Below are 72,089 nucleotides of genomic sequence, written 5' to 3' on the forward strand. Positions count from 1 at the left end.
ATTTATTTCTTCCACTTTTTTATTGAATTTATTACCCAGAGTTTTACTTATTTTGCTATTATTTGTCCAACAACTTTCTCATATCTGTTCTTTAAAGTTTTTCCATTATATAGTTTATTGTTTTTATCTTTATTTTTCTTCTTATCCTGTGGTTCATTTAAATGGTAATTGTTACCTTTTGAGGTTGAGAGTATAATTTATACAATTTCTTTCTTGTTTGGAAATAAAATATTTGAGAACATCCATTTTTCTAAAATTCGGAATTATATATACAAAACATTAATTATTCTTTGTTTTAGTTTGTTCAGGCTGTGAAAATAAGAATACCATAGACTGGATGACTTAATCAAACACTGACTTCCCATGGTTCTGCAGGCTGGGAAGTTCATAGATTTGCTGAAGATTTGCTTCCGGTTCATGTGTTCATAGTCAGCTGTCTTCTCACTGTGTCCTCACATGGTTAAAAAGGAAGAAGCAGGTCTCTGCTTCTCTTTTATAAGAGCAGTAATCCCTTTTGATAGACTCCACTCTCATGACCTAATTATTTCTCAAATGCCTCAACTCCAAATACCCTCACTTTAGAATTAGAATTTCAATTTATGAATTGATGTTTCACCAATATTTAGTCCATCATGGTCATGGTGTAATTCCTTTCTTTTATCTTCAGTGAGGCTGAAAATTTTCATATACTGGCTATGTTTTTCAAGAAAAGTTATAATTTGCCGAAATTTTAAATTGCTGAGATATTTTTCCCTGTTTATTGAAATAAGAGTTTTTAAATTAATATGTGAGGAGACTTGATTTTTGACAATTAGGTATGTTGGTTTTTCTCCCTTAGTTTTATATCTTTTGATGTTGAATCTTTACCTACTTAAAATTTAGGTGCTGTACTGTCATTTACTCTTTTCTCATTTAGATTTTACTTTGCTAGATTTTTTTCAAAGAGTCCATCAATTATTCATTCATAATGCTGTAAATAGCCCTAATTTATTTATTTTCTTTACTGCCCAGTCTTCCTTTTGGTGAATATACTACTTGCTTATATGTTCTACTATTGATGATTGTTATTTATGTTCTTCCCAATTGTGGATTAGTAAAATAATTCTAAGAACAGTTTCACATGGGAGATAGATGTGGGGTAATGGGCATCATTGTTTTGTTCCTCATTTCTGATTATAAAAGGAATAATATTCCATGTGTCATAATTAAGAACAATGTTTACTAACATTTTTAAAAAATACCCTTTACCAGGGTATAGATGAATGCTTTTCTGTTCCTATAGTTTTCTAATCATGAATGGATAATGAATTTCATCAAATGCCTTTCCCTCATCTACTGAGATCTATCTATGCTTTTTTCTTTTATTCTGTGAATTGAGCATGTCAATATGTAAGCAAGTCTCCAGCTGCCACCATCTGAAATTCTCCTCCTGAAGACTGTCCTGAAAGCTGTGGAAAACTGTTCTCTCTCCTCATAAGGCAGGCTTGAAGTGCCTGGGTATCAACCTCCAACTTTCTTTTTTCCCTCCCAGGGCCAGCACCCTCAACCGATGACTGACAGGAGCTGGTATTTACATATTCCATATACTCCTTCGGCTGGGGATAACCCTGAGGTGTGTGTTTCATGCTGTCTGAAACCTCTGTGGGAGTAAACTCCAGTTGCATGCAGTGGTAACGAGTTTGGTAACACATTCTGCCTAAATTTTTTTAATCCTATTTCGTCCTCCTCTACTGGTGGTTCCTGAAACTACTAAATAAATTGATTTGACTCATATTCTTATCTAGTGTCTGCTTCTGGGGGAAATCCAATCTAAGATTGTTGAGCATTTTATTGTTGGTTTTTCCAACTTTGCATTCCTGAAATGCAAATAACCACGTTTATTTCAAGTGATATATTGTATATTGCTGGGTTTGTTTTGCCATTATTCTATGGATGATTTTTGCTCCTACATCCATGAGTTAGATTAACCTGTAATGGCCTTTTCTCTCACAGTCATGGTCAGACCCTCTAGCAAGATAATGCTTGCCTTATAAAATGTATTGGAGAGCATTCCTTTTCTTTCTATTGACTGTAATAGTTGGTGAAAGACTGGAATTATTACTTCCTTGAATGTTTAAAGATACGTTTGGAGCCATCCATGGCTTCACATATTTTACAAAGTTTTTCCATCCTGTTGAGGGTGTATATAAATACATAAAGGCCTCTAAGGTGCTGCTTCTTCCTGATCTCCAGATCTCATCAATAGGACATCGTAGGGGATGGTCAGGCTGACTAAATTATGGCTCAGATCTGGAAAATCAATGCAACTTGGAGGCAAAATTATAATGTAAAGGTACTTCCATCCCTTCCAGGTAAACAAATAGAAAACAAAAAACAAGTCAGATACCTTTTTCTAAAATTCTAACTGCAGTAAGGTAGGAAATTACCAAATTATAGGCTACAGGACAGGAGCCAGGAACTCTGCTAATTTGCTCCGGTAAGTAGCCCACATGAGGACCAGCAGCAACCACTGTGCTCAGCATGGAAGCAAGTCTGTGGTGGCCCAGAGTGAGGACTCCGCTGCCCCGGGTACTACCAAAGAAAGAGGGAGAGCCACGTTTCCTCCAGGGACAAGACACTGCTTTTTACTATTTTGGTAAAGAGGAGAAATTCCTGGTCCTTTCATAAAATTACAGCCTTTACAGGACAGAGAACCAATGCAGACTTTCTTCCATCTTTAAGGTATACCTTTCAACTGTATGTTTAGAAGCTGCAGAAATATTACACGTGGGTATAGTGGTCTCCTAGGGCTTAAGGGGGTCTAAGTACTTGCCGCCTAAATCTTTGACTAAGGCACCTTAGTGACCCCAAGATATAGTATTAGTTCTGAGCCACTGTCTGGTCACATGGCGAGGTGTGAGTATTTTTTTTCTCTTAATAGTCTCCAAAAGGCCTCTCTCTGTGGGAGGCTGAGAGTAATACTCCCAGTACACACAGGACATATTATCGTTGGGGCCAGTGCGCTCTTCAGTTATGGTGCTCTAGGCTTATAAACTCTGCTGGTGGGTTTAGATCAGGGGGTGTGACTTTATTGTGGTGGTCCATAACTCTGCTTTCAAGAACTGAAGAACCATTCTTATGAGGTTATACAAATCAAGCGTATCTTCAAGAAGGTTGTCCTTCTCTTTCTTCCCTAGTAGCCCCATAGGCCATGTACCATTCAAAGTTGGTCAGACTAGTGATTACTCAGAACTTCATCAAAGTCTGCTCACTCTCTGGGTACTGGGGATAGCACAGGTGAACTCACGGGCTGGCATGCTATTCTCCAGTGCGTTCCTCAAGCTTTGAAGAAGGAAATGTCTTCTGGAAGACCCCATGAGTTGTCACTAGGGGTTGGGGATAACTCAAAATAGGAAGGAGTTCAGAGGATGATAAGCCAGAAAAGAAAGAAAGAAACCCGAAACAACAGGCAAAGACCACAGACATGAAAATCAGCCCCATCGCCTCCCAATGCCAACAAGAGTCACAACCACTTATAGCAGGGGGCAAATAATGCATTTTTTCTTCTTTGAATCATTTCTGACTTCCTGGCTTTTAATAACATAATAAGAGTGTAAAACTAAAGTTATCATTTTCTGTGATATATTCTCAATTATGTTTGCTATTGGTATTCTATTTTGGAATAAATACATCTGTGATTTTTATTTCAAATTGTAGGTTGCAAAACCAATTTAATGTTTTGTGTCAAGCATGAACAAAAAAAGAGACAGAACAAAATAGAAAATATAATGCACTGCATATACAAAATAAGGGTATTATTTTATGAAACTTTTGTTTCTTTTCACATACAGTGAGATACAATAAAATACTGAACCATTCTTTAGATTTAACACAATCTGGTGGACAGTTTATATTATGCCTATTTATTTTCAACCTCACCTTTGATTCCTATCTTAGCTGGGGCATAAAGCCAACATAGATTTCAAGACGAGTAAATACATGCCATTCTCCTCTGAGCTTTAACTACCTCAAAATGGTCTGTTTATTTCTTTAACAATGAAAACATAGCTAAGTATGCAATGATTTTATCACAATATTTCTCCCTGACAAGACTGTCATTTGTCCTCTAGGGTTTGTATTGTGGGGTCTAAGATCTAGTTTTTTGAATATCTGATAACGTGTGTGGTGTACATATTGTAGCTTCTTTTCTTTCTTTACCTTTTTAATTACACTGCTTTCTCAGCACCTGTCTAGGAGTCAGTGTCTTCTTTCTGTCCACCTACCCTTTCAATTTATATACTCATGCTTTTATTTTGAATTGCATTTGTAGTTATTACAACGAGTTCAGTGCCACGTCCACTCAAAGTGGTCCCAATCTTTCACTCTTTGCTTTGGCCCCTCAAAGTGATCAACTGTAAAGCAGAAGTACTGATTGCCTTCAAGCTTCGGGTTATAGGACCTTAGGCTGGGAGCTGATGGCCCTACATAACTGATCTTCTGGTTTTGTAATGAGAGAACATGGAAGAATCTCTCTGGAAGGAAATTGAACACTTTAATAGTTCTGCCTATCTTTCTTTGCCAGATCAATTGTAAATCAGCATAGAATGTCTCTAGTAATTCGAGAGACATTGTAACTCTAGAAAGTTAGTCTCTACTGCGTCCTGTATCCCTGCAATGTCAATACAAATGGGCAGCCTGGCTGGAAGACTCAGTGCTATGCCCCAAGGAGTTTTGCTAACAAGTTAGTTAAGCACCAGAAGAGGTCAGGCTGGGGAGGGAGCCTGTGTCCTGATTTTGCAAGTCATTCATGTTGGAATTTCCACACACTTCTGCTCTGTCCTGTGCCCTCCCCTTGGCGTGGTCTTGTCTAAGGCACCCTTGCCTGATGATCTTGCCTCTTACCACTCTCCCCACACTTAATGCTCTTATCCTCTTTCTTGACCTTGAGCAAGCCTAGATGGACTTCGCCTCTGGGGTTTTCCACAAGTCCTTCCCTTTCCCTGGAAGGCTTGGCTCCCAGATCTCTTGCGTGGCTTCCTGTTGTTCAGATTTGCATAAATGTCACCTCCTCGGAGCAGCCTCCTCTGACCTCCCTGAGATACAGGGTCACACCCCTGTGTATCATCCTATTGGGTTTTCTTCTTAGAATGTATCAGTATCTTACATGTTCTTGCTTTTGAATGTTTATTGTCTATCTCTCCCTAGATCTAGGGAAGAGCCTTATCAATTTCATTGCTGAAACCCTGAAGTCTTAACACTTCCTGAAACGCTGAGTGCTCCCATAATTAATGAGCAGTTCTGAAAATAAAATTACTTGGGCCTAATGTTTGAAATTATGTGCACACATATATTTTTAGCTTCATAGTCTCAACTCCAAAATATAATCATCAGAATTTTATGTGTTACCTCAGACAGGTTGCATTGACCTCCTGCAATTATTTTTTCTTATACAAACTAAGTTATGTTTACTATTTTCATTTTACAAAATATAGGATAAATAACAATCATTTATTTGAATGGCATCTATGTATTCATTGCAAAATTACATTACTATTCCTGAAAATTCAGCCAACATCCTCCTGTATCATTAGTCCATGCTGTTAACAAATCGCAATAATTTTTTTTCTGAACTTAAAAATGCGTTTTTTTTGTCCCCCCTGCACTCACCCACACATATGTGTGCCTTAGCATATCTTCCTAAATTATATTCAAGAACTTTAAGGCAAACCAGTTCAAAATGATAATTAGGTTTTCTTAGATGCTCAAAATCATCTAAACATTCTTCTTTTAGGCCAGCAAATCATAATCAAATCACTCAAAATCAATGAATTGATTGGCCATATGAAAGACCATCTCCATAAAACAGATTTGCAAAAATATACATGGAATTTCAGTGGGTTCACAGACTCCACTAAGCTTATTTACTAACCCCGTCTAGCGGCTTTTGCTTTAAATAATTTTTATCTTATTTTATTATTTTATCCTCATCTGTTTTCATTTGCATTATTTTATTGCAAGCAATTTATAAGTCTTTAAGAAAGAACAAAAGCTTTCAACTTAAATTCAAGTAAGCAATTTTAATATTTTAGGATTCTCTCTTATGATAAACATAACATAATCTTGGAAACAAGGTTGAGAATGTCTGCTAACTTATTTTTAAATCTTTATTCATATTCATAGTTATGGTTATTTACAAAGTTATAGTTGCAGAGACAAAATATAAGGTTAAAATCTCTGAAAGATCTCCTTAATTTGTTTTAGTTTCTGTTCCAGTTTTTAAGGTTCCATATTAACTTTTTAAGTTTGAAGCAAATAGTGTGCCATGTTCTTTCTCAAAATGGCCAGTGAGTTGGACTCTTGGTGGCACAGTGACAGATAAATCTTCATTATTTTGGACACTGATACAATGAGCCAGTAGCTCATTCCAAACTAGCATATGTCTTTGATTATGAGCATGGCAAACATTGCTGATACAGGTACAAGTCTTTGTTGCTTTAGAAATGACCAATCTCATGACCTAAATTTTGAGTAAAAGTACATTACATGTAGATTTTTCCCAATTTGACTGAATTTGAAACAGTATACTTATGCTTTAATATATGCAATCTTTAAGGCCCAGATAAACTTAATAGATGGTATTTATCTTACCATTATTTTATGCATTTTTAAGTATTAAACTTTGAAAGAAAATACATTTCTAGATTAATAAAATAGCACAATCAAAACCTTTATTAATTTTTCTCATTAAACTGAAATGATAAACCAAATGAATGAGAAAAATGGCAGTAAAAGATTTAGCATGAAATATTATTTCTCAGGTAATGTCAAGAATATTATGAAAATATATACTTGCTTATAACTGAATCAAAGAAAATGAATGCATTTACCTTTGAAAAGCAGAGGTACTGATTGCCTTCAAGCTTCGGGTTATAGGACCTTAGGCTGGGAGCTGATGGCCTCACATAGCTGATCTTCTGGTTTTGTAATGAGAGAAAATGGAAGAATCTCTCTGGAAGGAAAACTTAGGTCATTTATCTCTCAAGCTATATCTATTCCATAATGTATATGGAACACTTTAATAGTTCTGCCTATCTGTCTTTGCCAGAGTAGAAAACAGGTTCAAAATAAAATAGTCTGAATTATCATAAAGCCAAAAATAAGAATGGAATATTTAAAATTATAATTCACTTAACCAGTGAAAACTGAACACATTAATCTTATTTAGTCAGGGACCTGCCGTCATCTTTTGCATATTGTATTTAGCCAACAACCAAATTTTAATTTTTAATTAGGATACATTAAAATATAATTAGCAGCAAATAACAGAATGACAAAGGTACAGAAATTCATAAAGGCCAAAGGAAGCAGCATTTTTAGCCATAGCAAGAAATGTTCTAACATGAATTTTGGGAATTATGGTGAGAGCTTCACCTTCCCCACATTCACCTCCAAGGCAAGTTTTCTAGAAGTAACATTTCTATTTGACAAGAGTATAATGATGGTGATACAGAAATAGCTGTCAAAACCAGAGAGTGTACATTCTTCCGAGTCAAGAGACTCTCAAACCTCAATAAACCTTTATCCCATGTATAAAGGAACATAGCAAATTCCAACTTAGCACAGACGTAACAAAATTAATTAATCGATCAGAGACTGATACAATTTTGAATATGCACTTTCCAGAATGAAGCAGAGGACAGCAGAGACCATCTGCAGCTGTCAAACCTGTGGAAGTGAAACAATGGATTACAAAATTCACGCAGTGTATGAATTATCAACGAAAAACAAACACTTGGCCAAAAAAAGTTGGTCAGTGGCCCAACATGTAGATATTCTTAAGTATATACTTATATATATAATGATAAAAATTAGCTTGCATGAGGGTCGCAGTACATCTACTTTGAAGTTATAGCACATATACTATAAGCAATTTACAGAATTTGTCAGGTTTGCATATACAGGAATTGCAAAATGAATTAAAATACATTGAAATATAGAACACTCAAAATGTAGTTCTATAAACCTCCTAGGATTGACGGAGATTGGCCATAACCAGCACTTGCCACCATTGAACAAGAACTGTAATCAAGAAAAAGAAGAAAAATCCAAGAAAAAAGGGGAAAATAAAAAAAAATTCTCTCGTGTTATTCCTTATTCAAAGTAATGTCCTCCTTGTTGACTTGCAGTGTTGATAGTTTTGTTCCTGCCCTAAAAAGGGGGTTTTGTTTGATGATAGCTTCTGTTCTGTAGCCTTTCGATCTCTGTTTGCTTCCTGAAGATACTGGATCCTTTAGTAGGAAAACAGTGATATCCATAGTAAATATTCCCTATCCTGATGACATTCAGGCCAACCCTCGAGCAGTCAGTGAGATGATTTTAGTCGCCGAAAGAAAAGGGAAAAAAATAGATCTTGCTATTAGAAAACGTTCTATCGCTTCACACTAATTCTCTTAAAATAAAAGATCAGTGTTTTGCCAAAGAAAATATGACCAACAAAGCATGTGATAGCCTCTTCATTTATGCTTCCGGAAGCAGGCGCTCCTTGTGTAGTGAATTAGAGTACAGTGGGTGCAGGGTGGTGCTTGGAGTTTAGGGTCAACTTTGCTGTCCGCTCCGTAGATTTTACAGGCGATTTGCTCTTTGCTTTAAGAAGAGAAAGTGATATTGGAAAAAAGTCAGCACTTTAGATTAAAGCAAAGCACCCTTCACAAAGCCACAAACAAGAAGCAGGACAGAAAGTCCATGGCTTGTAGCTATCCTCGCACCTGCGGAAGAAGTTATAAGATATTCGCTCATCTTGAAGATTTCCAACGCTCCTTATTAGGCTGTTTTAAACACATACATATATATATTTAATTAGCTCGCCAGCTTGGCTCTGGTGCTCATGAATGTCTTGGCATGCACTGCAAACAACAACACATACAAAGGATTTCAGTCCCAGGAAGTTGGTGGTGTTTGTTTTGTCTGTTTTCAAACAATGCCATCCCATGGCTGGGAACACTGAGAGGGGCAAATCCAGATACTCTTCCCTCAAGTAATTCCTTGAGGATCATTCCCTAAAGTCATCTGGTTCTTCCTATAATGGTACCTTAAAATACATCCCTTTTTTTTCCTACCGCATGAGCATAAATCCACAGGGCATATGACACAACCTGAGAACAGCAGGTTCCTCAACGAGGGGGGAACTTGTTCTAGGGTGGGTGCATTTGGGCATTTACTTTTAGAGTGAGTTTTGTTTTGTTTTTTTTTAATCCTCGAAATCTTGGAGAAAGTTAGTGCTATCAAGAATTGGAAACTCCTGAAAGAGCTCCAAGATTATCTCAGGGAAGAAATTGTAGTTTTGCATTTTTTTCTTCATATGTTTTATTCAATAAGCTTCTAGCTACAGATGACATATTGAATACCTTTATTAGTAAAGAACAAAAATGTGATGAGGATCAAAGCATTACCTTCTTTCATCTTTAACTGGACAAAGATTAAATGTGTGTGAAGGGGGTAAGCGTGGGGAAATGCAATCTTTTGAATACTTCATCTAAATCATGTTTGTGTCCACATTGGCAATGATAAAAATTGTGGCAGAACCCCTTTTTCTCTAAAAGTCACTGTATGTAGAATAAATATTTGGGGCTTCCAAAGTAGCCATTTAGTAAACTCACATTACTGCATTTCTGCTAGGTTACTTTAGTGTTGTCATTGATTTGCCTTACTGGTAGGAGGGCTATGTATTTACCAGTATACAGTATCTGCTCACAGAAACCTAGTGACTGGAGGAAGACCCAGAGGTTAGTAGTGGGGCTCTGCAGAATGGTCCTCTATTCAAGTTGGGTGACAAGTTTCAAAAAATGCAACTGTGATAGCTCAGTTCACATGCAGTTCTAAGTACAGAGATTTTACAAGGAAAATGTACACAATCTATGTAGAACCAATAACATCAGAGCTTTCCAAAATTAAACACGTATTCTCATTATCTTTTGAAGAGAAACTCTTTGACAAGGATTCATTTAATGAAAAAAAAAGAAAGAAAAATAAATTATTAAATGCTTCCCCAAATAGGTAATGGTCCTTGATTTCACACAAAGTATGTCTGGTATTGAATACAAGTTTTAAAATGATGAAAACAAATATAACTTGGTAAAATAATTCACTATTTAAAATGTATTTTGTGAAATAATGGTTTTCTTTTCAATATGGGCATTGCAGATTGGCTCAAATTTGTTGAAACTGCACCATAACTTATGTCGTCCCTTTTCTTAATTAATCAGCCCTTCATAGGACATGCCCGATCCCATTAGCCCAGTGAGATATTATGGAAACAGCTGCTTCATTTTGACCCACGATTTCCTATCATACTATATCCAGCATGTGCAAGTTAAAGCGTAACTTACATGAGTATTATAACTAAAAAGAAACCCAATGATGCAGTGTAAAGAATATTTTGAGCCTACTAAAATTTTGAACTTCCATCAGACATGTAATAAACTATTGAAGCATGGTACTTTTGTTTTCAGATTGTAATCATTCAGCCACTCTAGGTGCATGCATTTACTAGCATATTTTTAATTAAATGCAATTCATTTTCACTAGGAAAATTACAAAGATTTTTTCCTATATAGTGAATTCTAAAGCAAATGTGTATTGTCATCAAATCACTGACTGTGTTTCTCTCCTGTCTGTTTTTTATGTCTTGAATGAAAAGATATGTACTTCTTTATCTTTGTATGCCCAAAGACTTTTAGAAGTGACATCTGAGAATCTAAAATGCTATAATTTGTCCTGTGTAATTTTAACAAATAATCATCACAGTCATTTTCATTCAGATTTATGCTAATTACATAATGCCATTACTTCTTATCAAACATGTTATGGTTTATTGTATGGAAATATTAACTTTTATGTAACAAGTAAACTTCGGCCACTCTGTGCTCATTTTACAGATAGAAATGCTTTACTTTTGTGAAATACTCAGAGCCAGGGTTGCCATCAGGACCCCTGAGTTCTGATTTCCTCTGCTGCCACTCACTTTTGAGATCTTAAATGAGATACTATTTCCCCATGTTTCCTAAAGTGAGCATAATAACTGTGTAGAATTGTCTTATTCTCGTCATATTAGTATGCCAGGTATTGTGTTGTGATAGGATTGCCTGTTTTGTTTTATTTGATTTCTTTTGTTCTCTGCTGAGGCCAAGCAGGGTAATCTGTTATCCCCTTAATACAGTCACACGTTTAAGCAACTATTGCCCTCAGATAATTGCCTGTCCATTTGTCTGTTCCTAGTAGCTAGTTGTAATCTCTCTCTCCTCTGAACTTCAGCAGTATTTTCTTTTGCTAGGTTCTTTACCAGGCCTATGTTGTGTGTAATTAATCATATTTGTCTTACCTCACTGATTATGCTATTAGCTCATTAAAAGCAAGGAGTAAAATTTTTTGCAATTTTAAAAATTACTTTCAATGTGTAAAGCAAGGCCTTGAGAGTTTTCAAACTTTACCCCCAACATAAAATGCTCTGTGAAGAAGAAAGGAAGATGCTATTATCTAAATTATGTGAAGAAAATTTACAGGCAGTAGGCTTAGATGAAGGTAGGCCTAATAGGACCTAGAGGTTTCTCTTGGACACAGACTGCCATTTCATAATGTCCTTCGACATCTGTTTAATCATGATGCCTTTCATTTGCTTTGTTTCTATGCTTAAAGATTTTCATAGTGCTCTCGCAAGTGTAATTCCCCCATCTTTGTAAGGCGGAGGAGGTGTTTTCTTCATTTTGTAAACGGAAGAGTCTGAGAAGTCTTAGAAGTCTAAGCAGGGCAGAAACTTTGGCTTCCATTTCTCATCCTTTTCTCTTCCTCATGCAAGAGTGGTGTGGGCCTTGCCTCTCCTGAGATGCAGCAGGCAAGCATTTCTCAAGAGAGTGTGACAAACGAAATCCCCACCGTGGAGAAACATGGAAAAAACCTTCCAGGTATTAACTTCCCTATGGTTATGATTTCAGAGAATAACAGAAATTCCATATATTTCATTACCAAAAGGAAGTAAAATTAAAAACAATCAAAGCATAGTAGTTGAGACCTTGGCAGCCTCAGCAGTCCGGCGGAAACGGTGTGGGGCTGCTCCCCTCAAGTGGACTGCCTGTTGCCAGCCAGAGAGGGCCACTGCCTGGAGAGGTCAGGGTCTGCTTCTGCGTCACTGCCTGAGTGCCACCAGCTCCTGTTCTCATGCCTCTTGCCCTTCCATGCCCCTCTCATATGTCCGCCAGGTAGAAGTGCGTGGCTGCCTTTCAGCACCTTCCTTTTCAGTTTAGACCTCCGTCTGTGCTACCATTTTTTTCCTGCGTCTGCAGTCACCAGGCTGGGAGACAGTGGGCAGGCTGAACGGTGCTACATCTCTCCGCGTGCCCACACCTTACCCTCCAAAACGGCTGAAACTGTTGGGGACCTGCTAGGTGCCAGGCAACATGCAGTAGGCACTGTGCCTCCATCATATTGGTTAATCCTCACAACAACCCTGTGTGACAAATATGCAGATCAGGAATATGTAACCCAGCAATGTGAAATAACTCATCCTAGCAGGGAGCGATGCAAAGACACAGAAATGAAGAAGCAGCAGTGTGGTCCATCAGCACAGAGCAGAAATCTACCGCTCTCTGAAACCCCCTGGGGCAAGCAACCTTGCTCCAATACCTCACATTTGTTAAATTGAGATGCGCAGCTGTCATTTGAATGTATACTCATCTTTTCAGAGGAAATGCACCACATATAACATAGTTTGCATATAACATACTTCATACTTGATATAAAACTTAACTTTTCCCCAACTCTGAACTGATAAATACTGAATATGAAAACATTACCAGCCTCTTGGTTTTTCTATGCATTAATAAAGCGTAAAGCTTGTTTGTTCTTTGCAATAATTTCTTATGATATAACAATATTTTGAACTTTTTATAGCATAGACTTTTACAGCTTACAAAGGTTCCTCTGAATTTATTTAAATATTCATTTAATACCTGGCTCCACTATTATTCTAGCATTCCTTCTTCTTTTCAAAAACCTCTTTTCCAAGCTTTTTATTCCAATTTGGTAGTCTGGGCCCAGGAAAGGTTACATTGATGGATCAGAGTACTATCATTAGTTAGTGGCAGGTGGGGGATGAGAACCAGACTTCTGGGCTCTAAGAAAGATCCCGGAAGGGGATGTGGGTATTTAATTCAAAGTGCTGAGTGAAGAAAATGAAATAAACAACTTATTCCATGTACATTTGACCAGTTCTCCAAATATGCACTTTCTCTTGGCTTTGAATATTTTCTGATGGATTAATTTCCTATGTAAATACAAGTTTAGTTGGCTTAGATATGGGGTACCATCAGTATTTTCAGGGCATTGTTCTGCAGAGTTAGGCATGATTCCTGATCGGCTTTTCTTTTCTTTCTCTTCTTGTTTGGGTATCTAATGGAATCAAAAGGAGCAAGGAAAAAGAAAGAAAACATTTTCTACTCCCACCCGCCACCCCACTGTGACTGCGTGGTCTGACTCCAGAATCCTTGTTTTGTAAAAGTGAGTATGAGTGAGGGTCATAACAACAAACTTAAAAATAGAAATCCTCAAACAGTAAAAGTAGCAACAGTCAAATACTTTTCTGTCTGTGAAGAAGTCCAGCTTATGAGGAACTGAGTGCCCATTACAGCTCTTCGAGTACACAGGCCCCTTCAACATATTTCTCATTTATTACAGGTGCCAGCTTCAGAAATGAAAATCGCTGTGTGAGAAAAACTGAGCTAGCTTCTAATGCAATTTTTATTCAGGTTTGAACATACTAAATCACTGTTTAAGGGGAAAGGTCAAACAATAGAATAATTTTATCCCATAATTTTTTGAGAAGAATATCTTTTTATTAGAATGCTTATGCGTCCGGTGCCAATTTCTTCCAGAAATCTGTTTTTTAAAAGAAATGTGCTTCACTTTGACCTAATACATAAATTGCCTATTTAATGTGCTCCGGCATGCTGGTAGCAGCTATTTAAATTTCCTTTCTTGCTTTCCTTTAGTCAGCAAATTTACAGCTCTGTTCTAGTTATGAGGGCTCTTACTGTAGCTGAGGGAGAGTGCAGTTGCCCATGAATGCAGGTCTACAGGACAGGGTGCATGGGTGCCACTCCATTCACCAAAGACCGTTCTCTTCTGTTGCTTAGAATCCTCCTCTGCAGCTGGCAGGCGTTTCTACCTCCTGCAGCAACTGAAGAGTGGATGTGTGCAAGCAATGCTGCCTTCGTCCTGCTGCGGACACGGCATCTGAAAACAGTACATTTTCATGGTAGCACACCCATACAAGCAAGAACTGATTTTGTGCAGATGGGATGATGGTTATGATAGAAGCTGCCAATAATTTTGGACACTTATGATTTCTTTACCTCTGGCTATGATCCCAGGAGTTAACCATAATCATTTTACTGATAGGGAACTGAAGCCGAAGGAGATTATGTAACTTACTGGAGTTTATTCAACTAGTAGGTGGTACAGGTGAGACTCAAATCCGGATTTTGTTTGACTGTAGAGCTAAGATGGTACAAATATTTACATCATAATTTCATATGGCAATTCCTCACATCTGAAAACTTTATACTTTTCCAATTCTGCCTATTAAAAATATATAGAGATATGAATGGCTTTGGCAAAATGTAAAGGAGAACAATATAAATTGGTGGAAAAACAAACAGAAACCTTTCCAAGAATGAAATTCTAATACTGCATATATTTAATAACTGCTTTAATGCATAAATAAGAATGATTTATAATTAGCACTCCATTTACTGGTATATAGACAAATGTTGCTAAAATGCTTGAAACTATTTAGTCACAGAGTTTAAAAATGCTTCCTGCCTGTGTGCTTTCATTATTCGTTAGCATTCTCTTTATTAATCATGTATAGGTAGTTATTAATCCAGGATTTATTTGAAAAATCACAAATTTCATATTAGGAATTCCACATGTGGTTTTGTTGCCCTGATCATGAATGGTGCTAAATTTGACTAAGGGTTTCAGAAAGTATATTCAAGATGGGGAATGCAGTAGAGACAAATGGCATCCATGTGCACTGGCATCCTTTCAGCAATTGTGCACCCAGAGCCCTTCCCTGGCTCAGTGAGGACAGCTTGCCCTGAATTAGGAAGCCAACAGAAGTGCATCACAGCTAGTACTGTTGACTACTAACTGAAAAGGTCAGAGAAAAGAATAACTCGTGAGTTGAGGAAACAGGGGTCAATTTGGCTGAATATCTGAGAAATCGCTCATCAGTTGGTGAAATAAAGAATACCTCTCCTTATCCACGTCCTCTTTGAATGTTGCTATAGACCTCCACCACCAATACTGTCAGAGAAAAATCTCTCATCAAAGCAGGAAAAACATCTCATATTTTTAAAGAAATGGCAACTGAGGAACTCAGAGTGAAAAAAATAGAAGAAAAAGAAAGAAGGAAAGAAACATAGCTGCAAATATGTGATTTCGTTTCCCATATATCTTCTTAGGTAAATTGAAAAATAAAGATATAGCCATGATTTATAAATATAAATACTAAAGACCAGGAGCGGTAGCTCACCCTTGTAATCCCAGCACTTTGGGAGGCCGACGCAGGCAGATCATGAGGTCTAGAGATCAAGAACATCCTGGCCAACATGGTGAAATCCGTCTCTACTAAAAATACAAAAATTAGCTGGGCACATGCCTGTAGTCCCAGCTACTTGGGAGGCTGACACAGAGAATTGTTTGAACCCGGGAGGTGGAGGTTGCAGTGAGCTGAGATCACACCACTGCACTCCAGCCTGGGTGACAGAGTGAGACTCTGTCTCAAAAACAAAAAACAAACCAAAAAACTAAAAAACGAGTTTTTATGGTTCATTAATGTCTGACTTTGAGGAAGGAATTATTGGAGGACCTAATGTCAATAGGACCTAAAAAAGCATAAATTATATGGCTTCAGAAAACATACCTGTTTTAACACAAGGAAAATGTCTTAAGATTTTACCCATATTTTTTCGAAGTTTGAGCCAGTGGCTTTACCCTTTTCCTTAATCTAGCTATTTCAAGTTTTCTTAATTAGAATGCTTTATTAATTACCTTCATTAGTAGAAGTTATCTTCTTAGCTATCAGCATTAAGTAATTAGAAATATCTGAAGCAAGATTTTAAAAATTCATGTCTCATTTATCAAGATATACAAATAAAAGGACAGAAGTAAGCCATTGCCTGGGATTTGTTCATCAAACTTCCCAGACATAATTTGTCATTAAATATCATTTTAAATAAATGAATATTATCATCATGAATATGTAATGAAGGATAGTCCAAGGGATATTTTTTAATCTTTTCTGATCACTGCTACATAGGCAGTCTTGAGTTGTTTTCTTAAACATTCACCAAATTACATTAAACTTCAAATATATTCTTAGCAGTGGTATTATCCTCAGAAGTGTTTTGCACTATACATAAACCAAAACGTAATTTTCTATCCCTAAACATTTAACTCTAAGTACATGCTAAACATAATGCTAGGTGCTGCAATAACACCGAAAGTTCGAGACACAATTCCTATCTTCACAACCCTTATAATATTTTCAGATAGTTTGAAATAGAGTGAGGTTTTAAATTCTAAAGTATTTTCTTCTGTTTAGTGGTTGTGATTCTATTGCTCAATCCCTAAATGTTGGATTTTTCAAATTAACTATTTACAATGCTAGAAGTTAGAAAATTGCCTTCATAGCATATGAATTTGTTTAATCAGAAAAACTAAAGGTAAAAGATTATATGCATGGCTGAAGAACAGGCTCCTCAGGGTGTGTCTGTAACAGAAGCATCAAAATGAAGCAAGAAAAACACTGATCTCATAACAGAGCCCTTCACTGCACAGTGCTTGATACCTTTACATTTTAACATTTGAAGTATTTCACTGCATTATTTAACTTCATTAAAATGTTTCTCTGTGAAGATAATAATAAAATTGCTAGACTTAATTTCATCTTTAAAATTTTCTCTACAGCTTCATATTTGTCAGCTTCATGGACTAAAACCACAACTCCTAGATTTTACTATTTGCTTTAATTCAAGCACTGTTTAACCTATATCAGGTATGTTTTATACCTATAGGATTCTGAATTCATGCAAAAATGCTCTCTCAGAGTCTGTTTTGAAGCAGTTGCATGAAGTAAAACATAATACTCATTTATAAATCTTCCTGTGTCCAATTTCCCTTGATACTCCCAATGACAATGCATTGCTCCTCACTTTGATCTCCCTTGGAATTGGGGGCTGTGTGAATCATCTCATTGACAGGAAAAACGATTGCATGATATTTTATTTACTTGTATGTGTTTGATTTATTTAATCAATATGAATTCATCAAGATCACACCTATTTGCTTAGAAAAACAAGACTAACTTGATGGGCAGATTCTCCACCCAGACTCCAGGAAATAAGATATAATAAAATACAAAGTTCCTAATTTCAATGCATTTTCTGAGTAGACCATTTTCACAACAGTACTTTAGGTACATATATGTACATGTCTAGATATTTTTAAGATTTTTGTCATGAACTCTATAATTATACACCATTATTTTACTTTGCTTCACTTTGTTGAAATATTTTATGTGTTTGCTAATTTATTTTCTCTCTCATGAGACAACTGTTTACGATTTTTTAATTGGAAAAAATTTAAATTTTCTTTTTCTACTTATAACAAAGTAATATGTTATCATTGTACAATGTTATAAACAAGCAAAACAATAAAAAATTAAAAATAATAACATATTGACTGCTGTACATTTTCTTTTTTTCTTTTATTTTTCTGTGCACATGGCTCAGACTGATTTAAAGCTTTGTACGCTACATTTTTTCACTTTAAAGTTTTGTATCCTATATTTTTTCACGTGATGTTATGTACTGAGTCCTTTCTAATGTCTCTAAACATTCTTTGAGAATATGATTCTAGAAACTGCTTAATGTTCACTGTATGCTTTAACACATTCACTAGGTAACTTGCCTTTTGGTCATCTGTGTATTTTCAGGTGTATGAAAAACTCCGTGATAAGCATTGCACTTCATGACTCACAAGATATCCTTGGAATTTCCTCCTGGAAGTATAATTTCAGGGATATATGGGCTGCATAATCTAAAGCCTCGTGACGACTCTTCCCTGACAAATTTTCCTTCACAGGGGAAGTACTGATTCACCATGCCAATGGCAATGTAGCAGAATGTCTGATTCACTGTAACCTTTATGATGCTTGTTGATTTAGAAAACTTTTGCCAAGATTATATCTGTCAATTTTTTTTAATGACAAAGGGTTTTGACTGGGACTGCATCAAATCTATAAATACTTCTGAAAAACTGACATGCTTGCAATTCTGAGATGGGCCATCCAAAAACAAAGCATTGTAACTCATTTATTCAGACCTAAACTCTCTCAATGAAGTGTTTTAGTGGTCATCATATTCATACTACTGATTTGCAACCATACTTTTTCAAAAAATGATTATATATTTTATATCTTTTCCTTGTTGCTACTATTGAGGATTCAATATTATTCCTAAAATTATTTTCTACTTTGGTGTTGGAGTTATGTAGAAGGTTGACCTAAGTTTATACTTTTATCCTAATTTTATTCATATTATATGATCACTTTTAATATCTCTAAGTGACTAAGTGGGTTATAAAATCATAGCATCTGTAAATATTGACATTTATTATTTTCCTAAGTATGACACAAATATTTCCTTGTTTGATGCTTTACTTTTTAGTTACATATTATTTAGTTAAATAAAAATTTAAAGTTATAGCTAAATATTTTCACTTGCAAATTATTTTGTAACTTTTAACCTTCAAAGTCACAAGTATCTTATTTTATGTTAATCTTCCTATATTTGATTTTTATTTTCTGCTTAGCTTTTTAACTGGCATTCATTTGGATATATATTGCAAACTGTGATTATATGTCTCCTTTTGGCATTATTAATTAAATAAATCCTTCATTAATTGTTACATTTTAAAATTCATTAGATATTATTTTGTATAATTTCCGAGCTTTCCAAGTTTGTTTTTATTTGCTTTAATCTCTATTCATATTTCTGTTTCTTTATTGTCCTCTTAAATAATAGTTATTTTGTAGCATATTTTCCTATCTGGTAGGTAAAGAGATAGAGAACTAGGGCATTGCTGAGCTCACTCACGTGCTAGGTTTACTCTGCTAGATTTTTAAAATACAATATTTCATTTAATGCTAAAAATGATCCTTGGCAGATAAGTTTTACCATATCAGTTTTATACATAAGATTTTGAGGTTCAGAGAGATTTTGTGAGCAGCTCACCCAAAGTAACATGCTGCTAGATAGCAAATCTAGGAATCAAATCTATGTCTACCTGGTACCATAAACTATGAAATTTTTATTATTAATTTATATTCCTATTTCATTTTTGTCTCTTTTCAAGTCTTTAAATAATACTCTAACTTGTTTATGTTTTCAGATGTATTACTAATTACTTTGTGATTTTAAAAACTCAGAAAACTTTTTTTGAAAACTTGAATTTAATTAAGATGAACACCAGCTTGTATAATTATGGCTTTCGAATACTTGTTATTTATTCAGGTTGCAGTTTAAATTCTTAAAAATACTTTGGAATTTTATCATGTTTTATAATAAAGATCTAGTTACAACCTTGGGCAAGACAGCTGGTGGCTAATATGTTGTTTCTTTAGAGGAAAATTTATCATCAATTAATGGCATTGTGACAGAAGAAAAAAAAGAAAGCTCTGAAATTATAAACCACAAAACCTAAGCCAGAAATGGAGATCTAGTCTTCCTTCCTTAACCCATCACTTCCACACACTCAGGAAGGAAAATATTTGCCTAGAAGAACCAGGTGGTAAAAAACCATTAACTCTAATCATTTCATTGCTGATAATGGTACATAAGCATATGCAATAATAGTCATATTTTTACAGCAACTAGCCACCGTTTATTCAGGGATTATTAAGTGCCAATCTTCATATGTACATTGGCAAATTCCGTTTCATGTCTCCTTAACTACAGAGGAACTAGTAGTCACAAGCAAGCCTCCTTGTGGCCAGTTATGAATGGAAAAGCCCATCCAACCTACAGCTGGGCCTTGATATTCTAGGCCCAAATAGTTCTGAACTTCAATGAGTAAAATTAAATATGGTTTGCAGGAGAATTTAACCAGTATAGAATCTTAATCTACATAATTCTGGTTCAAATATAGCCCTAGCAGATTCTTCGGCCTGTATTATCCAAACCATTCCCTCATATCTATTTTTCGTCTTATTCATAGACACTTGATTTACATAGTTGCCATTTATATGATAGAATTACAATGATCAAATTAATTTAACCTGTGTAAGCAGCCAAGTTGGATCATTTAAACAAAAATCAGCAGTAAGGGCTGAATTATATGACTGACTCTACCTCAAAGCAGTGTATCATTTACTCACATATTAAATGAGACAAGCAATCTTCCTGCAAAGACCCTCAGCCCCTCATCTCCCTCTTCCCAATGGCTTTGACATCCTGTGTTAAGATGAATCCTGCTGAATGTGGCCACTCTGGGCTCCTGGCAGCTGTTGCAGCAGCTGCCTCTTAACAGTCAGGTTCATATCACGGTGAACACACAATAATTGTATTTCGGAGTTCAGAGAATCAGCATTCCTGCTGAACTACTACAGACTCCACACATGGAGACACAAGTACCACCTTCACTGCAGCCAGTTTCCTTACAAATACCAGCTGTTGATCACAGGAGTGAACAGATTCACAAAAGTCCACCCCAACACTGGAAACAATAAGAGCAACAGAGCAGAGCCTCTAAAAAAAGAATTTTGTAGCATGACACAGATAGATATACAGATATATATCTCATAGTAAATGATAAGAAATTTTTTTTACTCTGAAAAACTTCAAAAAGCTGATGATTCTTTTAACTTTTGGAACATAGCATGCTTATTTCTGGTTCTACAATCATGCTGGTTCAGTAGGCACTGGGTGGAGTCCTGGAATATAAATTTTTAATAAGGTCCCTGATGAGTCTGGCATAGGTAGGCTGCACGACTCACTTTCAGAAACACTGTTTGGGAGTCTTGATCAGTTCTGGAGTAGTGGCAAAATTATCTAATTACGAAAACATAATTATACAAAAAAAAAAAAAAAGAACATGAGCCCCACTTGTTCAGGGCACATACAGGAACTGCAAAAGCAAGTCACGATATTTGTAGCCAAGAAGTTATAGTTAGGGTGATCAACTGTCCCGGTTTGCTTAAAACTAAGAGGTTTTCCAGAATGTGTGACTTTCAGCACTAAAGGTTCAACAACACAAGGCACAGTGAGGGCTTCAAAGTAAGTATAAACAAATTGCTGAGAACTTGATGAGTAACCAATTCTGACAAAGAGAAAAGGGGAAAGCTTTAATAAAGGAGTTTTCATTTTTGTAGGAACTCAGCAAATAGGGAAAGGAAACAGCATTTGCAAAGCCATAGAGGTAACAAAATATCTGAAAACATTCCTGCAATACCAAATGGAAAGACTGAATGAGATTAGTAACTCAGAAGAAACAAGGCTGGAGTTAGACTACAAAAACTAATGTTGGCACTTTGAAAATAATAATCATTTCATACATGCTTTGTTGTGATATGTCCCTTGTATTAGAGTTAAAACAAGAAATTCTTATTGGAATAGATTGGATTAGATTAGGAAAATGAAAAGAGCCTGTGTTGACAATAAACCAGTATTGGTTAGAACAGAAAAGATGCAGTTTCTCAAGGATGTTTTAGGGAGACAATTACTAGGACAATTCAGTGTGTCAACTGACAGAAGAGATGAGAACATTTTCAAGGCTTCCTCAAGACCAATGACTGTGATGAATGCTATTAAAACAGTTTGGGGTCATAGGAGGAAGAACATTTCTTTCTAGTGAGAAAGCTAAGATAAATTCAGTTTTGAATATTTGAGTTTTAGATGTCTTATCTGAGTATCTACCAAGAAACAAACCTCACTACAACCTAGTGCCTTAAAATGACAGGAGATCATCATCTGTCTGTTCTGCGTGTTGTCTGTGCTTAGCTGGGCAGTGCTCACTTGGGCTCCCTCGTGCTGCAATGAGACAGCCACTGGAGCTGTGACTGGAGGAAGGCTGGAATGGCTGGATACCCAGGGTTGCTTCCAGGCTTGCACACCAAGGGCCATGGCTGAGCGTCACTCAGTAAGGTGGCTGCACTGCCTCCACAGTGGCTGGCCTCCAGGAGGGCTCAGCAGGTACTGCCTGCCCCTGTAAAGGATAGGTCTATAATTGGTAGAGCTCACTTCTTCATACTTTATTGGGCAGAGTGGTCACAGGCCAGCCAGTGCTCAGGGGAAGGAAAATAGGCTTCATTGGGTGAGATGGAGACAAGTGTGCAGACATTCTTACTCTGCCACAGTTCTTGCAGGACATATATGTAGATGCTTTGGGGACAAGAGTGAATATGAGTCTGGATCTACAGAAATGAGTCAGAAGTACAAAGGTGAATGGAACAATTTTCTAAGAAAATTTAGCAGTCAAAACCATGGAAGTGGATGAGAACATCAGGGAGTTGACAATGGGAAAAGAACTATATTTAAGAGAGGAATTTAGTGGGGGAGGCCAATAAAGGAGAAAGGGCAATGCTAGGAGCCAGTAAATAGGGGACCAGCCAGCAAAGAGAAGAGAAGTAAGAGTGTCAGGAAAGAGTGATCAAGGGAGAAAGGTCACCTAGAGACTGGGAAGGCTGAGATGTGAGAGGGCGGGGAATTGGAAGCAGGAGACACCAGTGACTTGCATGACAGCGTTGGGAGTACGAGTGACCTGGGCAATTGACCTGGAGGAGCCAGCACGCAGCTCTGCACACCAGGGGTTGATCCACGGCCAGGTTGGGGAGGAGGAGCAGGAAGCTGCTTCACAGTTCTGTGTGACCTTGGGAAGGTGGGGAAGGGGTCAGTGGGAAAAAATGAAGACAGAGAGAAGAAAGGAAGGACTGGTAGAGGTGGTCTGTGGAGGAGATGTTTGACTTCTGGAAGGATTGGAGACACTGGATGAGACAGGAAGAAACAAGTAGAGAATGGCTTAGTATATTGGGGTATTTGGGGGCACAGTGGAGTGGCATTGAGTCCTGTGTGCTCTGCAAAGAGGGACCTAAACCACCCCATCCTGGTCAGGATCCTGGGACTTCCACAGTCAGTTATGCTTGGTGCCACCCTCCTCTCCGAAAGGCCTTTCTTCACCATATTTGCTTGTGTGAGCTCTCCCTATCCTCCAAGCCCCTTCATCCAGGTTGCCCTCCCTGACTCCTCCAGCAAGAAGCAAGAATTCACCTTCTCAGAACATCTATAGAACATTTCTTCTGCTTCTAACTTTATGTATTGCTTTCCTGATAACATCATATTTATTGGCATCCTCTCTTGATAAGCTTCTTGCAAATAGAGCCAAAAAAAGTGGGCAGAGGGAAATAGGTTTGATATGATCTAAGTTGGTCATGGTACACAAAACCGGAGAGTGTTCAGAACAATTGAAGACGGCAAACTTTAAAGGGATTGCAACAGCCAAGTTTTGTTTATCTGTTTGCCTAACCATTTTGCTTCAATATTTTGTTTTAATTGTTGATCACAAAGTGGAGGTAGAATTCAAATAATTTTACAAGTAAAGGATTCACAAAGATAAAAAAGAAGCAATTTTAAGTGGGAGGGGAAAGTCACATGCTCAAAAACTGTTGGAAAATACCTTAAATAATAGTTAGCTTTATCTTGTGATAGGTAGATAGTCATAGACTATCTTTTCCATCTTCCTCTACTCATGTAAATCTCTGCTCTAGAAAAACTGGTTAAATTAATTGTATGAAAATTTGAAGATTTTATGTAAAATTATTTTCAGCTAATATGTTTTCCTTCATAAAACAGAAATTCGACAGAAAAATAGTATCAATTAAGAGGTAAGTGCTTCAGTTTAAATAATTTAGTCAATTAAGTCAAAGATTATGATGAAAATAAAGGGTCAAACAGGCCAGCTTTTTGTGACAGAGGTTGATATGACAGTGTCCCATATACCATAGATGAAGGATGCCTCTTTGTGTCAAACAATAAAAGATAAAAGGCTAGTACAATATAGCTATTGACTTCCAAAAGTAAGATTTTGATTTTTGTGCCTTCACCACATCTTGCCTTTCACAGAATAATGAAATAAAGATGCATGATAAATGGAATGTACAAATATTTTGTTTTCTTGCAAACTAAAATACAAACTCCTTGAGGAGAAGAAGTGTGTCTTCCATGTTTGTGTCCCTATGCTTGGTATGTGAGTTCCTGGGAGGGATGGAAGGTGAATAAATGAATGAATAAATGAAACATGGATATTGAAATAAGCTTTATTTGAATATAATCTGAAAATTTTAAGGCAAAAATCATAAATCAGGATGTGGGTATTACAGTGAATATAATATATAAATATCCACCTCAGATACTGAATTATATATAATAATTGTGCAAGTATAGGAACTTACACATAAGTCAGTGGCTGGGCTGCCCCAGCTTCTGAAATAGAAATTAGAAAATGTCGATAGAAGTATATAAAAATATTATCCAGTATTCACTGGTTGGAAATATTGAAATTAAATATTTTGAGATATTTCAGGTTACTCTTTGATACAAGCAGATACTTTTAGTGAACAGGACTTTTAATGAATATAAATTTCATGAGTCATTTGTTTCTCTCCTTCTATCTTTAACTCTGGAAAAAGCAATTTTGTATCTAACAGCAAGGCTGGTAATGGGATGAGAAAAGAGCAGTAATTTTCATTTGAAAATTGTTAGAAGAGATCTAGAGTTTATCATTTAGCACTAATCACAGCGCTAAGAGATATTAAAATAAAATAAATAGATAGTTTTAGATTGCATTATTAAACCCCAAAAGCTAAGAAAATATTCTAGAAATAGATAAAGCATTTCACTGTACCCTTGGAATTCTTCACTTGGAATAGATAAGCTGTCTGATTTTATTCTGCCGAACAGATTGATGACATCTAACTTGGAACAGTCTATGTAGGATAATATTAATAATTTCACTTCCATGATTGGAGTTCTTGCTAATTAGGTTGTAAACTGTCTGCTTAGTTTACTCTGTAATTTTGCCTGTAGTGTCTAACTTCTTTTCTGATAATGTGAAGAAATCTTCCTGAAATAATAGTCACAAAGTTGTAACCATCATTTGGTTACCATTATAATTTAGCTTATACCTGTGTGTTTTGTGTGTATAGATACACACACATATGTTCCAGCTATATTAGTTTGTCCTTTAATTTGGGAAACAGAAAAGATGATAAAGAAAAAAATTAGACAAATCCACACACATTGGGCTTCACAGAGGCTAAGCCATCTATTCATCAGACTGACATAAATTGCAATGACCAAGGCATGCCAGGAGAGTTGCTCATCTACATTATAAGGCAGGGCAAACTCAGAGAAGCCTAATCCAAGTGCCCTACAAATATGCAAATCACATCCATTAGGAAGTAAAGCATTAACAGAAAACCTATTTTGGCATACAGTATTTTAAAAACATTTAAAAGCATTGTTCACAAGCAAGGACTTAAAGATACAAACCTATATGTATTTCTACATGTATATATATTTGATATATATATTAAAGTCTACATTTGATTAGGATGATTTCTGAGATGTGTGTGTGTGTGTGTGTGTGTGTGTGTGTGTACGTATTCAGGATGATATGAGATGAGATCTCAGAAATCATCCTGGTGAAGTAATCAGACTTTTTAATTTAATGACTGAAGAGGTCTTAAATAATATTAGCAATGTAATTTTCCATTACTGATGGTAGCATCCATACTTCTTCAGTGATAAAATATAAAGGGAAAAACTTAAAGAAGGATGAAGTCGGTATGTTTGTGCTCCCTTCACCCCATGTCATGTGTTTGAGGAAAGCGTGATGGCCGCGGGGTTGTGTAGGATTCTGCTCATTCCACAAAGACTTTATCCCACATCAAGGTTAAAACTTCTATGCATTTCCATTGGCTGAATGACTGCATACATTAATGCCATTCAGAACAGCTTTAACTTGCACAGCTGCCTTCAGAATCCTGTGACTAAGCTTCTAAATTGGCCTGGAAGGCACATTCGCAGGAGTTGCCTTATCTCTGCACCACTTACTGTCTTCAATCCCCCCTCTGTCCTTCCATTATCATCATCACAGGCAGCTGAGGTTTCTCCTTCAAAATCAAATAGTCCTGCTTGGAGGACTTGGAGAATAGTCCTGCTTAGAGCTATGGGTCGCTGAAAATGCATGATATGGCATGTCTCTCTCATTTACATTTTGATTAAGTGAAAGCCTCTTAATTTGGGTCATTATCGACACATAAATCTGTAGAGAAAATGAACATGCATTTGTAATGTAACCAACATTACATGATTTATTGTTCTTATAATGTGTAAATACAGAAAGGAAAAAAACCAGAGTCCAGCTCTCAGATGCCCTGGAAATGCAGCACCACTAGGGGACTCACGGGGTGCACCCACATGCTTCGAGCTCTGAGTGAATCGGTGCAGGCTTAGCAGTCACCTCTCATAATCACTTGCACTGAACTAGGTCTCCGATTTTAAAAACCATCATTCACAAATCTGTCTACTCTATACAACTGACCTTTCTGTGGAGGGTTTGTGAATGGTAAAATAAAAGGCTCGAAATGGGTTTCCATACCTGATTGTGGACTTTGTTTGGGCATTTTGGCTACCGCTTGAGGGCTGGAGGTGGAGTGCGTTTGTTGGTTGGCAGAGCCATGGATGCTGCTGGGGACAGCTGCGGAGACGTTCTTGCGGGGCTTCATATCTTGCAGCCACATGGGAGAGGCTTCGAAGGCCTGCATTCTGCGGGCATGGCTGTTGGCATTGACTTTCAGATAGGCCTGGGCCTTGTGTTCCTGAAGCTCCCCGTAGTTGGCATCAGTCACCCTGCACTCGTATAAGCCTTCATCCTTTTTCCTCACTTTGGAAATCTGAAGCTTGTGGGAGATATCATTGCCTTGGACTTTCACTGTCTGAAAAATTGCAGGTAAAAAAAAAATAAAGTGCTGCATCAATGATTTTGTTCCCATTTTTTTCCCCTGAGCTTGCTAACATTGGAAAGCTAAAGGGTCTTAATGGCCCCATAGCCATAGTGAAGGAGCTTTTTATTTTCTTAACATCACATCCAAAAGCCTTGGTTATCCTATTCCACCAACCACTGCACTTGCAGACTCAGGGGATAATTAGTTCAATGCAGCCAGTGCCAGATTCTGTCAGCCATATGCCCCTCATTGTCCACATGCCAGTAGCAGCTCTGTCATTTTTCCATCATGGGATTGGCCTTTCCCTGCTTAACTCAGTTCAATGAAGCACAAACCAATAAGGCCAACTCTATAGGTGAAACAACCTCTTTCCTTCCCTGTGGGCTATAAACTAACCCCCACAACACTGAGACATCACAAAAATATTTTGTTGGTCATGGGTTTGAGTGAGAATGCACTTGTATCCCCACACTGGGATGACTACTAAAGCTGCTGTTAACGAACTTGGATATTAATATTTTTTCTTCTTAAATTTTGTATGCAGTCTTGCCTTTAGTCATGGGGTGGCATGACTTGGGGGTACAGCTTCCTATCACCTGAAGTCTTGTTGCTCAAAGTATGTATCCCATGCCATTATAGGGACTTTATGCTACAGGGACTTGGGATGCCATCGATAAAACATTGGTTTGATTTTCAAAATTGAAATTGGCTTTCTTATTTCTTCTAATAAGTTTTATTCCAGATTAATAGCAAGATCAGATATCTGATAGATATACTAGATATAATATATGATTTTCAATTATATATCATATTATATATGTAAGCATCTTTGTCAGAACAGTTAGGTTTAATACATAATCACGTGTTCTTCATAACTGAGACAATTATAGGTTTCATAAGACATTTGGGATTCAAGAATTTGGTTGATTTTGAAAGATACAGAAAAGAAATGAAGGAGGCCAAAAGTTATTTTTTCTGCTAATGGCCACTACACTACACTTTCAAACAGCCATAAATTATTAGAAAAACCTGAGAAGCACTCATCTGTTTTTACATATAGAGGTATATATACAAATAATTTCCAACAATTGAACCCTATGGGTTTAAGTGTATATAAAATTACATATAAATACACTAATACTATAAAAATGGAAATGAATACTTCCACACTTATTCTGGGTTAAATCTTCTAATAAAGTTTGAGGTAGCTAGAGTCTTTATATTATTATCCCATTTTATAGTTGAGTAAACTGAGGTTTGGGGTGTTTGGGTCAGTGATTTTCAACACTGAGTGTACATTAGAATCACCTGGGGTGCTGTTAAAAATACTGTCATGTGGAGTAATACAGAAATATTAAGTCTGCACCTCTAGAGGGTGGAGCTTATATCAGTAATTTATAACAAGTCTCATGGGCATTCAAAGTTAATAACTGTTGGTTGAGAACATATGTTCAAGGTCACACAGTGGGTAAACAGGGAACAAACTACTTTCTGCCTCAGTTTGTGTCTAAAACTCTCTCCCACTCATTAACTTTTATGCACTATTGGCATAGGTAATACCATCAACAGTTGTGTGTGTAATCATGTTTCTCATTGTATGCATCAGAGGTCAGGATGTATGAGACTGTTTTTGTTACTGGCCTTTAGATGATAGGGGGATGGGTGAAGGCTGAAGGAAGAATAGTCACCAAGCAATCTATCTAGTTATATATGTATGTGAAAAATAAAATAATTGAGAAAAAACTAGATTTCACCAATAAAGCTTTTCTAATATTGTAGGAAAACAGCAGTTTCTGTGATATAAGAATAATTGAAGTATTCTAAAAAGTCAGTAATTTTATGAGTTTTAAATCAGAGTTTATGGTTGATATTTCATCTTTCTCATTTTTTCTTCCATGTTGAGATTACACATTTAGATCTCAGAATTAGATTCTATGTACAATATATTTGTACATTTTTAGTTATGATGCAACTCCAATCTTCTACCACTTTATGCTATTGTAAGAGCCTTAAAATACATTTTCTTTTAAAATGTAGGTCATTGGGATTTTAGATTTCTAAAAACAAATAATAACGATATGTTTATGCTTAACAGATTTCTTCCTTTTGTATTACATAACTGTTTCGTTTCTATTTATCAAATGAAACAGTATTATTAATATTAACTGGTGCTATGTGGCTTCATTTGAGGTAGAGTAAAAAAATAAGACTTTCATTTTTTAAATTTTACGCACACTTATTAAAAGTAATAAGCAATAGAGTGGAACCGTAAGTTTACATTTTCAATAGGTCAAGCTCCTATAATAATGGTTTTACATTTATATTGGCTTTTGGCATTATATTTATATGATTCTGAATAACAGCACTGGAAATACATTCCATGCATTAAAGTGACATTCAAAATTTAGTTGTTTAATTTAATCACAATTTCAGTATCCTGTTGGATGCTTTATATTTTTCTCCCTAAAAATATTTTCCTCTGCTAGTGTTTTACTTTCTACTGAAATATAATTATTTCCATAATTTTGAATAGATGTTAGCATTGTATTTACTCTTACTGTTAGGTAAGTTACAAAAAGCAATGAAAGAAAGTGTCACACAACCTCTCTGGATAGCAAACGATTCTCTAGAATGTTTAGATATTTACGTGACTAAAATATGTAATTTTCTTTAGGGATTCTAAACGTGCTTCCATTTGTATGTATCTAGTGAGGCAAACAAGGGGCACCCGGCTGTCCTGCAGCGCTGGCAAGCCGCCTTCTCGGGGACAGGGAAGGGCTGTGCGTCCCGGGCCTGGGCCCGCGGCCCCCGGCGCGCCCCCGCACTCACGCTGATCTTGGTCCCGTCGCTGTCCGGGTCTCTGTCTGGCAAGAGCTCCACCTGCGGGCAAGGAGCGAACGCTCAGTCCCGCGCCAGGCCCGCCCGACCGCCAGCCCCCACGCGAGCACAGCCTTCGCGGCTCCGGGCAGGGCCGTCAGGATGACCTGGGGACAGGGGAGCGACCAGGGGCGTGGTCACCCCCGTCCAGGCCCCTACCGCACCGCGCCCACGCTGTCCCCGGTCTACCCTACACCGTCCCCGCGCCGTCCCCATGCTGTCCCCTGCGCCTCCCGGCGCTGTCCCCGGAACCGTCCTGGCGCTGTCCCCGCCGCTCGGAGGCTGCGCTCCGGAGGTTGGGCCGGGAGCCGCAGGGTCTTTTTCGCGGGTTGACCCGTGCGGACGCTGGCCCGGAGGTGGCGCAGGCGCCGGGGGTGGGGAGCCCGCGTGAGTGAGGGTGAAGTGCCCTGGGACGAATTTCCGCGCCTTTGCCCCGGCTGCCATCCCGCCCGCCGTCCCGCCTCGGGGTCCTGGCCGCAGATTCTCTTGCTGGCTCGCAGGGGCTCCGCCTCCCGCTCAACTAGGTCTCCCTTCTCGCCCGGACCCCCTTCCCTTCTCCCCTCCTCCCACTATTTTCCTTTTCCTCTTCTCCTCCTTTTTCCCCCTCCTTTCCCACCTCCCCACCCTCTCTCCTGCCTCTTCCCAAGTCACCTTCCGTCCCCTCCATGCTCCCCACTCCCGTAGTCCTTTCTCTCCTGCTTCCTGTCTTCTCTTCTTTCCCTTCTCCACTCTCCTCCTTCTCTCTTCTCTCTGCCCCTTCTCTACTCCCTCTCCCTTCTCTCCCTCTCTTCCTTTCCATCCCTCTCCTTTCCCTCTCCCTCCTTCTGTCCCTTCCCTCTCCCTCCCTCTCTCCCTTCTGTGCCCTGTCTCCCCCATCTCTCTCCTTCTCCGTCTCTTCCTCCCCCCTTCCGCCTCTCATTCTCTCTCCTCTCCCACACCTTCCCCCTCTCTTACCTTTCTCCCTCTCTCCCCCTTCTTTCTCCCTCTACTCCTTTCTTTCTCCTTTCTACTTCAAACCTCTCTGCCTTCCTTCCCCCTCCCCTTCTCTCTCTCCCTCTCCCCCCCGCCCGCCTCCTTTTCCCCTACCCTCTCTCCCTCTCTTCTCCTTTCTCTCTCCCTCCCCTCTCTTTCCCTTCCCTCTCTCCCTTTTCCCCCCTTCCCGTTCTCTTTCCCTTCCCTCTCCCTTTTCCCCCTTCCCTCTCTCTCTTTCCCCTTCACTCTCTCTTCCCGTCTCCCCTTCCCTGTTTCCCACCCCTTCCTCCTCCCCCCTTTCTTTCTTCCTCTCCTCCTCTCCTTCTCCCCTCCCCACTCCAATTCTCCCTTCCCTCCTTCCCCTTTCCCTTCTCTCTCTCCCTCTCCTCACTCCCTCTCTCCCTCTTTTCCCCTTCCCTCTCTCCTCTTCTACCTTCTTTCTCCCTCCCTTCTCTTTCCCTTCCCTCTCTTCCCTTTTTCCCCCTCCCTCTCTCCGTCTCTTTCTCCTTCTCTGTGCCTCTCCCGGTCTCCCCCTTTCTTCTCTCCCTCTCTCCCTCCTCCATTTTCCCCTTTCCTTCTCTCTCTCTCTTTTCCCGACACCCCACGTATCTGTCAGATTTGGAGGTGAGAGGAGCTGGCCGCTCTGGTTCTCTGGTTGTTCAGCCCGGGGACTGGAGTCCCAGATGGTGCCTTGTGCCCCGAGAAGGGAGAGGGGGTGGGGCGGGGGGTGGAGGCCGCCCACCGCCCACCGATTCCCCTCCCCCTCCTTCCGTCCTGGAAAGGGGCTCGCGGATGTCCCGGGAAGTGGCAGCGCGGTAGGGGCAAGGCGGGCATCTTCCTAAGAACCAGAACTTATAGGAGGAGGCGCTTCCCGGTTTAACAGGAAGAAAATGGGCAGCAGGAGTTCCTTCTGGGTTTTAACTTCGCGTCCCCAGGACAAATTCCCTCTCCCTCCCTGGAAGCCCTGGGGGTCACTCGCTTCCACAGAACCAGGCGGATCCCCAGGGGTGCCCAGGCAGCACCTCGGCCCTCAGTCTCGGGCCGGACACCCTGAGGACCCGGCAAAAGAAGGGGAGACGCGGGGTCGGCGGGCTCCGCTACCTGCGCGCCGGCCCCCTCGGCCCCGGGCTCCATTTCCTCCGGCCCCCTCAGGAACCACCACTGGATCTCCAGATACACCGAGGCGGAGCCGCTCTGGAAGGCGCAGGACATCTCCACATTCTGCCCCTCGGTCGCCGTCACGTTCCGCGGAAACTCGGTAAATTTTGCTGCAAAACAGAAAGGCATCCTTTTGGAATATCCACACCCCTCTTGCCAGAGTCTCTTTCCTTGAGAGCTCGCTGCATTTTTCCTGGACTTAAATAACGACAAAACCCCTCTCTTACATCCTCGGCTTCGTCTGGTTCCCCCAGCCCCCTTCCTTTGCCTCTTTCCTGTCTAACTTTTGGTATCATACCTAAATCACTATGTTGTTGATCAAATCCAGATAATGGAAAGGTTAACAAGCTTGCCAATAACTCTGTTAGCCAAGATCCCCGCAGGTAGATCCAAATACCTTTTGTCAGATTGCAGTATTCCGCAAAATTTACTGAGAGAGTTAGTGAGATACAATTTAGAGAATCTGTCAAGTTGATATATGAGGAGAGTCTCTTGCCTCTAAGTTTCTAAACAATCTACCACTAACTGGATGTTTCATGTATCAGAGTAGATCATGATTATCTGTCAAAATGCACATTCCTGATACAGCAAAACAGTTATTAGCAACACCAGTGAAACACGCCTGCAGCAGTGAAACAAGTTGCACACTTTATAAACTGTGTATGTTTCCTTCTCTCCAAATTAACCTTTATTTGTTCCCATCAAGTCACTGTATTTTGAACTGCCATACATCCTAGGATGTAATGATCACACATCTAGGCTGAGTTCAGATTAAGTATTATTTAGAAGTCACTATGGCGATGTTTCTCAGCCTTTTGGTTACCAACCTTGACACTGCTAGTTTGCATGATTCATGAAACCATGGTGAAACTCACAAAAATATAATGTTTCCTTCCCCCTAAAGGCATTTCTTGAACATGCAATGCTCTTATCTTGTTACCAACATGGTTGTTCTTATCTTATCTAAGGGGCACTTTGCAAAGAGCTGATGGTTCCCTAAAAGTAGTCTTGGAAAGATTTGTATGGCCAATGGAAATGCACAACCACAATGCACACTTACGGAGAGGAGGGCTGTGAGGACTGCAGAAATGATTTGGGGTGGATGCACTCCTCCCCCCCTCACCTCACCCCCGTTTTAAAGAGAGACATGGTCTCTTTTCAACATTTTATGAAATCCCAAAAATAATCTCTAGTGATATGAAACTGTATTTATACCTAAAACAGGGAAGCTATTAAGGAGACATTCTGATCGGAAAAGGACTTTTCTATTCTAGCTGGCAGAAGGAGTATGGCATTTCTGCTTGCAGAAGTGATGCAGTCTTTTGGCAGCAGAGATGTGATCTGTTCATGGTGCTGAAACGACCACTGCAGCCCACGAAGTCCTGAACAATCGGGTTCAGCAGACTGCTGCTGCTTGTCATGCAAGTTGTGGATTTTTATGGGTCCTCAGAGGAGTCTGTCCTTTGATAAACACACATACAAAAGGAGTCACACGGACCTAGAAAAGGGAAACTCTAAGCCCAGTCTGACTACACAAGGAAGAGGGACTGGTAATGGAGAGTCCCCATATCCAGCCTTGTGTTTGTTTGTGATGATTATGTATGCATGAGTGGCTACCCTGTGCATGCACACAGATAGAAAGCACACACACACACGCACACACACACACACACCACATCGACCCTGTGTTTGTGCTCACCGAGGAGCCCACCTCATTGTCACTACACAAGGAAGAGGGACTGGTAATGGAGAGTCCCCATATCCAGCCTTGTGTTTGTTTGTGATGATTATGTATGCATGAGTGGCTACCCTGTGCATGCACACAGATAGAAAGCACACACACACACGCACACACACACACACACCACATCGACCCTGTGTTTGTGCTCACCGAGGAGCCCACCTCATTGTCAGGCACCAGCTAGATTTTCTCTCCAGCCTAGCTTGTCTACAGTTTAATAAACTTTAAAGAAAATCGTCAAACAGAACACTATTTATACAGATAGAAAGCACACACACACACGCACACACACACACACACCACATCGACCCTGTGTTTGTGCTCACCGAGGAGCCCACCTCATTGTCAGGCACCAGCTAGATTTTCTCTCCAGCCTAGCTTGTCTACAGTTTAATAAACTTTAAAGAAAATCGTCAAACAGAACACTATTTATACAGCCTAAGCCCACTGTTACTTGCTAGGAAGCTTATTCTATCTGCCTGTCCATTCTTTTTGAGTGTAAGAAACACACACACACACACACGCGAGCAAATGTATATTTGCCATTGAGCACAGACTTACCGTGAGAAGAAAGCCCTTGTTGTACATATAAAACGGAAAAGAAAACAAATCCAACATACGCCAAAAAGATCCCCATCATTCCAAAAAGGGAGGGGGGGGTCACATCAGTGTAGTCAACAGCCGAAAAGCCCTGAAAGAAAGGCGTGCGAGTGGATGGCAGGCTCTGTCTCAGAGCCCTGGGCGCGACACTGCAAACATCCTGCTGCTCGCTCTGCGAGGGCTGGCTGTGGGGAGAAGGGGCTGCGATTCTGGAAGGTTAGAACCAGCTGGCTGGGATTCAGCGAGGCTTCCAGCGGAGCCCAGGCTGGAATCGCTGCGAAGTGTCTCGGCTGCCTGGCTGCCTGCTTCCAGCTACCTGGCAGCTCGTCCAACGTCAGCCCGCCGCTCCGGCTTGCGTGATCACTGCCCTCCCTAAACACGGAACCGGTTTGGGAAGTGGGGAGTGGGCAAGTGGGGCGGGCTGAGGACTTCGCCGGGCTCGCGGCGCCGCAACTTTTCCCTCTAATGGCTGCGATGATGCCTTTAACTCTGTGCGCGCTGGACAGCGCCCCGCCCGGGAGCTCGCGCCGGGCGGCCGCGGAGGGCTCAGGGCACCGCGGCTCCGCCGGGGTCTCCCTTCTGGAGAGCAGGGACGTCGGTTTTTTTCCACTTTGCTTCTCTCCCCCATCGGGTGTCTTTCTGGCTCGGCGGATCAGATCGCTCGGTGCCGAGGAGGACAATACAGTGGCGGGATTGCGGCGCTGGCGGGGGGCTCAGAGAGAGAGGTTCCGGGAGGGAGTTGGGGCATTGCTGAGGACCGGAGAGCAATGGGATGGGGGAGAGACGGCTGGGCCGAGGAAAACAGCCATTTAGGGAAATGCCACTTAACCAGTTATTAACTGCTCCAACCAGGAGCATCACATGCTACGATTTCACACGAATTTCTTGCTGAACAGCCTTCAGTACAAGCAGCTCATGCAGGAGCCATATCGCTCCAGCTGGCAGACGGAGAAGAGAAAAAGTACAAAAAGTCACGCATTAAGGGAATTTTCTCGAAACAAAAGCCCGCCATACTATGTTTACTTTTTAAAAAATTATATACCTCCTGCCTTCGTTTCCTTCATCTTCCATGTATTTTGGAGGGGGGAGGGGTTTTACATACCATTAAGGTCTTCATTACGTGATTTTGTTTTGTTTATTTGCTTTTCGTTTGCATAGCACAATAATTATGTAATGTTCCCTGGGACTAAGTGAATAAAGAGTCTTATTTTAGACACAAAAAATCACAGTAAGTTTCAGAATGTGGAAGAAATCTACTTATCTGCCTTGGTGAAGATTTGAGATGTACATTCTATTTTTTATTAAGAACTGAAACAACAATGTATATTATGTGAACGACTCAACTATTACTGGATTTAAATCTTTTTAACAAAATTAATAGCATTTACCATCTAAGAAGAGTACACATTTTTTATTCCCATTATTATTTCTATGCAACTATACCACAAATTTTCAGTATTAGTTGGAAATATGAATTAGTTTTAACAATGCTATCAGGAAGCCAGTGTAGGGTATGTATTTTCATTTTACAGATAAAGAATTTGTAGTTGCCTAATACCTTTACTAGTCAGGAAAAAATTAACATAGTGGTTGCATTTTAAATCACTTATCTTCTATTGCTGAATGCAGCAATAACTTAAAGCTCAGAAAACTAAAGACACAATAACTTCATCACAATATTGTTTATTTTCTGAAAACATATTTATTTTTCACTGTAAGTAGGGTCAGAATATGGGATTTGGAGACAATCATGGGAGATATTTTATATCTGTTCATGTTTAGGCCAACCAGACGCTGTATCCTCCTTGTATTTAGCAAGGGATTTTGAAGTTTATCATTCTAAGAAAAGGAATCTCTTTGTGTTCAAACATTCATGGACAATGAGTTCAGAACACAGAAACATAATCCAAGTTAATACACCTGAACCATACTAAGCACTACTTGGAAAGTAAACAACAAAACCTTGTATATGCTTTAAGTGTTATGCCTAACAGGATGTTTTCAATGTGCTAGCATGATTTTGGCTTTATTTCAACCTTTAGCATAAACATGAGTAAATATGTCATGGAAATGACCTGACCTCAAGGTTATCTGCTGTTAAAACAGTTCTCAATATAAAGGGCATTTATTTTAAGTAAGAGGAGTTCTAAATTAATTTAGCAAAGCATTTCAACTATTTTTAAGAAGTACTTGATCAAGAAGTATTTTTACTGAACAATAAAAGTTCAATAAAAATAAGCTTAAGAGTGTGAAAAATAAAGTGTGAGAAAGCTTTTTTAGTAAAATAAGCCATTGAATTACTTTAAAAGAAAGTTATAAGCATTTAAGCTATGAAGGAAACAAAGAAGAAAGGAGGGAAGAAAGAAAGGAAGGAGAAAGATGAAATTGGAAAAACCTTTTGTTCTCCTTATGAAAAGTGCCTGATAGATATTTTAGTTTTGCCAATGTAGACCAACACTTTTTTCTTAAATATCTGTTATATCATCTCAAGGACTGTAAATAGTGCTAAAAAGCATGTATGCATTATCTTCTATAGGTCATTTGCCTTGTTAACGATAAACTGTCTCTATATTAACAGTTTGAAATGAGAAAATTTAATTAAGAAGCAAATATATTCAATATACCACATGATCACAGTTCTGAGACTAGGTCCAATTCTTTGTATAAGTCCTTGTAAAACACTGTACTCTCCCACAAGATTGGAAGTAAATTATCAGGAAAGAAAATTTGCCTGCATCCAGATAAAAGAGAAATATTTCCTGCCCATTTCTCCTTTGCCAAAATGATTGCTGATGCCTTATCCTATAATAATAATTGCAAATCTCTTCTTAAAAAATACCTATTGATAGTGCTCCAACAATCAAAGTCTGCCATCTCACTTTTTGATTGCTTTCTTGCCCTGTTAATTAGCTTTTGATCATTATTTTGCTTCTTAAAAATTCAGACATTTTCCCCCAAAACCTAAAATAGGAATGTTTATTTGAATATGCTCTTTCCTCGAGCATAATACAGTCTGTTGGAGATCATTCCATTGTGTTCCTTTGGCATCATATTTAGATTATATTTATTCATTTTTTTACATATTCAAACTTGGTTAACTTACTCTTTCAAACACTGTTTCTTTGTGAGGTCTGTAGGCTTCTACATAAACTTTCAGAGCAATTGACCCACTAAGAGCTAAACTGGCGAGGGGGAGGGTCTTTATATATTTTGTGGCTATGCCCTTTTCGCCTAAGGATTCAGGGACATTTTTCCATCTTAAAGTTGAAGGAGATCACTGTATTTCACTCCCATAGGCTCATGATAGAAAGGCTTTCCATTTCACACTTTCAAAGTTTGTCCTAAGTTGAGGCTTAAGAGCCAAATGTAAACTTTAAAATTTTTTCATAAGTAACTGGAAGATACAAAATTAGATATTTCCTTTAGAAATAACTTTTAAAATGTCCATCTAAAGAACTGGAAGACAATCCTCACTGGGTTAGATGAGCTGCTCCTGTCCATGCCCTTCGATGTGTATCCTACTGTGTTCTTGAACGCTTTCTTTGCAGATGATCAAAACTGCGTAAGAAAGAATATTTCAGGGTATTGAGAAACATTTTCACTCACAATCTCATTCCTGGATTAAATTCTTTTCTCACTTCAGGAAATAAAAGGAAATAGTACAGAGTCTTTAAATGTTGAAGCAATATAAAAAATATCCACAAAGAAATTCTATTTCAGTTGAAGAAAATAAGAGTGCAGGAGAAAGCTGCTAACTCATACTAACCAAAGATGAGCTTTTCATATTTGCTTTCCACTTAATTATACCAGTCAATGCTTTGGCCTGCTGGATGTATCAGTCTCTCCCTGTTGCAGTTTAAAAGACACAAGAGAGTCTGTCATGTGATAATGACGGAACAAGCAGCATGAATAATGCCTCTTTCCATATATGTACAGTGTCTTCACAGCATGTGTGAATTTCAGAATTGGAATAGAATTTAATAAGCAATTAATACAAACCACTCATTCTACATATAAGGAACCTGCCATAATTAGTCACTTGTGTCACGGAAGCAAATCAATACTTTATTTCTTCAGGATCCTAAGATCTAAAATGCTTTCAAGGTAGGGTAAAACATTAAGTATCTTGAGGCAAGCAAGTAAAAGTTGTTGTTTACTAAGAAAAGTACCACATAAAAGAAAATTAATTACACCCAAACTCTTTTCTAGACACTGGTAAACAAGTCTTTTAAGATTCTAGAATCCTAGATAGTCCCTACATCTCAACACAACTTGTTTTCTCAGAATTGGTGTTTTGTAAAGTAGACAATTTGTAGAGAGAGAATAACTGCTGGCCACTGGAAGTGTCAAACATTTTAAAGAGGCAGGTGACCTATGTGGACACTAACTGCCCATTACGTGGCTACTGTTGGTTTTAATCTTCCAGATGGCACTTCTCCTTTTATCTCTTCCTTTTATACATGACTAAAATGTAAATTACTTACATCTGGCTTTCATTCTGTGGAACTCACTGTAACTTTGTAATTGGAGTTCACAAAGTTAGACCTCAAATTATTCATGAGGTCATGTTATGTCATTTTAAATCGTAATGTCTGGCCTAGAGGCAACATACAGGAAAGGCAAAGGGAAGCCTCAATATCACAATCTGCTTAGATGCCCTGTACAAAACTCATGGCCACTTACATTCATTTTTCTTTACTCTTATGAGAAATTAAAATGAGCTCATGATCAAAACTAAGCTGTGCCTCTCAATTTCTTCATTAGCAACCCAGTTAGCATCAATATTATGTGTCCATTCCTTTGTGAAAAATATCTTCAGCTAGAGGCCACCAGATAAGAAAAGCTGAGGATGTTGTGGCTGAATGTACTGTCTCAGGAATACTCCTTCCTGTTTCAGAATTATGCTGTAGTTAAAGCTCAGGATTTGTGATATTTAATAATTTCAATATATGTGTTTCTCATTAAAAATTCTGTTATGGATTTTTAGCATGAAAACCAAGTAACTGCCTTCCATATCTATTTTTGTGCAGCAGATAATTATTTAGAGAAAGAAAACAAAACTATGAGAAAAGCAACAATTTTTTATAAAGTCTATAATTTCTTAGTTTGTCTATGGTTCTATACCTCTATTTACAGTTTGAATGAATGTAAATAATGACTTAAAACAATGCTTGTGAAAATCTTTCAAGAAACAAAGCAAGTTATAAACATCTAGCTAGCCTTACATTTTTAAGTATACACATTCTCAGTTAAAAGTGGTTTCTGGGCCAGGCGCAGTGGCTCATGCCTGTAATCTCAGCACTTTGGGAGTCCGAGGCAGGCAGATCATAAGGTCAGGAGTTCGAGACCAGTCTTCCAACATGCAGAAAGCCTGTCTCTACTAAAAATACAAAAATTAGCCAGGTGTGGTGGTACATGCCTGTAATTCCAGCTACTCAGGAGGCTGAGGCAGGAGAATCACTTGAAACTGGAAGGCGGAGGTTGTAGTGATCTGAGAGCATGCCATTGCACTCTAGCCCGGGTGACAGAGCGAGACTCCATCTCTAAAAAAAATTAGTGGTTTCTGAGTTCTACCAACCTGGGGTTAAATTTCCTCTCAGTATTTATTATCTATATGTTCTTAAGCAAGTGACTTACCTTTCCTAGACCTCACCCACTTTCCCTGTCAATAATAGTTCCTGTTTTATATTTTGTGCAGATCCAGTGAGATAATGCATGCAAATGCTTGATCACACTGTCAGGTATACAGTAGTGTTCAATAAAAGTTAACTTATTTTTATCATCATTTATCCCTATCTTTGATGCATGAACCTGAGGCTTTGTAAAATTCAGATGGAATGAAAAGGGAAGTCTCATTAAACCTTATAGTGATATTTTTAGGAAAATGCATGGGAATATTCTGAGCTCCTGAGGCAAACTGTGGTAAGTATACTCTGTGGATACTGAGGAATTAAGAGCTAATATTTAAAAGAAAAGCTGAAATTAGTTCAAAACAAGACTACATAAAAAATACACTAAGGCGTTGAGACTGTATTTATGAGATATGCGCGAGAAGAGGGCCAGGGCAACAGTCTGGAGTTCTATATTTGATTTAGCAGTGTTCTAGCAGAGTTATTTTGGGAAAAGGGTTTTGGTATGACTCCAGTATGTATGGAGCTTCCACCCATCCTAAAGTAAACCGAGCCAGATATGTTATTAAATGGCGATGAAGTGATTCTTTATAATAATAAACTTGATTGGAGCTAATTGGGTCACAGTAGGAAGGGCTCAGTGACTTAAGTAAGGGATTCTAGTCATCACAGAGCTCTGTGTAGTCCCTGGACTCTTAGAATCCTGAGAATCAGCAGAGCATCATGGAAATCCTAGGTTGGTTAAAAATGTGACACAACTAGAATGGTCCTAGTTTATGCCAGTTGTCCCATCGTAATTACTAATAGCACACACTTTTATTACACTGTCAAAAGCTGTGCCTTTTGGATGGTAAATGATATGACTACACTAGCTGAAGAGTAACATGAAGGCCTTAGATCTGATATCAAGTTAGGAATCATGACTGGGTAATTGTCAAGGTACAAGATGAAAGATCATTTAAGAGTCTCACAGGCTGGGTGTGGTAGTTCGTGCCTGTAATCCCAGCACTTTGGGAGGCTGAGGTGGGCAGATCATGACGTCAGGAGTTGAAGACCAGCATGACCAACATGGTGAAACCCTGTCTTTACTAAAAATACAAAAATTAGCTGGGCGTGGTGGCACGCACCTGTAATCCCAGCTACTCAGGAGGCTGAAGCAGGAGAATTGCTTGAATCCAAGAAGTGGAGGTTGCAGTGAGCCGAGATCGCGCCATTGCACTCCAGCCTGGGCAACAGAGCCATACTCCGTCTCAAATAAAATAAAATAAAATAAAATAAAATAGTAGTATAATAGTCAGAATTTAGTTGGGAGATTATTTGAGGTGGATAAAAGAAAATTTTGATCCCAAGTCAGAGTGTTCTAAATTCAGAGAGTAGGAGTCGGCTCACATTCTCTTTGGAGAGACCTATAGGTCCTGTGGGAGTGACCCCAGTGGCTGGGCAGGATCACCAATTAGTCTTGGTAATTGCTAAGACTGGGCAAAGACACTTTAGATGTAAGGAAACATGGGTACAGGAAACTATACTTTGGAAACTGCACTGCAATTTAAGAAGCAGAAAAGAATAAGATAAAGCAATTCTTCAAAATTTCCTGGGATTTGTGCTATATTCAGAGGGCTTGGTTACTAATTGTGAATATTGTGTTTGCTGCTCCATACTGAGAATGGCGGATGTGTATGTTGTGTGCATGAATGCACGTGCACAGGCATGGTGTGCTGTGACAGTGAATTTCAGGGGTGTGATAGAACTGGGGAGAAAATGTAAATGTAAGATTAAAGGGAAAACTAGCTGGCACTCTTTTAGTTGCAATCTTTTAGCTAGACAATATGATTGGACCACATGTGCTAGATACCCTCATTCTCCAAGCAAGATGTACCAGCCTTCTGTACTCTGTGGGGCCCTCTCTTTTCCATACTGCTCCAGACCTTCTCCAGTTCTCTCCATTGCATCTTAGAGTTATCTCTTCTTCTTCTTTTATTCTTTTTTTTTGAGATGGTATCTTACTCTGTGGTCCAGGCTAGAGTGCAGTGGCACGATCTCGGCTCACTGCAACCTCTACCTCCTGGGTTCAAGTGATTCTCCTGCCTCAGCCTCCCGAGTAGCTGGGACTACAGGCATAGTGCCACCACGATCGGCTAATTTTTTTTTTTTCTTTTAATAGAGATGGGGTTTTGCCATGCTGGTCAGGTTGGTCTTGAACTCCTGACCTCAGGTGATCCACCTGCTTTGGCCTCCCAAAGTGCTAGGATTACAGGCCTAAGCTACCGTTCCCAGCCTGGAGTTCTCTCTTCTAAGATTAGAGACATACAGAAACTTCTCTATGAAGTTTCTAGATCTAAAGTTTCCAGATCTAAAGTCGTTTATGTTTTTTCCCAGTTGCATATATTGAGTAATACTATGTGTCAGTAGTTACCTATATATTTTCTAGGTTCATCGTGATTAATGGGCCACAAACAGAGATCATACAGATTAAATTGGTTTATTACTGTACTTTTGTGCTTAGTTAAATGTTTAAGTGCTGCTGTGAAGAAGTCATCCCCATCAAAAAAGGAGCCCATTACAATGGTGTACTACAGAAGGCTGACCCCACAGAGCTGGCTTTATGGAAGCTAGTGATGCTTCACAGATACTTGGTAATGTCTTAGCGAATAGAGTGTCTTCTGAGCCCTCCCAGGGAACAGTGGGAATGTAAACATGTTTCACATAATAAATACATACAGCATTCCTATCTTCCTGAATCTTTTGTATCTTTCTCCATATTATACTATGGAAGTTAATAATTTTAACTTCCTTAAATTTAAGCCATCTTTAAATCCAAGTTTCAGTTACCCAGCCAAGCAAACTCTTAGAACCACTTTCAACTTCTAATGCTAGCATGGTAAATCTTGGATCTCATTTAGTGAACCACTTTAGGAAGTTAATGAAAATGTAATAAAATTAAATATCCATTTGTGATTATTATTTTAAAAATTTCTTAACACAAAAATATAAGAACTGTCTTAATATTAAGAAGGACATCTATTACATATCAAAATCAAATATCGCATTTAACAGCAAAATGTTGGTGTGTGCCTCTGAGTTTGGGATTTAGAGAGAATGCCCACAACCTTCAGAACCATTCAACATCATACTGGAGGTACTAGCTAACAGCATATTAAGTCAAGAATAATGAATAAAACATGTAAAAATCAAAAAAGTTGAAATAAAACTGACAATATTTACAGTTGATATGATTATATATGTAGAAAATTCAAAACCTAAAGATAAATGTTCAGAATTTATGCATAAATTTAGAAAAAATTGTTGCATATAAGGTCAGTGTATCAAATCAATTGTATTTCCATATCCTAGCAACAAAGGTTGACTATTAAAATCGTTTAAAAAGATAAAATTTACAAAAGAATAAAATTATCAAACACTTGTGAATAAATCCAATGAAAAAGTGCAGGATCTCTATATAGAAAACTATTAATGTGTTGAGAGAAATATAAGAATATCTAAATAAAATGAGGGTATTTTCATCTTCATTGACTGGAAGACACATGAGTTTATGTATTTATGCAATCTAATAAAAATCTCAAGAGGTCATTTGTGGTGATTGACAAGCAATTTTACATTTCTTCTGGAAAATTTTGAGGATAAAGAATAGCAAATTTTTTTTTAAAGAAGAGATATTGCCTTAGTCAATATGGGCTGCTACAACAGAATACCCCAAGGCTGGGTGGCTTATAAACAACAGAAATTTATTCCCCATAATTCTGGAGGCTGGGAAATCCAAGATGAAGGCACTGGCAGATGGTGAGGGTGCACTTCCCGATTTACAGATTGTTGTCTTCTCACTGTGTCTTTGCCTGAATATATATGATGAAAGAGCTCTCTGGGGTTTCTTTTATAAGGACACAAATTCCATTCATGAGGTGTTCACTTTCATAACCCAATCATCTTCTAAAAGCCCCACCTCCAAATGCCATCGCATTGGGGATTAGACTGTAACATATGAATTTTGTAGAGGACGTAAATATTCAGACTATAGCAGCTATGAAGCCTTGATCTACTAGGTATTAAGACAATATAAAGAATTGTTAGGACATTGTCATATTAGCATGAGGTTAGAGAAATGAACAAATGATATTAAAGGAGAGAATTTAGGCATCTGAAGGTGTATACATGGACTTTTATATATGATAAAGGTGAGATTGGAGGTAAATAATCAAAGGAAGATATTTTCTATAAATAATGGTTGGTCATTTGGATGGCTGCATGGAAACAAAGGAAAATATGATTCCTAACTTCAAACTCTGTTCAGAAAAATATCTAGGTTTAATATGATCGAAATGAGAACACCAAAACATTAAAGTTCCTAACAATAACATAGAGGAAAATACTGTTGATTTTGGTATAGGGAAGTATTGCTTAAACGGGGCTAAAATTACCACCCATAAAGGAAAAAATTGACTAACTGAACTCCATTAAAATTAAGTTCTGTTCACCAAAAGACACTATTAATTAAGAATGAAAGATGTAGAGTAGAATAGAAAAGCTCATATTCAGAATATACTAAAAATTTCTATAGATCAATAAGAGAAGGCAAACTATTTTTTAAAATCAGCAAAACACTTTACACTCACTTCACAAAAGAGAATATCTAAAAGGTGAATAAATACACGAAGACATTTCATCTCTTTAGTAGCAACTCAAATGTAAATGAAAGCACAGTGAGATAGTATGCTCCCATTAGAATCGCCAGATTTAGAAGATTGTTATGTTCGAGTATTATTTCAAGTATTGACCTGTGAAGGAATATGTGAAGCAATATAGGAAGGCTCATGCAATGTGGTGGGAATACCACCAAATTAGTACTAGTACTTTGGAACACAGTTTAACATGTCTGCTAAGTGTAAGATGTACTTACACTATGAACTCTAATTCCATTCCTAGGTATATATGCAGTAGGAATTTGTGTATCTGTACACTAAGAAACTTATGCAATAATATCACAATAATTACCTGGCATAATCCGTGACAATTATATTTAAGTGGTCAAAACTGTAAGTAACCCTAATGTCTATCTACAGCTTAATAAGTTGTCGCATATTCATATAATTAAATATCAGACATCAAAGAAAATCAATAAGTATACCTATAGACAACAAAATTGGTAAGTCTCATAAATGTATTGAACACAGGAAGTTAGACACAGAAGAGTACATACTCTATGGTACCATTCAATAAAGTTTTAAAACCAGGTAGAGCTATACTATGGTGATAGAAATAAATACTGGAAAAGCAAAAGGGGTGTCATGTGGGTAGAGGCCCAGCGGGTCTCTTCACATTCTATTTCTTGACCTGGGAACTTGTTCTATGGGTGTTCTCTGTGTTGATTTGTTGATCTGCACATTTATGTTTTCTTTAGTTAAAAAAAAAGAAATTCAAAACCATTACCATTAAACTGATATCATGAAACACTCATTCTTAGTAGTCTCAGATGGGCCCATGGTGTTGCTTGTAACACTATTATTTTCATAGCAATAATTATAAATCTATTAACTATTATTTTCAAAGTAATAATTATAAATCTAATAATCCCTTACTTGGTTCACTCTACACTCTCCACAGTTACTATTTCATACTCTTGCCAGCTACCTCTTCCTTCAGCCTCAAGAGCTCTCCTTTTGCGATATAAAGACACCCAAGACACCCACTATTGCTGCTCTAAATATTCGATAGAGGCTATGGAAGGAAAGCTCCTTCAGCTTTCTGTCACCAGACACACAAACTTACCTGCAGGAGTGAAGCTAGCACTGTAAGACAGCAGGTTTATTAGTAAGAATTAAATTATGTTCAGAGTGACGAAACCCCCCAAATAACATCTTAAGCAAGACTGAACTTCATTTCCCTTTCACACACACAATGTCTGGAGGTCAGAGAGATTCAAGGCTTTTCTGACATTCTGCTCTCTGAAGTCTGAGAGAGGCTGCATGTGGTCCTCGTCTTTGTGGTTCAATGTGGCCACATCTACATTCCAGACAGCAGGCCTGGAGAAGGGACAGGGCAAAGGACCAACCTGACAATGGTCACAGGACTCAAGGCAGCTGATGCAGGTTCCCCAGGGCTGGTTTCCAGCTGTTCTGTTGCCCTGTGGCTCACTCCACACAGACTCTGTTGGTGTCGCCTTGTTCCCCAGATGGTCTTTATGGGCCGAATTTAGGCTGGTTCTCAGATGGCTTTCCCTTTTATAATATATCCATTTTCCATTCATGACTTAATCCAGTGTAATCAGGATTGAGCCAACAGAAATTCACTGAAACTTATTTCACCAAGGTGACTAAAAACGTTCTTGCAAAATAAACCAGTGGACATTTTTCATGTCTTACCTAATTGGACCTCTCAACATAATTTAATTCTGATGGCCAACTTATGCATCTAAAACTTTATTTTCTCTTGATTTTTAAGCATCACAATCTTCTATTTCTTTTCCTATTTCCTTGGCTGTCCCCACTACCTTTTTACCAAGGCCCTCTTTTTCAACCCTTCATTCTATACTAGTACTTCTAAGAACTATGTCCTATGCCATATTCTTTTCATTCTTTACCCAAGTCTTAACAATCTCAGCTATTTCAATTTCAGTTACATCATTGAGAATCTCCAGGCCTACGTCTTTAATTCAAAACTTCTCTTCTGAGATCTAGAACCTTCTGACTATTGAAAATATTCACTTTAATATTTCCCAGGCACATCAAATTCAACATGGCCAGGACTTATCTTGTGATCTTCCCAAATCTGTACTTATTTTGCTGTTTACTAACACAGCAATGGCATTATATTGCAATCATTCTGCAATTAAGAGAGCTTCAAGTCATCTTGCTTTCTTCTTTTCCCCCCAATCCAATGAATCAACAAGTCCTGTTGATTTATCCTGTTATTACTACTTGAATTTCAACTCTTAACATCAACACCAGGCTACCTAGATTACCACACAACCTTTGAATGTGATTTTCTGTCTTTACTGTTGCTTTACTCTATATCTTTTCCACCCTGCAGTAATAAGGAGTTTCCAAAACTGCAAATCAAATATTGTCTCTCTTCCAACATCATCACTGGAATAATAGCTGTATTATTTTGGGGTGCCATTCCTGCCTAGCTCTTTAGCTTTACCTCTTGCCACTGACACATTTAATTTTATCTTTCATTTTTATCTGGTAAAAAATAATCTACGCTTTGTCAGTACAAAAGATGTTTCTCTCCAAGAACAACGTTTCTACCTCCACCTCTGCCGTTTCAAGTTTTCACAAGGATCACTCTGAATCAACATAAAGATAACACTTGAATATCGCTTCAAAAGATTCTTTCTGATCACTCTATGCTATAGCACACCTTTTCTGCACTTCCAATCACCTGCATTTCTTTTATACAACTTGTCACTCTGTGGTAATTGCTTACTAATATTCTATTTTTCATTACAGACTATTAGCTCTGTTTGTTCGTAATTTGAGTTACTTTGCTCAATATTTTTCCTTTAGTACACAGTTTAGTGTCTGTCAGAAAAAAAGAAAAAAAAAAAACTGTCCCTGAGAAGGAGATGATGTTGGAAGAGAGACAATATTTGATTTGTAGTTTTGGAAGCTCCTTATTACTGCAGGGTGGAAAAGATGTCGAGTAAAGCAACGGTAAAGATAGAAAATCACATTCAAGGGAGTAGTGAACACAACAAAAATGAATACTTAGAAACTGTATGTACTTTTGTTCAATGCCAAGACCATTGGTGAGATGAACAATTGCTTATTTACAATGACCTGAGATTGCACCACTGCACTCCAGTTTGGGCAATGGAGCAAGGCTCTATCTTAAAAAAAAAAATTATTTAGGGTGGTGAAACTATTCTGTATTACACTGTAATGGTGGATACATAAATAATGTACCTTTGAAAACCAACTTTACAGCATAAAGACTGAACTTTAGTTATGCACATTTCAAAAATTTAATTATGAGTTTCCAGGATGGAAAGCAGAATATGAAGAAATATGCTAACTCTACGGCAAATGTTAGAAACAACTTCACTGAATGGGGTGAGGAATAGGTGCTGACTTAAGTTAATTTAGAAATAAGTAGTCTATAGGATTAAAAGGAAAGGAAATATGCATAAGGACTATTTTCAACTAAAGACTTGAAAAAATTGTTTCTATGGGACTTAATAATTTTGAAACCACTACATATATACTGGAATTAAACAAATAAATGGATAGAAGATGGTTGGAAGCTAAGTTTCTCACTATTAGAGTGGAAAATTGCAAATAAGCAAGAGAGAAAAGCAGAATGATCCATGTGATAATGGATTACAGTTGGAAGCATCCAATAAATTTGTTTAAATTGGTACAAAAACAGTTGGTTACACATAGAAATAAGTAGATATATGTGTGTAGAAATTGTTAGTATACACTTATATATATGTCTTTGCAGTTGAGAAATCCTAGATGCAAAAGTAACACTGTAGCAATGAGCATAGCTACCTCTCAGAAGTTAGTTTCTAATACCATTCTTCAATAAAATTAATAGGGGCCTCTTGGAGAAATTCTAGGACTGGAGAAAAAATACACAAGTTAAGCCTGGAGTATCTTGTAGTATCAGCAGAGAGTGAAGAAGTGCTTAAAACAGTAAGAATGATGAAGACATGTCAAAGGGACATAGAAGCCAACTGAAATAATTCTCAATTGTCAAAACTGAAAAAATTTAACAAAAATTAAGCAAAGTAGTGTTGTGTTATAACCCTAAGTATAAAATAAGTGTATTTGATTCCATACTTTCATAGATCCTTGATATGGTGTGATGAGAATGTTTTCATACTTCTGTGGTCTTCTTCCACTAAGTCTATAACCTAAGTCTATTATGAGAAAATTATCACATTATTGTCTACTGAGAGACATTTTACAATTGCCTGACATTAGTATTCAAAACTGTGAAGGTCACAAAAAATAAGGAAAGTCTGAAAAATTACAACCTAAGAAAATATGATGAATAAATGCATTGTGGTATACTGAATTGGATCCTGAAAAAAAATAAAATTAGGTAAAAACCAAGGAAATCTGAATAAAATAGAAACTCTACCAAAAGATAATTTATCAATATTTGTTTATTAAGTGTAACCAAATAATTACACTAATGTAAGATGTTAATAGTAAGATAACTAGGTGTGGGGTATATATATGAGTTTTCTTCACTAACTGCATTTTTTCTGTAAATCTAAATCTGTTTCAAAATTAAAAATGTTTACTTAAAAATACGCAAAGAGTGATGTAAGCAAGATGGTGAAACAGGAGTTTCTTGTACTTGTCCCCTCAAAGTAACATCATTTGGAAAAGGCATCCATGCATGAAAATATCTTCAAAAGAGCAAAAGAATTCCAGTGAGTGACTATAGCACCTGGGTGGAGCACGGAAATGAGAAGAGACACATTGAAGAGGGTAGGAAGCACAGTTTCACATTATTCATGTCACCTATCCCCTACGACCACAAAGCCACAGCACAGAGATCCTTCCACGATTGAGAAGCATAGTGAAGTGAGCCCCCAGCTTCACTGTAGACCCTGGCACCAAGCCAGCCTCTGTGGATCCAAGTTCCAAGCCTGCACCTGTAGACGAAGACTCTAGGCTTGCCCTAGCATCAGGCTAGCCCCTAAAGAACCGTGGTTTAGGCACACCCTGTACCATGCTGGCCCCCAATCTAGATTCAAGGACTGCCCCAGCTCCAGGTCAGTTTTCATAGACCCAGGCTTCAGGCAGGTTGGTTCCACAGACCCAGGCCCTACTCCACTCCCACAGACTTAGGGTTCAGAACTTCCCTTGCAGATCCAGGCACCAGGCCCACCACAGAGAACTCTGGCACCAGATACTTCCTCATGGACTCAGGACCTAGGCCTGTACCCACAGACTCAGGATCGAGGTCTGCCCTCAGGCCAAGCCCTCCTTTCCCTCGACCCAGGAATCAGGAAAACTTATTCAAGGGCTATCTTCTGCAGCAAGCTCAACCATAGGCCTCACTAATCAGCCTGCCAGGAATCTCTGGATTGGCTGACTACTAGAGGGTTTTCCCTGCCAAATTCAGTTGTAAATACTGGAAGAGGTGCCTACTTCTTTAAATGTACAGGAACTGGCACAAAGACATGAGGGGTCATAAATAAACAGGGAAACATGACACCACTAAAGGATCAAAACAGGACTTCCGGCGGATCATGGCATACCGGAGGCAGGACTAGATTGCAGCTCCAACTTGGACTGACAGAGCACTGTGTGGAGACTCCCATCATGAACTTTTGCTCCAGAACAACTGCAGGAATACATGAGGAAACCTGAGAGGAACCACAGATTCCCTGAAGGAAGCGGATTGTTTCTGCAGGACCTGGAAGACACTCCAAATACTGTGAGTGCCCCAACTCTGGCAGGGGGAAGGGGAGATCGTCTGCCCCAGAACATACACCCCCACTGGGGAAACTGACAGCCTAGATTGTGGGAGAAGATTCTGACCTTACCTGAAGCTGAGTTAATTTAGAAAGCTGAGTGAAATATGGGGGTAGAGGAAGCAGCATGAAAAGCCCTGAGAGCTTGCTGGGCTCCCTAGCCAGCCGTTTGGCCTCACAGGGGTCCTTTGTGAGGACAGCCAGAGGCACTGGGAAAAGACCACAGGGAAAACAGAATTTCCAGCTGAACTTTGTGACAATTTGAACTGTTGAGAAACCTCCTGGCTAGAACTTGGGTGAGGGTGTGAATCTGGTGTGCAGACTCCACAGGTGGGTGAAGAAGGAAAGTCACAGCTGGGAGGCGGGTGGCCTGGGAAAGTTCTCAGTCCTGCTTGCTCACTGCCTGGAAACAGACTTGGTGCTGCTGTGGGGAGCACGGTAGGAGTGAGACCGACCCTTTGGATTGTGTGAAAGCTAGGTGAGGCCTGTGGTTGCCAGTTTTCACCCACTTCCCTGACAACCTGCATGACACGGTAGGGGCAGCCTTAATCCTCCAAGGATTATGGAGTTGTGCAACTTCAGTGACCTGAGAACCTCACCTCATCCCCAACAGCAGTTGTAGCAAACCTCACCGAAGGAGAGTCAGAGCTCAGACATGCCTAACCCTGCCCCAGTCTGATGGTCCTTCCCTACCCACTCTGGTAGCTGAAGACAAAGGGCATGTAATCTTGGGAGTTCTAAGGCCCTGCCGATCGCCTGTTCCTCCCCATAGCACCACAGCTGATGCTCTCCGGAAAGCGCTGCCTTCTGGCAGGAGGCCAACCAGCACAAAAATACTGAATTAAACCACCAAAGCTAAGAATCCTCACAGAGTCCATTTTACCCCCTGCCACCTCCGCTGGAACAGGTGCTGGTATTCATGCTGAGAGACACATAGATGGTTCACATCATAGGACTCTGTGCAGACAACCCCCAGTACCAGCCCGGAGCTGGATAGACTTGCTGAGTGGCTAGATCCAGAAGAGAGATGACAATCACTACAGCTCGGCTCCAAGGAAGGAAAAGGGAGGCAAGTACTATGTCAAGGGAACACCCTGTGGGACAAAAGAATCTAAACAACAGCCTTCAGCTCTAGACCTTCCCTTTGACAGAGCCTACCCAAATGAGAAGGAACCAGAAAACAAACTCTGGTAATATGACAAAACGAGTTTCTTTAACACCTCCAAAAAATCACATTAGCTCACCAGCAATGAACCCAAACCAAGAAGAAATCCCTGATTTACCCAAAAAAGAATTCAGGAAGTTAGTTATTAAGCTAATCAGGGAGGTACCAGGGAAAGGCGAAGCCCAGTGTAAGGAAATTAAAAATACATATCTATAAGAATTGAAGGGAGAAATATTCAAAGAAACAGATAGCATAAATAAGAAACATTCAAAACTTCGGGAAACAGTGAACACACTTATAGAAATGCAAAATGCTCTGGAAAGTCTCAGTAATAGTACTGAACAAGTAGAAGAAACAAATTCAGAGCTCAAAGACAAGGTCTTTGAATTAACCTGATCCAACAAAGACAAGGAAAAAAGAAAAAGAAAATATGAACAAACCCTCCAAGAAGTCTGGGATTATGTTAAATGACCAAATGTAGAAATAATCAGTGTTCCTGAGGAAAAATAGGAATATAAAAGTTTGGAAAACATATTTGGGAGAATAATCAAGGAAAACTTCCCAGGCCTTGCTAGAGGCCAAGATATCCAAATACAAGAAGCACAAAGAACACCTGGGAAATTCATCACAAGAAGATCATTGCCTAGAGACATTGTCGTCAAGTTATCTAAAATTAAGATTATGGAAAGCATCTTATGAGTTGTGAGACAAAAGCACTAGGTAACCTCTAAAGGAAAATCTATCAGATTAACAGCAGATTTATCAGCAGAAACCCTGCAAGCTAGAAGGGATAGGAGCCTTATCTTCAGCCTCCTCAAACAAAACAATTATCACCCAAGAATTTTGTACGCAGTGAAAGTGAGTTTCATATAGAAAGAAAAGATACAGTCTTTTTCAAACAAACAAACTCTGAGAGAATTCACTACTACTAAGCCACCACTACAAGAACTGCTAAAAGGAGCTCTAAATCTTGAAACAAATCTTGGAAACACATCAAAACAGAACCTCTTTAAAGCATAAATCTCACAGGACCTATAAAACAAAAATACAGTAAAAAAACAAAGAACACAAAAACCAAGGTATACAGGCAACAAACAGCTCAACGAATGGAATGGTACCTCACATCTCAATACTAACATTGAATGTACATGGCCTAAATGCTCTGCTTAAAAGATACAGAGTAGAAGAATGGAAAGGAATTCACCAAGGAACTCTCTGGTGCCTTCAAGAGACTAAGGACTTGCATAAACTTAAGGTAAAGGAGGGGTGGGGGGCGGTGAGGGAATACATTTCATGCGAATGGACACCAAAAGTGAGCAGGAGTATATCAGACACAACAAACTTTAAAGCAACAGAAGTTAAAAAAAAGAGAGACATCATATAATGATAGAAAGACCTTGTGCAACAGGAAAATATCACAGTCCTAAACATATATGCACCTAACATTGCAGCTCCCAAATTTATAAAACAATTACTAATAGACCTCAGAAGTGAGATAGACAGCAGCACAATAATAGTGTGGGACTTCAATTCACTGACAGCACTAGACAGGTGATCAAGACAGAAAGCCAACAAAGAAAGAATGGATTTAAACTATACCCTGGAACAAATGGATTTAACAGATATATACACAACATTTCACCCAGAACTGCAGAATATACATTCTATTCAACAGTGCATGGAACTTTCTCCAAGATAGACCATATGATAGGTCACAAAAACGAGCCTCAATAAATTTAAGAAAATTGAAATTATATCAAGCACTCTCTCAGATCATAGTGAAATAAAACTGGAAATCAACTCCAAAAGGAGCCTTCAAATCCATGCAAATACATGGAAATTAAATACCCTGTTCCTGAACGAGCATTGGGTCAAAAATTAAATCAAGATGGAAATAAGAAAATTATTCAACCTGAACAACAATAGTGACACAATCTATCAAAACTCTGGGACACAGCAAAAGCATTGCTAAGAGGAAAGTTAATAGCCCTAAATGCTTACATCAAAAAGTCTGAAAGAGCACAAACAGACAATCTAAGGTCACACCTCAAGAAACTATCAAACCCAAACTCAGCAGAAGAAAGGAAATAACCAAGATCAGAGCAGAACTAAGTGAAATTGAAGCAAGAAAATACAAAAGATAAATGAAATAAAAAGCTGGTTCTTTGAAAAGATACAACTGATAGACAATTAGCAAGATTAACCAAGAAAAGAAGATATAAAATCCAAAATCCAAATAAGCTCAATAAGAAATGAAATGGGAGATATTACAGCTGACATCACAGAAATACAAAAGATCATTCAAGGGTACTATAAACACCTTTATGCACATAAACTAGAAAACCATATTCCAGATAAACACAGATGCTAAAATCCTTAATAAAGTACTAGCTAACCAAATCCAACAACAGATCCAAAAGATAATTCACCATGATCAAATGAGTTTTATAACAGGGATGCAGGGATGGTTTAACATATCCAAGTCAATAAAAGCGATACACCACATAAACAGAATTAAAAACAAAAATCACATGATCATCTCAATAGATGCAGAAAAAGCATTCGACAAAATCCAGCATCCCTTTATGATTAAAACTCTCAATAAAATTGGCATACAAGGGACGTACCTCAATATGATAAAAGCCATCTATGACAAACCCATAGCTAACATAAAGCTGATTAAGAAAAAGTTGAAAGCGTTCCCTCTGAGAATTGCAACAAGACAAGGATGCTCACTCTCACCACTCTTCTTCAATATAGTGCTGGAATTCCTAGCCAGAGCAATCAGTCAAGAGAAAAAAATAAAAGGCATCCAAACTGATAAAGAGAAAGTCAAACTGTCACTGTTTGTTGATGGTGTGATTGTTTACCTAGAAACCCTACAGACTCCTCCCTACAGACTCCTCCAGAAAGCTCCTAGAAGTGATAAAAAAATTCAGCAAAGTTTCCAGATACAAAATTAATATACACAAATCAGTAGCTCTTCTATATACCAACATCGACCAAGCTGAGAATCAAATCAAGAACTCAATCCCTGTTACAATAGCTGCATTAAAAAATAAAATAGGAATATACCAAACCAAGGAAGTAAAAGACCTCTACAAGGAAAACTAGAAAACACTGCTGAAAGAAATCGTAGACAATATAAACAAATGGAAACACATCCCATGCTCATGGATGGGTAGATTCAACATTGTGAAAATGCTCATATTGCCGAAAGCAATCTACAAATTTAACGCAATTCCCATCAAAATACCACCAATATTCTTCACAAAATTAGAAAATAAAATTCTAAAATTCATATGGAACCAAAAAAGAGCCCAAAGCAAGACTAAGCAAAAAGAACGAATCTGGAGGTGGAGGCCTCACATTACCTGATTTCAAACTATACTAAAAGGCCATAGTCAAAAAACAGAAAGGTACTGGTATAAAAATACGCACATAAACCAATGGAACAGAGTAGAAAGCCCAGAAATAAACTCAAATACTTACAGCCAACTGATTTCCAACAGAGCAAACAAAAGCATAAAGTGGGAAAAAGACACCCTTTGCAACAAATGGTGCTGGAAAAATTTCATGTGGCTAGTCATAGTCACATGAAATTGGATCCTCATCTCTCATCTTATAAAAAATCAACTCAAGATGGGTTAAGGACTTAAATCTGAGACCCGAAACTAAAAATTCTAGAAGATAACATTGGAAAAACCCCTTCTAGACACTGACTTAAGCAAGGACTTCATGACCAAGAACCCAAAAGCAAATGCAATAAAAACAAAGATGAATAGCTGGGACCTAATTAAACTAAAGACCTTTGCACAGCAAAAGGAACAGTCAACACAGCAAACAGACAAACCACAGAGTGGGAAAAATTTTCACAATCTAGACATCTGACAATGGACTAATATCCAGAATCTACAATGAACTCAAACAAATCAACAAGAAAAAAAGTAACAACGCCATCAAAAAGTGGGCTAAGGACATGACTAGATAATTCTCAAAAGAAAATATACAAATGGCTAACCAACATATGAAAAAATGCTCAACATCACTAGTGATCAGGGAAATGCAAATCAAAACCACAATGTGATACCACTTTACTCCTGCAAGAATGGCCATAATAAAAAAATCAAAAAATAGTAGATGTTGATGTGGATGTGGTGAACAGGAAACACTCCACACTGCTGGTGGGAATATAAACTAGTACAATTATGATGGACAAGAGTGTGGAGATTTCTTAAAGAACTTAAAGTAGAACTATCATTTGACCCAGCAATCCCACTGCTGGGTATCTACCCAGAGGAAAGCAAGTCATTATTTGAAAAAGATAATTGCACACACATGTTTATAGTAGCACAATTTACAAATGCAAATCGTGGAACCAACCCAAATGCCCAACAATCAATGAATGGATAAAGAAACTGATATGTTTATATATATATACACACACATATATGTGTGTGTATATATATATGAAATAAAATGCTACTCAGCCATAAAAGAGAATGAATTAATGGCTTTTGCAGTGATCTGGATGCGAGATTATTATTCTAAGTGAAGTAACTCAGGAATGGAAAACCAAACACCATTTGTTCTCACTTATAAGTGGGAGTTAAGCTATGAGGATGCAAAGGCATAAGAATGACACAATGGATTTTGGGATAAGACTACAAATAAGGTGCAGTGTATACTGTTCAGCTGATGGGTGCACCAAAATCTTACAAATCACCACTAAAGAACTTACTCATGTAAGCCAATGAAACATGACCTGTTACCCCATGACCTATAAAAATAAAAAAAATTGGAAGAAGAAACAAAAAGGATCAAAGTAAAACACCAGTTACTGACCTAAAGAAATGGAGATCTATGAATTGTCTCACACATAATTCAAAACAATATTTTTAAAGGACTCAGCTAGGTATAATAGAACACACACATACAACAAAACAATATCAATAAAAGAATACATAAGCAAAACGATAATTTCAACAAAGAGACAGACGTAAAAAAATCCAAGAGCTGAAGAATACAATGACTTAACTTAAAAATTTAACAAGAAAACTTCAGTATCAGACTCAATCAAAATGAAGAATCAGTGACCTGAAAGATAAGTCATTTGAAATTATCCATGCAGAAGGATAAAAAAAAAAAAATAAGAAAACCTGTGACTCTTGTGAAACTCTGTCTAGTAAACCAATATAAAAATCATGAACATTTTGGAAGTAGCAAAGAAAGTAAAGAGTTACAAAACTTATTTTAAAATAATGACAGAAAACTTCTCAAATACAGAAAGGCAAACGCACATTCAGGCCCATGAAGCCCAAATATCTTATCTTTTAAAGAGATTTTCACTGAGATACACTACAATAAAATTTTCAAAAATCAAAGACGAGAAAATTTTGAAAGCAGCAAGAGAAAATGAGTCATCACATCCAAGAAAAAGCCCCTTCCTCTCTCTGCCACAAGATTATTAGTAGATTTCTCAGCAGACACTTTGCAGGTCAAGAAATAGTAGAATGATACATTCAAAATTCTGGAACAAACAAACAAAGCCTTCCAACTAAGAATACTATACCTAGCAAAGCCATCCTTTATGAATGAATGACACAGTTTCTGGCAAACAAAAGCTGAGGGAGTCTGTCACCACTAGACCTGCCTTAATAGAAATGCTAAAGATAGTGCTTTAAGTTGAAAAAAAAAAAGCTACTTAAAACATAAAGACATATGCACAGCATAAAATTAACTAAAAGATAAATATATAACCAAACTCAGACTATCCTAATACTATAATGGAGGTGTGCAAATCACTTTTAACTCTAGTATAAAAGCTAAAGAAACAAAAATGTTAAAATAGCTATAGCTACAGTGATTTGTTAATGGATATGCTATACAAATGATGTAAACTGTAACATCAATAACATGAAATGTGGAGGGAGAAGAAGTTAAAGTATAGAGTTTTGTATGCAAAGTTAAGTTGTCACTAGCTTAAAATAATCTGTTAAAACCATATGATATTTTATGTAAGTCTCATGGTAACCACAAAGAAAATAACCTGTAGTCAATACAGAAAAGATAACAGGCAAAGGAGTCAAAGCATACCAATACAAAAAATAATCTATTCACAAAGGAGACACCAAGAGAGAAAGAATAGAACAAAAGAACTACAACATAATCTTAAAACAAATAACCAAATTGTGATAGTAAGTCCTTACCTATTATTAATTACCGTAAGAAAAATGGATTAAATTTTCCTATCCAAACACATAGAGTGGCTGAATGGATTAAAAAAAATATATACTTTCTACAAGATACTCACATTAGTTTTAAGAACATATACATGCTGAAAGTGAAGAGAGAAAAGTTCAATGCAAAATGGTATCTACAAGAGAGGAAGGATGGCTTTACTTATATTGACAAAATAGACTTTAATCCAAAAATGGTCACAAGAGATAAAAAAAAAGCGATTATGTAATGATAAAGGGGTCAATTCATCAAGAGGATATAGCATTTGCCAATATACATGTGCCCAATATGGGAGCACCTAAATATATAAAGCAAATTATAACAGAAATTTTGAAAATACAGCAATACAGTAATGGTATCGGACTCTAGTACCTCATTTCCAGCAAAAGATGGATCATCCAGACTAAAAAAATTAGAAAACAGTGAACTTGATCAACAATATATACTAAATGTACCTAAGTGATACATACAGATCATTTTCTGTAATAGCAGTAGAAACATTCTTTTCAAGTACATACAGACCTTCTTCATGATAGATTATACAATATGTCACAAAACAGTTCTTATCAAATATAAGAAGATTGAAATCATACCAAGTATCTTTTCTGACCACGATGATATCCATATAGAAATAAATAATAGCAGAAAATTAGAAAATTCCCAATTATGTGGAAATTTATGCAACATACTTCTAAAGAACTAATGGTAAAAAAAATCAAAAGGTAAATTAACAAAATATTGTGAGACAAATGACATGTGAGATAACAACGAAAACTTATGGAATGCAGAAAAAGCAGTTCTAAGAGGAAATTTTATAGTAGTAAATGCCTGTATTAAAGTAAGCAAAAGATCTAAAATATACAACATAACATTACACCTCAAGGAAACAGAAAAAGAAAAACTAAGCCCAAAGTTGCCAGAAATAAGAAAATAACAGAGAAGAAATAAATAATACAGACAAAAGAAAAAATAGATAAGATAAATAAAACTGAGTGTTGATTTTCTGACAGATAGACAAAATTGACAAACCTTTAGCTAGAATAACTAAGACAAAAAGGAAAGACTCACATAAATAAAATTATAAATAAAAAAGGAGACTTTACAACGAATACCACAGAAATATAAAGGATTTCTTGAACAAGAAAACTGCTAGGGACAATTATATGTCAATACATTGGCTAACCTAAAAGAAATGAACAAATTCCAAAAAACATATAGCCTACCAAGACCAAATCAGGAAAATTAGAAAATCTAAGCAGTCCAATAACAAGTAAAGATATTGAATCGGTAATTAAAGACATTCCATAAAAGAAAATCCAAAAACCTGAAGGCTTCACTGGTGGATTTTACCAAATATTTAAAGATGAGTTAATTCCAATCCTCCTCAAACTCTTTCAAAAAATTAAACAGGGACCCCTTCAAACTTATTTTACAAGGCTAGCATTATCCTCATACCAAAGCCGGACAACAGCACTCCAATGAAAGAGAATTACAGGCCAATATTCCTGAAGAACACAGATGCAAAATTCTTCAAAAAATACTAGCAAACTGAATTAAACAGCACATTAAAATGTTTATATGCCATAACCTAGCAGGATTTTTTTGGCATGCAAGGATGATTTAACATAAGCAAATCAGTAAGTGTGATATACCATATTCACAAAATGAAGGATAATGATTATATGATCATTTCAATAGATGTAGAAAATTCATTTGACAAAATTCTACATTATTTATTATATTATTATTTTATATATATACATACTTTTGAGACAGAGTCTCACTCTGCCAGTAACATCATATTCAAGGGTCTAAAGTTGAAACTTCTCCTCTAAGATCAGGAAAAAACAAGGTTGCCCACTGGAAGTGTAGTGTTTCTATACATTTCTATACTCAAAAAAATCCTGTTAGATTATGGTGTATGATCATTTTAATGTGTTGTTTAATTCAGTTTGCTAGTATTTTTTGAAGATTTTTGCACCTGTGTTCATCAGGAATATTGACTTGTAATTCTCCTTTCTTGGAGTACTGTTGTTTGGCTTTGGTATGAGGATAATACTAGCCTTGTAAAATAAGTTTAAAGAGGTCTCTAGTTTTTTGAATGAGTTTGAGGAGGATTGGCATTAGTTCATCTTTAAATATTTAAATGGAGATCTTATGCAAGAAGAAGAAATAAAGGCACTTGAGATAGGAAAAGTAACATTGTCTGTGTTTGCACGTGATACAATCTTATATATGGAAAACCATAAAGACTCCACAAAAAAAACTGGTAGGACTAACAAATCAATTAAATAATGTTGCAAGATACAAAGTCAATATATAGAAATCAGTTGCATTTCTCTATATTAATAACAAATTATCTGAAAAGAAATCAAGAAAATAATTTCACTTATAATAGCATCAATAAGAATAAAACATTTAAGAATAAATGGAAGTAAAAGTTAGGTACACTGAAAATGATAAGAATTTGTGAAAACTAAACAAGACACAAACAGATGTAAAGATATTTTATATTTATGAATTAGAAGAACTGATATTGTTAAAATTTCCATACTATTAAGGGCAATCCACAGATTCAATAGAATCCCTATCAAAATTGCAGTGGCATTTTACACAGAAATGATGGAAAAAGAATCCTAAAATGTATACAGAAGCAGACAATACCCATGCTAGCCAAAGCAATCTTGAGCAAGATCAAAGTTAGAGGTATCACACTGTCTGATTTCAAAATACTATAAAACTATCATATTTAAAACAGACATATAGACCAGTTACAGAATACAGAGTTCAGGAACAAATCTGCATTTGTTCTCAATTCATCTTTAACACAGGTGCAAAGAACACCCAATAAGTAAAGGATAGTCTCTTCAACAAATAATGCTGAGAAAACTGAATATCCACATGCAGAAAAAAATTAGACCTTATATTACTATAATTTCATTGATAAATCTATACAATAAACTGGTATTAATATAATTCACTTTGACTTGTAAACATTTGACTTTATTTTCCTTTCACTTGGTTTTAAGTAAGTCACATACAATTTGGTAATTTTTGATAAAATTGATTATCATGGCGGATGGGAGGCAGGACTAGATTGCAGATCCAGACAGAGCAACTTGCGGAGGCTCACATTGTGAATTTTAGCTCCAGATTGACTGCAAGAAGAAACCAGAAATCCTGAGAGGACCCACAGACCCTCTGAAGGAAGCAGAGGCTCCTGCAGGACCCAGGAGACACCCCAAATGCTGTGAGTACCCCAACTGCCGAAGTAGGAAAGGAAGACCCTCCTCTCCCAAACACACACCCACAGTAGAGAAGCTGTAGGTCTGTTTGCGGGAGAAATTTCTGACTTCACCTGGAGCTGAATCAAATTGGAGAGCCAAGTGAAATACAGGGGTAGAGGAAGCAATGGAAAAGTTCTGGGAGCTCGCTGAGCCCACTAGCAGGCCGTTCCTGCTGGCACCATAGAGACTTATCCAGACGATGGATGGCCAGAGGAGCCAGGGATAAAACTCCATAGGGAAAAGGATGTTTCTAGATGAACATTGAAACAATTTGAATGGGATGAGAAGCCTCCTGGCCAGAACCTAGGGGGAGGGTGCAAATCTGGTGTGCAGACTCCACAGGCAGGGGAAGGGAACCAAGTCCTTTTCTTTCATAGCTAGGAGGCGGGTGGCCTGGAGCAAGTTTTCAAGCCCACCTTGCTTTCTACCTGGAAATGGATTTGGGGCTGTTGTGGGGGCATGGTGGGAGTGAGACCGGCTCTTGGGTTTGTGTATGAAATGGGTGATGCCTGTGACTGTCAGCGTTCTCCCACTTCCCTGACAACCTAAATGTCTAGGTACACAACTCCATTGACCTGGGAACTTCACCCCCATCTCCCACAGCAGCTGCAGCAAGACCTGCCCAAGGAGAGTCTGAGCTCAGACATGCCAAGCCCCGCCCCCACCTGATGGTGCTTCCCTATCTACCCTGGTAACTGAAGACAAAGGGCATGTAGTCTTGGGCGTTCTAGGGCCCCTCCCACAACTGGTTCCTCTCCATACTACCACAGGTGATGCTCTCTGGAAAGTGTCACCTCCTGGCAGAAGGCCATTGAGCACAAAAACAGTGCATTAAACCGCCAAAGCTAAGAATGCTCACAGAGCCCATTTTACCCCCCTGCCCCCTCCACTGGAACAGGTGCTGGTATCCATGGCTGAGAGACCCATAGATGGTTCACATCACAGGACTCTGTGCAGACAACCTCTAGTACCAGCTCAGAGCTGGGTAGACTTGCTGGGTGGCTAGACCCAGAAGAGAGACAACAATTGCTGCAGTTTGGCTCACAGGAAACCACATCCATAGGAAAAGGAGGGGAGCAATACATCAAAGGAACACCCCATGGGACGAAAGAATCTGAACAACAACCTTCAGCCCTAGACCTTCCCTCTGACAGAGCCTACCCTAATAAGAAGGAACCAGAAAACCAACCCTTATAATATGGCAAAACAAGGCTCTTTAACACCCCCCAAAAGGCACACTAGTTCACCAGCAATGGATCCAAACCAAGAAGAAATCCCTGATTTACCTGAAAAAGAATTCAGGAGGTTAGTTATTAAGCTAATTGGAGAGGTACCAGAAAGACGAAGCCCAATGCAAGAAAATCCAAAAAATGATACAGGAAGTGAAGGGAGAAATATTCAAGGAAATAGACAGCTTAAAGAAAAAACAATAAAAAAATTTAGGAAACTTTGGACACACCTTTAGAAATGCAAAATGCTCTAGAAAGTCTCAGCAATAGAATTGAACAAGTAGAATAAAGAAATTCAGAGCTCGAAGACAAGGTCTTTGAATTAGCTGAATCCAACAAAGACAAAGAAAAAAGAATAAGAAAATATGAACAAAGCCTCCAAGAAGTCTGGGATTATGTTAAATGACTAAACCTGAGAATAATTGGTGTTCCTGAAGAAGAGAATTCTAAAAGCTTGGAAAACATATCTTGGGGATTAATCAAGGAAAACTTCCCCTGCCTTGCTAAAGACCTGGACATTCAAATACAAGAAGCACAAAGAACACCTGGGAAATTCATTGCAAAAAGATCTTAGCCTAGGCAGATTGTTGTCAGGTTATCCAAAGTTAAAATGAAGGAAAGAATCTTATCAGCTGTGAGACAGAAACACCAGGTAACCTCTAAAGGAAAACCTATCAGGTTAACAGAAGATTTATTAGCAGGAACCCTGCAAGCTAGAAGTAGGGGCCCTTTCTTCACCCTCCTCAAGCAAAACAATTAGCCAAGAATTTTGTATCCAATGAAACTAAGCATCGTATATGAAGGAAAGATACAGTCTTTTCCAGACAAGCAAATGCTGAGAGAATTTGCCATTATCAAGCCACCACTACAAGAACTGCTAAAAAAGATTTAAATCTTGACACAAATCCTGGGAACATAACAAAACAGAACCTCTTTAAAGCATAAATCACAGAGGACCTATAAAACAAAAATACAACTTAAAAAGCAAAAACAAAAAACAACAACAAAAAAATCAAAGTACACAGGCAACAAAGAGCATGATGAATGCAATGGTACCTCACATTTCAATACTAACATTGAAGATAAATGGCTTAAATGCTCCACTTGAAAGATACAGAACCACAGAATGGGTAAGAACTCACCAACCAAATATCTGCTGCCTTCAGGAGACTCACCTAACACATAAGGACACACATAAACTTAAGATAAAGACCTGAAAAAGGCATTTCATGCAAATGGACACCAAAAGTGAGCAGGGGTAGCTATTCTTATATCAGAAAACAAAAACTTTAAAGCAACAGCAGTTAAAAGAGACAAAGAGGGACATTATATAATGGTAAAAAGTCTTGTCCAACAGGCAAATAACACAATCCTAAACATATGTGCACCTAACATTGGAGTTCCCAAATTTATAAAACAATTACTAATAGACCTCAGAAATGAGATAGACAGCAACACAATAATAGTGGGGAACTTCAATACTCCACTGACAGCACTAGACAGGTCATCAAGTCAGAAAGTCAACAAAGAAACAATGAATTTAAACTATACCCTGGAACAAATTGACTTAAAAGATGTATACAGAGAATTTCATGCAACAACCACAGAATACACATTCTATTCAACAGCATAAGGAATTTCCTCCAAAATAGACCGTATAATAGGCCATAAAACGAGCCTTAATAAGTTTAAGAAAATTGAAATTACATCAGGTACTTTCTCAGACCACAGTGGAATAAACCTGGAAATAACTCCAAAAGGAACCTTCAAAACCATGCAAATACATGAAAATTAAATAACCTGCTCCTGAATGAGCACTGGGTCAAAAACAAAATCAAGATGGAAATCAAAAAATTCTTTGAACTGAAGGACAATAATGGCACAACCTATCAAAACCTCTGGGATACAGCAAAGGCGGTGCTAAGAGGAAAGTTCATAGCCTTAAACGCCTACATCGAAAAGACTGAAAGAGCACAAATTGACATTGTAAGGTTACATCTCAAGGAACTAGAGAAACAAGAAAAAAATCAAACTCAAACACAGCAAAAGAAAGGAAATAACCAATATCAGAGTAGAACTACATGCTATTAAAACAAACAAAATACAAAAGATAAACAAGACAAAAGCCTTGTTCTTTGAAAAGATAAATAAAATTAATAGACCATTAGTAAGATTAACAAATAAAAGAAGAGAGCAAATCCAAATAATCTTACTAAGAAAGAGGAGATATTACAACTGACACCACTGAAATACAAAAGATAATTCAAGGCTACTGTTTACACCTTCATGCACATATCTAGAAAACCTAGAAGAGACTGATAAATTCCTGGAAAAATACAACCCTACTAGCTTAAATCAAGAATTAGATACCCCAAACTGATGAATAACAAGCAATGAGATTGAAATGGTAATTAAAAATTACCAGCACATTCCAGGACCAGATGGATTCATAGCCGAATTATATCAGACATTCATGAAGAATTGGTACTGATCCCTTTGACACTTATCCACAAGATAGAGAAAGGAGGAACCCTCCCCCATTCATTCTATGAAGCCAGCATCACCCTAATACCATAACCAGAAAAGGACGTAACTAAAAAAGAAAACTACAGACTGATATCCTTGATAAACATAAATGCTAAAATCCTTAACACATTAGGTTAATACTAATTAACCTAATCGAACAACATATTAAAAAGATGATCCACCATGATCAAATGGGTTTCATACCAGGGATACAGGGATGGTTTAACATATGAAAGCCAATAAATATGATACACCACATAAACAGAATTAATAACAAAAATCACATGGTCATGTCAATAGATGCAGAAAAAGGGTTAGACAAAATCCAGCATCCCTTTATGATTACAACTACCAGCAAAATTGGCATACAAGGGACATACTTTAATGTAATAAAAGCCATTTATGAGAAACCCACAGTCAACATAAAACTGAATAAGAAAAAGTTGAAAGCATTTCCTCTGAGTACTGTAACAAGACAAGGTTGCCCAAGCTCATCTCTCCTCATCAAAATAGTACTGGAAGTTCTAGCCAGAGCAATCAGACAAGAGAAAGAAATAAAGGGCATCCAAATTGGTAAAGAGCAAGTCACACTCACTGTTTGCTGATGATATAATTGTTTACTTTGAAAATCCTAAGGACTCCTCCAGAAAGCTCCTAGAACTGATGAAAGAATTCAGCAAAGTTTCTGGATACAAGATTAATGTACACAAATCAGTAGCTCTTCTCTACATCAACAATGAGCAAGTGGAGAATCAAATGAAGAACTCAACTCCTTTTATAATAGCTGCAAAAAACAAAACAAAACAAAACAAAACAAAACAAAACTTTGGAATATACCTAACCAAAGAGTCAAGGAATCGAAAGACCTCTACAAAGAAAACTACAAAACACTGCTGAAAGAAATCATAGACAATACAAACAAATGGAAACACATCCCATGCTCATGGATGGGTAGAATCAATATTGTGAAGATGACCATACTGCCAAAAGCAATCTTCAAACTCAATGCAATTCCCATCAAAATACCACCATCATTCTTCACTGAATTAGAAGAGAAAATTCTAAAATTCATATGGGACCAAAAAAGAGCCCACATAGCCAAAGAAAGTCTAAGCAAAAAGAACAAAACTGGAGACATCACACTACCTGATTTCAAACTATACTATAAGGCCACAGTCACCAAAACATTGTGGCACTACTATAAAAATAGACACATAGACCAATGGAACAGAATAAAGAACCCAGAAATAAACCTAAATACTTACAGCCAACTGATCTTTAACAAAGCAAACAAAAACGTAAAGTGGGGAAAGTACACCCTTTTCAACAATTGCTGCTGGGGTAATTGGCTCACCACGTGTAGGAGAATGACACTGGATCCTCATCTCTCAACTTATACAAAAATCAACTCCAGATAGATTAAAGACCTAAGCCTAAGACCTGAAACTAAAAATTCTAGCAGATAACTTTGGAAAAAGCCTTCTAGACATTGGCTTAGGCAAGGATTTCATGATGAAGAACCCAAAAGCAAATGCAACAAAAACAAAGATAAATAGCTGGGACCTAATTAAACTAAAGAGCTTTTGCACAGCAAAAGGAATAGTCAGAGAAGTAAACAGACAACCCATAGAGTGGGAAAAAATCTTCACAATCTATATATCTGACAAAGGACTAATATCCAGAATCTACAACGAACTCAAACAAATCAGTAAGAAAAAAACCAAATAATCCCATCACAAAGTGGGCTAAGGACATGAATAGACAATTCTCAAATATATATATATATATATACACACACACACACACACACACACACACTAATGGCCAATAAACATGAAAAAATGCTCAACATCACTAATGATCATGGAGATGTAAATCAAAACCACAGTGTGATATCACCTTACTTCTGCAAGAATGGCCATAATCAAAAAATCAAAAAACGGTAGATGTTGGCATGGATGCAGTGAACAGGGAACACCTCTACACTGCTGTTGGGAATGCAAACTAGTACAACTTCTATGGAAAACAGTGAGGAGATTCCTTAAAGAACTAAAAGTAGATCAACTATTTGATCCAGCAATCCCACTACTGGGTGTCCACACAGAGGGAAAGAAGAAGTCATTATTTGAAAAAGATATTTGTACACGCATGTTTACAGCAGCACAATTCACAACTGCAAAATTGGGAACCAAGCCAAATGCCCATCAATCAATGAGTGGATAAAGAAACTGTGGTATATACATATGATGGAATACTATGCAGCCATAAAAAGGCATGAATTAACAGCATTTCCTGTGACCTGGATGAGATTGGAAAGCATTATTCTAAGTGAAGTAACTCAGTAATGGAAAACCAAAAATCGTGGGTTCCCTCTGCTATATGGGATCTAAGCTATGAGGATGCAAGGCATAAAAATGATACAATGGACTTTGGGGACCTGTGCGGGTAAGAGTGAGAGGGGCTAGGGATAAAATACTACAAATATGGTGCAGTGTATAGTGCTCAGGTGATGGGTGCACCAAAATCTCACAAATCTCCACTAAAGAACTTACTCATGTAAACAAATACCACCTGTATCCCAATAACTTATGGAAAAATATTTGGTTATTTTTGTGAGAAGTAATGTTGGTGAGGTTTTCCCCATTGTTTTTCTTGCTAGGGATGTATAGCACTGTAAAATTTAATATTGGAGCTACATTAAATGCTGTAGGATAATTTAAACTTGTAAATAATTTAGATACTTCAAAAAGAAGTATTTCAATGGTTTTCGCAAAGAATCAACAACAAAATGAGAGGAAATACATAATTTTCTTTGTGTTCTACCTTTGTTTCTTGTGTGAAAATTTCTGTGATTTTGCCATTGGTGTTGCGGAAATACTTTAATTGTGCTAAAAATTTTGTGCCATGAAAATATGATAGTGCAATTGGGAAAAAAATTAAAAAAGCAAAGAAACCCTACTTGTATTTTACTATTTTTGAATAAGTGAATTTTTAGTGTGGGCTTTCACTGACTTATTTGATGCCCTTTTTAATATAGATAATATTGTAAACAGTGCTAGCGGTTACAAAAATCTTGCAACCTGAGCATTTATGTTAGAATTCTCCATTAATTTGTCACATTATTGGAAACAGATTTTGGATTCTGTTATTTAAGAAATAATTTTGAGGATTTTGGAAAGAATTAAGTGAGATTAATTATGTAAATGTTTAATAGAGAATCTGATAAATTGAATGAGGTTAGGCAATAATCAATGCTTACTGGATGATCCAAAAACAAATGGTTCTGATGTTAAATATCTTTTTAAGTATAAAACAGGGTGTAAGAATACTACATACCAAAACACATGAAATTTTCTAAAGGCGTACTGAGAGGAAACTTTTCTGAATTTAAAAGCTTGTCTTACTAATCAAGAAATTGAAAAAATGAATTAACTCTACATTTAAATTTAAAAATTATCATACATGAAACTTCGTAAAAGTGAGTGGAAGGATGAAATTTTAAAGAAATAAATTATTAAATTATAAAGTAGAAAAAGTAGAATTGATAAGTATATTGTAGTCCTGGTTCTTATTATTTGCTTAATTTAACATTTTCAATAAGAAATTATTTTAATAACGTAGAAATAGCAAGAAAATAATAAAAGCAACAACATACTCATTAGCTAGACATGACACATTTTGTCATACTTGCTTCAAATCTCTCCCTCTTTTTGTTTAAGAAATCTTACAGAGAGAATTAATTAAAAGCCTCTATACCTTCATTCCTTTCTGTTGGTACTTTTTATTCATTGCTCTTCAAGGACTATATTTTTATTTATTTTTAATATATTTCCTAAATATATATGTACCCATGATATGCATTTTATTATTTAAAAAATCTTAAATAATTTTCTATTGAATTTATCTTTTTATAATCTGATTTATTAACCAAACATATTACAGCATAAAAATATAAAGTTGAACCAAAATGAATATTACCTCTTTTGAAATAATTAGATTGAATGGACATAACTTGATTGATAAAATGTATCTTCTAAAGTTTAACTGTGATTCTCTTGGATAATTAATGGCAACTTATTTTTAATTTTGCTAATGTATTTTCTAATTTTCTATAGTAAAATTTTTTGTTTTCACAATAAAATGCATATGCATATATGTTTGAAAATAAAATGTACAAACCTATGCAAAACATTAGAATATGTGAATGATATAGGTAATTGTTTACAAAATATGAACTACAAATAGATTCAAGTAAAGAAGAAAAGACGAGTCACCATAAACAAATGCTTAGATATCACTAATGATCATCAGTAATGAATACCTTCCTGCTGCTTCTTTCTCATTCTGCTTTTTGTAGACCTCCTTCTATGGCAGTTTTAGGTCTTTTATTTAAATATCAAGAGTCAGAAATTTTCTATCACAGAGAAAAAAAGAGCTGAAAAGCATCTGTCTTAACCCATTTGGGGTTTCTGTGAAGGAATATCTGAGGCTGGGTAATTTATAAAGAAAAGAGGTTTCTTTGGCTCATGGTTCTGCAGGCTGTACAGGAAGTGTGACTCTGGCATCTGCTTGGCTTCTGGTGAGGTCGTTGGGCTGTTTCCACTCAGATCACATGGTGAGAGAGGAAGCAAGATGGTGGGAGGTGCCTGGTTCTTGTTAACAACCAGCTCTCCCAGGAACTTACAGAGTGATACTCATTCATTACCACCAGGATGGCACCAAGCCATTCATGAGGGGTTCACCCTATGACCCAAACACCTCCTGCTAGGTCTGAACTCCAAAATTAGGGATCAAATTCCTGTGTGAGGTTTGGAGAGCCAACCAACCAAACCATAGCAGCATCCAAATCATTTCTTCAGAGCTAAACTAAATCTTGTAGCACTCTAATCTTAGAGTATAATTATATTACAAATTACTACAATTTAATTATAGAAATTGCTCAGTGTTACACAAGCATTTCATAATTTATTTTGCGATTAATGTATAATTTAAGGGAGATTTTAAAACTTTATCCAAGTTTGTTTTGCAGGTTCTATGTAATGTTAATATTTACTAATATTTACCTCATCTTTGATATATTGATATTGGGCAACCAGAAAAACATGTCTGGGCAGTCTCTCTTATGGTAGAATCTGCCTAATGCAATATAATAAAAATATAATGAAATACCAGCTGATCTCTGTAAAATGCAGTCTCTCTGTAAACAACCCACTGTTGTTTGACATGGTGAGGAAGTGGGAAGGGAATGTAAATGACTTTTCAGTGTTGAAAGGGGTTAATGCTATTGGAATATTACAGGAGCCTCTTCCCCTTCATGCAATGTTTTAAGATTCTTGCACTCCTTGGAAAGTTTGTAATGCACCCATTTAAGGCAGACTATAATAAGAAAAAAACTACTAATACTATAATTATATGGAGTACTACTAAGATAACATTTTCATAATATAATTAAAATGTAGGCAAAATAAATAATAATTAACTCCAAAAAGAAAAAAAGATGGAGTAAAGGGGCACAGAATACATAAAACAATTACAAAGGGAATAAAAAGATGATAGACTCAAAGTGCACTATATTAATAATGACATGAATTCTGAATGTACTAATATTCCAATTTGAAAACAAATATTGTCAGAATAGTTATTTAAAAATGAGCATGATCCAACAATTTCTATCAAAAAGAGACACACTTTAGACATAAGGTCACAGAAGGATTTAAATGGAAAGAAGGGAAAGAAGATATAAAGGTGGTCCTCGTTATTCATTGATTCTAAGTTTGCCTACTAGCCAAAATGTATTTGTAACTCCTAAATCAGTATTCTGTGTTTTCACAGTCGTGCTCAAACCTGTGCAGAGTGGAGAATATTTTGAGTGTCTTAGGGGCACATTCCCAGACGAAGTCAAACGAGGTCCCATTCTGCCTTCTTGTTTTAGCTCTTCCATTGTACAGAAGTATCCTTTTTATGATCTACTTAGTGCCGTACACACACACACACATACACACACACACACACACACACATATATATATATTGCATTTCTGTGCTTTGTGTTGACGACTTTTCTGTTTAAAATTGCTCCCAAGGGTAGTGATGAGGTGTTGTCTGGTGTTCCCAAGCACAAGAAGGCTGTGATGTGCCTTATGGAGAAAACACCTGTGTTGGAGAATCTTCCTGCCAGAGTGAGTGATAGTGCTGTTGGCTGTGCGTCTAATGCTAGAGAATTAACAGTGCATATTAGGTAAGGTGTCGTTATACAGAAACACACATAAAACAAGGTTATGTATTGCTCAGTTCACGAAATGTTTGTGATCAGAGGCTCATGGAAACCTAACCCAGTGATTCCTCCAGGGATAATGGTTTAGTATTTGTTAATTCAGTGCTCACAACTCACACTAATTCATGCAACTTTATAGAGCATAATTACATGGATAATGAGAATCAACTGTGTGAAGAAAGCAGTAACCAGTAAAATCATGGTGTGGTTACAGTGCTATTAGAAAAATCAGACTTTAAATTATTCCTAGACATAAAGAGGGGGATTTTATAATGATGAAAATGTCAATTTAACAAGAATAAATAAAACAATAAATTTGTATGTATTTAATAACATCAAAATATACAAAACAAAAAATTATAGAGAAACAAGGAGAAATAGAAATATTTTCATCAGTAGAGATGTCAATATACCAAAAGTAACAGAGTGAAAAATCTCACAATCAGTAAAACAGAAGATTTGGACAACAGGATTAAATAATTTGACCTAATTGACACATGGAGAACACCACTTCCCACAACTGTGGCATTCACATTCATTTCCAGCACACATGGGCACATGTGTCATTTATCAAAATAAACTATATGTATGCAGGGCTACAAAACAGGTTTTAGTAAATTTCAAAGGAATGAAATATAATAATGCAAATTATAATCTCTGATTATAATGGAATTAAACCAGAAACCAACAACAGAAAGATAACTAGAAAATCCTTAGATGGCTGGAAATTAAGCAACAAAGTTTTAAAAATCACACAAAAGTGATCACAATAAAAATTTGAAATCTTTTTACATGAAAGAGTTATAGAAAAGCAAAGCATATAAATTTCACATGAGAGAGAGTTGAA

General features: G+C 37.5%; 1 protein-coding gene across 4 annotated transcripts; it reads right to left on the reverse strand.

The window, feature by feature from the left end:
* Positions 1–6,677: 6,677 nt before the first annotated feature.
* On the reverse strand, positions 6,678–34,890 carry VSTM2A (V-set and transmembrane domain containing 2A). 4 transcript variants are annotated; one of them, XM_011947516.1, is made up of 6 exons: positions 34,404–34,889; positions 32,045–32,211; positions 29,924–29,974; positions 26,749–27,085; positions 22,865–23,074; positions 6,678–8,622 (listed from the first exon to the last, which is right to left on the reverse strand). In XM_011947516.1, exons 1-6 carry the CDS (start codon positions 34,480–34,482, stop codon positions 8,534–8,536), a joined length of 933 nt encoding a protein of 310 aa, XP_011802906.1. In that variant the 5' UTR covers positions 34,483–34,889; the 3' UTR covers positions 6,678–8,533. The 4 variants fall into 4 exon arrangements, with proteins under 4 accessions (XP_011802906.1, XP_011802907.1, XP_011802908.1 ...); XM_011947517.1 differs by lacking the exon at positions 22,865–23,074 and having other exon boundaries at positions 34,404–34,890; XM_011947518.1 differs by lacking the exon at positions 22,865–23,074 and having other exon boundaries at positions 6,678–8,744; positions 34,404–34,890.
* Between the last annotated feature and the right edge of the window lie 37,199 nt (positions 34,891–72,089).

Source organism: Colobus angolensis, unplaced genomic scaffold (assembly GCF_000951035.1).
Source record: "Colobus angolensis palliatus isolate OR3802 unplaced genomic scaffold, Cang.pa_1.0 Scaffold268, whole genome shotgun sequence".
Lineage (NCBI taxonomy): Eukaryota > Metazoa > Chordata > Mammalia > Primates > Cercopithecidae > Colobus > Colobus angolensis.

Bases quoted from the DNA above. Each gene is read 5' to 3' on its own strand.
- VSTM2A (XM_011947516.1), bottom strand. From the start codon at position 34,482: ATGATGGGGATCTTTTTGGCGTATGTTGGATTTGTTTTCTTTTCCGTT. The intron at 32,212-34,403 runs GTAAGTCTGTGC...TCTGTTTTGCAG, and splicing joins ACAAGGGCTTTCTTCTCACG to CAAAATTTACCGAGTTTCCG. The intron at 23,075-26,748 runs GTATGGAAACCC...TGTCTCATCCAG, and splicing joins CAAACAAAGTCCACAATCAG to TGTCTCCAATCCTTCCAGAA.